We start from the raw sequence: 60948 nt of genomic DNA, 5'->3' as shown, positions 1-60948 counted from the left end.
TCAGAAACCCCGCTGCCTTTAAAGAGAGTCCATGAGGACATCCTCAAAGATAGCATCAGTTCTCTTCATAGCAGCTGACAGTGCTGCTGGTAAGAGCAGTAGATTATAGGTACCACAAAGCACACATCCTGTGAGTTGTCACTCAGAGCTGCTGCTTGTTCTGGGAAACAGTTTGGCTCCGTACACCATGTAATGTTTAACCTGACTTCCTGCAGAGGAACTGCAGGGATCACTGCAGCCAGCGCTAATGTGTAACTCCCTGGGACAACAAGGAAGCAGGACATACACATTTATCGTAACAGCGCTAAGCATTTCAGTCTTCAGACTTTTTCTACTGTAAAACACGGGAAAAGATATATTTAAATGAGAATATGTTCTCACTTGTTTATAACTCTTTACTTGTTAGAAAGAAGGTTTTTAGCAGAGCGGGAGATGAGAAAATCAATACCACTCTTCTATTTGTATGTACAATATGAAGATACAGAAGAAAGACTGCATCTAGCCTGTCTCTGCCCACTGGAAAAGACAATATGCCTACCAGCACCTCCAAAGATCATTAACTAAAATTGAGCCAGTGTGCCAGACTATTTCTTGTTTCTGAGCAGTTTAACCCCAAACCAGTGAAACCTCCAGGAAGTTGTGCATGCATTCATGAGCTTTAGATGTGCAGGTAGACTTCTTTTGTTACCTTCAGACTGGGCCAAGCTAGCTGTTTACTGATGTTTGCGGTCATCATGCTAAGCTAAGCTAACCGGCTTCTGGCTGTAGCTTCATAGGGATACCAGAGTGGCATCAATCATCTCATTTAACTCTGCCAGGAAGCAAATCAGCACGTTTCCCTTCACTATTAAACCTTTCTGTTCAAAGAAAAAATAACACTTTCTTGACTTTACAAATAAAAACAATAACTTAAAACCAATCAAGAGTTCCACTGTACAAAGGTTTTGTTTCTACAACTTTACTTGGTCTGGTGATACCATAGGCTTTAGTGTGACGTACGCTAAAGTGACACCATCAGATGCCGCCCTTCCTTCAGTGTGACGGGTTTTTGCATATACGTGCACATCCAACATCCAACTACGCGGACGTGGATATGCAGAGAAAATTGAGTGCTTTGAGAATGTGATTTTTAATCCAAGGAGAAACCCGCACGGAGTATCAAAGATCCAAACGTTTGATTCCACATCAGCTCAAGTTCTTGTGACTGTCCTTAGAGTATAACCTGATGTTAGGGAACTTTAAGCAGATGTTCTGTAGAGTGGATTTTACTGAAGTAGTTCACTGACTTGATTATTTTCTCTTCTTGTGGTACTCTTATGCTAGGTTTGAGCGTTCATCATTACCTAATTCTCAGGTGAGAACATCGTGTTTGCTCAGCAAAAGGTTAATTTTAAGACATTTCATGGTTATTATCACTAAAAAAATTCAACAGCAGGAAAGAATAGGTGGCAATTCGTTCACTTTTCGTATAATAAAAAAAGAATCTGTATATTTAAGTCAAAAGACTTTCCATGAGGACACAAGATTAACTTAATATCTTCTCGGTAGAAGCTCTTTACTACTGGCAGAAACATTAAGCTCTGAGTCACTGAGCTAATGAATCTCTGGCTTTGCAATGACGTAAATCACAACTCACAGTCACGATGTGTGCATTCACTGAAGAGGAATATTGAGCTGTAAGGATTGTTAGCTTGGGGAGAAAAACAAACCATACTTCAACAGTGTCAGCACAGGCTGAAGTCCTGACTTGCACACTATGAGTCATGCCCAGAATGACTGAAGTGACCTGTTCTCTGAACCAAACGAGCTGTGTAATGTGTGTGTGTGTGTGTGTGTGTGTGAGCATAATGCTTGTTGTGTGGAAAAAACGGAGATAAAGATAAAGAGAGGGACAAAAATAGACGCAGAGTAAAGAAGTGACAATAATACTTGCAACTGTTAAAATTCCAGGAACAGCTCTAGTCATTCTTCATGTTATATAGAGGTACAACGCTGTCAGTTCTACTCAGCATTTCTCTGTGTTTCTTCCTGGAAAAAGTCCTGTGTTGTTTTTATTAGGAGTGATGGTGCCAGTCAGGTGGGTGGGAAAGCAGCACTGCAGCTCGCCCCGAGTTTCTGCTTCTCGTGCTGCTCTTTGCCCTTTTTCCACTGCAGCGTGCGGGAGTTGAAACTACCAAACTCCCAGTTTAGAGCTGGAAGCATCAACGTTCCCTCTTCATTTTGTGCTCCCCTTTCAGCTGAGCTCCACTGCGAGCTCAATCTGCAGGCATCCTAGCTATTTCAAACACTCCGGAGTACTGAGGTGGAAACATGTGAGGAATCTGGATGATTGACCCTCCACTCCCCCTCCATCCCTGCTCTCTGATACCTGCTGAGTGGGAGGAGAGGACGGCGGAGGCCTGCCTTTCTGGACGAGGTTATTATACGGCATATCAATGCCGGTGAGGAGAATGACCCGCTGACTTATGAGGTGATGCCTCTTGAGCTGAAAGCGGGGGGAGATTGCTCGTGTCGAGGGCAGAGCAGTAAGAGCTGGCCTCCTAGTTGGAATGAATGTCCAGAGTGCCCACATGACAAGGATAAGAGGTTTTCCTCAGAATACTTTACATTTTCAAACACATTTTGAATACTGCTACTGCTGATTCCTGCCCCCCCCTCTCTAACCGAACACCTAAACTTTCCTCTCGCACTTTCTGTGAGGGTCCTCTTGCATCGCCACATGGCTGCAGAGAAGCTACAGTATATGGTTCAAATTAGAGCCCGAGGCTGGGATGACTACTTATGACTTCTCTCTCCAATCTCACCCCATCCCCCAACACACACAACAGCTCTTCACATTTGTTTCATATTTTGTACAGGATATGACTCACCCACGTTTGTTGTTTTAATTATATGGTGTCAGTGATATATTGGGAGAAGAAGAAGGGGTCTCACTTGGATTTGGCATCGGGAAGTTACAATAACACATCACTGTGCCATTCATTATTCACAGCAGCACCCTCAAGGAAGAAGAATGAATGATCTTCGAGAGGAGAACAAGTCTGTTTTGTGCTCGGTGATTCTCAACAGTGAACAACTCTGTTAGCCTTCGATAGCATTCAGAAAGACACGGGGAGGGGCTTCTGCGTTCTGGCTCAGCTCACTGTAATGGGGGTGGATTGTCTATGTGCCACTGCAGTAAAAAAAAACACTGTATAATGGTTGATTGCCTCCAATAGAGGCGTACACCCCAACCATTGCATGTGTTCACTGATGAGCACTGTTGGGATTTGAGAAGATGTGTTGGGATGACTGCAGCTGCTTAAAATAGATTGGCCTGAGGCATGTCCCTCAATAGAAACGAAGCGGCAATAGAACCATTTGAAACACCTTCGTGACACCAGAATAAGAAACAGGACTAAGATTCTGCATCCAGGCTTGAGGCTCTGTGAGGAGGATCACCAAAGTCACTAAAATGCATCCTCTGGGCACCACGAATGTCTATACAAAATGTCTCAGTCTGGACCAAAGTGTCCATCCACAGAGTCATGCCGCTGGTACGGCCGCAAAGGTATAGAAGTTACTGGCACCAAGTGAAATATTATCACTATAAAGTGATGAGGATTAACAAGTAAGGACTGGTTAAATATCCAGACATGAAAATACTCTCCTTTGAATAATGACTTTTTTGTTCACAAAAAAAATCTATTCAATAATTAGGAAAATATGTTTAGTTTGCAAGGTTTTGCAGCTGGATGCAAGATATCTCCTACTTCACTGAAAAGTCTGTGTGTTTCCACATCACACTGGTATAAGTTGCACACCAGAGCACGACTGACTTCCAAATCAGTCGTGATGTCACAAAACCGCTTTTGTACGTGCGCGTCTTAAAAGGTTGAACTGAGAGAAACTTTTCCTCCTCTGCAGATGAATGTGAAAACGTCCTACGAGTGTCCGACTCTGTACTTGTCAGTGTTAGTCTGCTAATACGTCACTCTGCACGGTGAACGACAAACATCCAAGTGAAGTAACAATGAGCAAAACACATGTTGGAATGTTAGGGGGACTTTAATGTGAACCAATTAGCCGGTCCGCGGACAAAGAGAGGTAACGGCTAGATGTCGATGCGCTCCCTTCAGCAGCATCTTGGATTTACATAGCAGCAGGAGGCACGCTTAATGACCGGTGATTCGCTCAGCCACAAACATCACTCACAGCTCCAATCATCACAAGCAATAAGAGGTATTCCCACCATTAACACGCGGTTATTCCAATACGCTGCCCTCCTGATGAGTTCTACCAACAATGACAAGTAATCAATATGTTCATCTAAGATGCTGATGGCAGGCTATTAGCTTGTCACTTTCTTTTTCTCCCACTCTGCTTCCTAATTCCAAACAGTGCGGCTGTTGGCGCAGGAGGGATTAAGGAAGAAAGAGGACTGAAGAATAGATTGGAGATGAAGAGGGGACAATGACAGGTTGACGGATACCACAGCGCAAGGGGTATTGAGTCCATCCAGTTCTCAGTCAAAGGCCCATGAGACTCTGCTTGATGAGGTTTCTTTCAAACGTGGGATGCCCAAGCAGTGGAAAATAAATTGGGCGATTGTAAATAGACTCATGCTGTAGGAGGAAAGAGACACCCAGAGAGGGAGAAACAGCGGGGGGTATTTTGTGCCACTCTTGAAAAATGAGTCAAACTCTCCTTCCTCACCTCTCGCTCCCTCTTTCTTTCAGGCCAACCTGTCAGTTATCTGATGGCTTTACTGGTGGAGGCAGAGATGGGAGAGGAGAGAAAAACAGACGAAGAACTCTCCATTCACAGGCCAAACCTTTACCTCCGGGAAAAAAAAGCCTTGTTATCGCCCCTTTTCAAAATGAATGGAAGAGTTTTCCCTCCCTTGTTTAAAAAAAAAGAAAGAAAAAGAGGGCTTCAGCAGTGAGGCAAAAATAAATAAAAAAAAGGTCTATGGAGATTAGAGTCTTCTATCCTCCCCTGCGTCTCTTTCAGAGCACTTGAACGCCTGAAACCAATGCAGGAGACAGCTTGAAGCAGTGGGGGACGAGCTGCAGGGGGCCAGCCTTCAGTCTCTCTCTGGGGTAGCTGTGGACAGATCTGCTGTGAGGTTACCTGCTTCGGTTATTCCTAATTCTGCAACAATGCACCATAGCGTAGCAAACAACCCTTCCACTTCTCTCTTCAACTTTACTTCTTTTCTTTCTCATCTTTCCTGTGATCACATACTGTATGATGTCGACTTTACCTGCAGAGGACCTGTGACCTGTAGAAGTAGAGTAGCATCAAACACTGAAGGTAAGTAACAGTACCTCAAAAAATGTTTTACTTGAGCACAGTACTACTGCACTTCACCACTGTTTGTAAATGAATCTTTATTAAAACGTATATACTCCCATACACAAAGGCCTTCCTCCACCTTACACCCAGATATGCCGCTGATGCTTTTCAATGTGCACATGCAGCTATAAGAAAGACAGATGTTACTCACCATCGGCTCTTCTAATAGAAGTGAATGGGTAGATGGCATTAGAGCAAAGTAATTGGTGGGCTTGTTGAAGTGGCCTGAATTAAGGGAGGCAGGCATGTCTCAACCCTCATGGCGCTTCTCAGTCATAGTTTTTAATCAAGTACTATCAATTTTGCTGGATTTGTACTTTTCCTGAGTATTGCCATTTCATACTTAAACTCCATTTCAGAGATAAATAATGTACTATTAACTGCATTACATTTATCTGACAGATATCGTTATTAATCACATGTTAGTTGATACAAAGTACAACAATTATAGTACTTGATATGTGGTATGATGACACTGAAACTGTTATTCTGTAAATCTTAATATTGTTGCATTACTACTGATATTATTTTCACTACTTTTTTGGGCTGGTTTGCTTCATTATAAATCAAATTGAGAACCTGATGCTCTCCTAAGCTAAATCTTAAAGTTCATTTTGCTGATAATACTTGAAATAAGTATTTATTTTCATTGTATGCTACTTTTACTTAAAAAAAACAAAAATATCTGGATTCTTCTTCCATCCCTGCAGCATCTAAACATACTGAGGTTTTTCGAAAGTCTCCTGTGGATGCTTTGTGCGTCTGTGTGAGTGTGTGTTATGTGCGTCTCCTCCCGCACATGTCATGCCTCGGCCGCTGAGAGGCGCTGTTACTGCGGTCTGCCGGCTCCGGAGCGGAGCGGGGAGCGGGGGCCCTCGCTTTTGGACCCAGTTTGAGCATGTTGAGCGCTGCAGTTTGATGGGCGGAGGAAGGCAGGGCCCAAAGGCACTGCGGCCAGGAAGCGGCTCGAATTACACTCGGGGTGCTCGGGGAGGTGGGGGCGAGAGGGGGGATGACACCCACTGGAGTGAAGGAGGAGGGCAGTGTGTGGAGACGTAAGGAGGAGAAAAAACCCTAGTAAACCTGACAAAGCGTCTGAGAAACAGTGCGAGGACTGTCGGCGGACGGAGAGAGAGAGAGAGACGCTCTTTATAACAGGGGAACGTACACTGATGGATTTTATGACATTTTGCACCGGACAACTAACCTCCTGGACCTTTTTTAAACCCCGTCACACCTCCGCAGTAGCTGCAAACTTTTCTATTTAGTTGACAAGTGCGCTGCTCGGGAACACTCGGGCAATGTTTTGCGCCCTAGAAGCAACTTGGTGACGGCGAGGAAAGTTTCGGGGGGGGGTGGGGGGTGGGGGGGGGGGGGGAGACAGCGGGGTGGGTTTTCCGAGCTGTTTATGAAGGATAACTAACGCGTGTAAACTCGGATTTCTTTGCATGGCATTGGACTACGCTGCCAGTCGGGTCTGGAATATATCTTCTGATCGGAGTTGATGCCGGTTGATTGTGGAATAGTAAACTGAAAAAAAAGGCAGCGCCTCGCAGATTCCTTTTTTTTTTTTTTTTTTGTGCATTGTGGAGTTGGAGACATTCCTCCCTCCGGATTCAGCTCATGCTCTCTCCACCCTTATCTGTGCATGTCAAAACAGAGATCTCCACGATTTTATTCCTCCCTGGTAAGTGTTTTCTGTTTACGCGCAAAGCTTCCTCAGAGGCTCATCTGTCAGTGTTTCGGCTGTCATGACAAATGGGCTACGTGGTTGTAGAAATGCGTTGCGCTTTCCAGCTATTTTATTTCTTTACGGCTGCATGACACAATAAGAACGACATTTTACTTCTTGCAGTTAAATGTACAGTTTTCTCAACAATCATTTTTGTTGTTGTTGACTTTTCTATAAAATGTGCAAAGTTCTCCATAAAGTTAGTTTTTTTTCAGATTTCCATGAGTTTCCATTCAACAAAACAACACAATGTGCTTTCTTTATATGTTATTGTCTACCATCCTTCATTAAAGTGGATGCAGAGACATCTTCCCTTGTTTACTTGAGACGGCAAGGAACTACATATAGCACCTTGCAGCATCACTTCAGGGCCCATTAACAAGTGTCCTGGTTATTTATTACTTTGCTTAATTTTCTACATTGCATTTATGGTGCCAATTATCCCGTGACCGCAGTTGTTTTTTCACTGCTTGGTGCCGGAGCCCTAAATCACTGAGCAGCTCCAAATGAGCCCCCATTGTAGAGAAAGCCAACTGATTTGAATGTCAATAGGAATTCAATCAGTGCCAAGAAATGTCATTCAAAGCCCGGTTTAAATGAAAAGCTGTGGCCATGTATGGAGCAAAGTCCCCCATGTGTCCACATGTCATGTCGTCAGCAACATGCTAAAATAAGTTGTTTTTTTCTTCCAATGAGGAGCACATTATCAACTCTATAAACCCGTTCTCTTTAGTTTTATGTTTTTTTAGTCATTTGTTTGTATCCTCCTGTTTTTTCTCTTTACCCACTTAGTTATATAACTTCAATTATATTTGAAAGCTGCAGCATAATATATATATATATATATATATATATATATATATATATATATATATATATATATATATATATTGAATGTGCTCTACACACTTAAATGATGTAAAACAAAAAATCGAAAGGAGGTTTCTAGGTAATTATGGGCTCCATTCGTCCTGCTGAAGTTTGTAGAAAGCGGTAAGATCAATGGTCGATTGCTGCACTGATTGGTTTACAGGCCATTAATAATTCATACGTCTGAGCAGTAACTATGCAGAATTATTTGCCTTAATTGCAAAATCCAACCGGTCCAATTCGTGGTTCACCCCGACATCATTGTGCGCGTGCACCATCCGTGTCGCGTGTGGTCCCTGAAGGGGACAATTTAAGAGAAATCAGGTTGCGCGTTTTCAGGTTGGCCCTCTTAAAATCGAACTACATGTGTCTTTGCGGATACAAAAAAACAATCGATACGTCCAGCTGGAGCAGAAGGAGCGCATGGAAGCGTGACTTCACCAAACCTCCAGAGACACACGAGCACGGTTGTACCGCAGATGTCTGGCTAAACAGATCGTTGTGTGTGTGTGTGTCCAATATTGCATTATCGTATTTCAATTAAAGCCTTACTGGTTTCCATAATCAAGTCACGCAAATGCAATAAGAGCCTCTTTACGAATACAATTAACACGGATACAGCAGCGCGGGCAACAGTTTTGGCGCATCTGTTGCGCACGGGAATAAACGATGTCCAACAAAGCGAAATTGATGCCACATTGGCTGATATAAGATATCATTCCTCATCAATTAAGAATTGACTTTATTATTAATCTGATGGAAAAAATAAATATAATCATAATAGAGGAGGAAACAAATATCCGATTTGTGTGAAATCTCACTTGAATGAACGTTGACCAAGTCTGATCTCTGAGCTGTGTGGCAGCAGTGAGTCTCAGGGAGACGTCAAACGGGTTAGACTGTGAACACTGAGACGTTCAGAGCTCTTAATCGCTTTCTCTAATACATATTTCAGTGCATATAATTATAGATGAGAAGCAAAGCTAGATGCAGGTTGCGTTGACTGCTGGTGCCTCACAGCTTCGGTATGTCTGATGAATGGCTTGTTTGACAGCATTTTGAAACACTGTCTCTCTGTTTGCTTTCTCTCGCTTCATTTGTCCATCTCACTTTGTCAAAAATAAAGTAAGGAGGAAAAACGGTGCAGAAAAAAGTTCTTTGAAAATGAATTATTCCACTCTAACAAATGTTCTCCCCCCCCCCCCCTTTCCTCCTTCTTGCCGCCTTTCTCTTCACCCTTCTGTCTACCTCTTCGATCATCGCTCCGCCACCACCTTCCCTTCCCTCCGCTTCTCTCTGTCGTTCACCTCTCAGCCCAGGTGATTGGGTGAATTCCACTGAGTGACAGGCCGACCCGGCAGCAGTTGATGGTTGGGCGGACCCCCTCAGATGGGATCAGTGTCCAGGGGGAGGTGGAGAACGGGAGTATGGGGAGCGCTTGCCCCCACTAACGGAATGGCCTCGTGGGCCTGGCTGCTGGCCGCTGTCCTGCTGTCCCTGCTGACCGTCAGCGTGGCCCGGCCGCCCCTCACCGCCACCAAGGAGGAGGAGGCCACTCTGGAACCTGAAGGTAAGCAGCGGGGGGGACGAGAGGGGACAGAAACGAAGAGTGTGGGAGGTGGAGCAGGGCAGGGGGGGGGGGGGGGGGGGTCAAGCCATTTGTTTGGTTTGTTTGTCAAGAGCAGGTGTAGGTCTGTCAAGTTTGTTTTCCTCCCTTAAACCTGACTTCAGAGTTTTTGATGAACTTTTCCATAGAATTCCTTTCCTTTAATGTCAATGGATGAAAATCCCTGATTGGCTTTTAGCCAAATGACGGATATTTAGCTTTCTATGTTTCATCCATTTAAAGATAGAACAGTAACAAATTACAAGTTAGTGTTTCAAATGTCTTGCTGAGAAAACAGTTTTCCTGAGCCCTTACCCGTTTAAGCTTTACTAAAAGCCTAACAAGTAGAAATAATGGAGATCATGTAACAAAAAGTTTTTTTTGGGGGGGGGGGGGGATTAAAATAAACGAACCAAAGGGAAACAACTAACCTCAGCATGACGAGTCTCTGCTCACCGTGAGGCGTGTGATTCACACTCTTTTTTTTGTTTTACTTCTCTAGTCGACGTCCGTGGTAGTTCAGGGTAGACTTGAGTGTTACAGGCAGGTTTGTGACCCCGCGTGGGAGGACAAGGGAGAGCTGTGAAGGAGGGTGGGACAGTGTTTATGCTGGCATTTCTCTCATGCCCTGCTTCCCTGGAAAGAAGCACAAAGAGGGAGGGAAAGGGAGAAATAAGGATACAGAGTTCAGGGCTTTGCTTTGTTATTTTGAATCACAATACGCTCCATTTTCCGCAAAAGGTTGTACATTTTTAATATGTGAAAGTCATATTTTGTTTGGACAGAACAAAAACTTTTGAGAAACCTTTGTGAGAGCTTTTTTGTGGTCTTTAAAAAAAAAGAAAAAAGTTTTCCTTTGAGGCTTGTCCATTTTCTGTCTCCAGTCTGGTCAGAGACTAGCTAATTAGAGTTGTTGCGATGGATGGTAACTCACATTCCAAAGCCTTTTGTTCCCGGGCTTTAATCAGCATGCTAATTGTAAGTTGGGCCAACAACAGAGCATCACTTTTTTTAAGCCGCCTCTCTGTCTCTACACACACATACATACACTTATACCGCGTCTCACCCTTTGCCCTAGAGGTCAGGAATCGTCCTTTCCTACCTTGATGAGAGGCCGCCGGAGCTCTCCTCTCCCGTTGATGCTTTTGTTGTTCTGTCGCAGACTGTTTGGCTCCGAGCCGGTGGGTTCAGAGCCCCACATGGCCTGGACGCTACGCTACACGGCCACCGAGCGAGGGCAGAGAGAGTTTTCCAGAGAGTTATACAATCCTCCAGGAAAGGTCTAAGAGGATTTGTGCATATTTGACTTCTCCTTTAGATGGAGAGATTACTGAGCTGCGGTGAAGTCATGTGACTGGAGATTAAGTGGCTAGACCTGGGGGTCACATGATGAGGGATCAACGGGGCACAGAGAACCTGGCCTGCTTATCTGATCCCGAGTCAGTTCCCCCGCTGCACATAGCTAACATAGATTTAACCGCAGCTGTGTGTGTGTGTGCGTGTGAGTGAAAGCATGTTTGTCGCGGTCTCCTTTCATTCACTGCTCTTGATGGGGTGCACTGGTGTCAGCTGTAGGGCATATATGTTAGGGAGACAGACTGGCTGGTCCCACCTTCTACAGAGATGTTTAGGATCCCCCCCCCCTCCCCCCCTTGCTGTAGATTCATCAGATTGCATATCAGTGTTGTCTCTATAGAGCCCACGCCTGCACCCCTGGTGGCCCTGCTAGTTTGTTTACCTGTGGCCGCTGTAACACTAGAAGTAAAGCGAGCGCGCTGGTTAAGGCCTCCACAACAGACCTATTGTTGTCCCTTTAGCCACTATCTAGCGTGTTTACCTTGTCCAGGCACTCTCTGTGATTATAAGGCTCCGACTGAGCTGAATAACAATGGTGGCAAACACAGCAGGTGTGTGCGTCTAACGTCGGTGTCCTCTGCTCTTTGGTGTGTTCAGGCCCCATTTTGCATATGACTGCGGGAATAAATGCGGCGGCAGGCACGTCGGAACGAAGGCTTGAATGCGAGTGCAGCTGACAAAAGTCAGCTCATGGTCTGGATGTACTTTCGCTCGCTCCCCGCCAAACTCTGATCTCGGAAAGTGCTCTGATCGACATGGAGGGAAGCGCTTCAAAAGAGTTGCGTGGTTAAATAAGTAAAGGTTTCCAAGGACGAGTCTTTCGTGCTCAGACGGACGCAAGAAAAGGAGGGATGCTTGTCAACAAACGACACGTTTTATTTCTAGGAGAGTTTCTGGGCGCAGCAGGAACAAAATTGCTTTCTTGGCACATTTCTGTATTTATTTGCTTCGTGGTTACTCTTAATCCAGTTTCCACTGCTATGCCGTACCTTATTCAAATAGATATGTAGTCAGCTTGTGTTAAACACAGTAACAATTGCCTTTCTGTAACAGCTATGATGATAATTGACGGCTAATTAAGATCATAGTTTTCACCAGACTGTTGGTCGGCGTATGTGAAGGTTGTGAATGTGAATGAGTTGCAGGCTTACTACCTGTCTGTAACACTGTGCTGTCTACACAGTAGGAGAGGGGTGGTAAAAGTATAAAAGAGTCAGCTGGCAGGTTAACGACACACGGTTGTGTGCCTGTGTGTGTGTGTGTGTGTGACTGGCGATGGTAATGGAACTGAACTCTAATTAAACACTACGTGTCGGCCGCTGATGTGACCAGTTGGGCTGAAAACACAGCCTTCACACAATGACTTTTAATAGCCGGCCGTTGGCCGCTGTTAATCTTGAATGTTTGAGTGTGTTGGTGGTTGTGAGAGTGTGTTGTTTGACTTGGCTAATCTGCCTGAAAATACCTCGTCACTCCAAACCTGATGTCACACCTGTCTGATAAGAGGCTGGTATAAGCGCTGCTACCTGTGCCAGCTTGGGCCTCAGGTCTCAGTGGACTGTCCGGAGTACAGCAGGAGGCAGAGGGGGATCTGAGCCAGCCTGATGATGGAGGAAAACCAAATACTAAAACCAATCAGAACGAGAAGGGAAGTCAGGAGAGCGCAGGCCCCTACCAAGGCCAATCCTCTCCAAAATCAAATGGGTTCTTCCTTAAACCCACGTTGCTCCCTTTCACCAAGTTTTATGAAAACCGGGCCAGTTGTTTTTCTGACAAACCAAAAATATAACCTCCTTGGCAGAGGTAATAAAACAGAACAATAATCATCCTTTGATTTGTTTTCATGCACGGCACTGAGCCTCCTGCATGCTTTCTGGAGAAAAGCACCTCTTATAATGTAGATGTTTGTATTAGAGCTGAAACAATTAGTCGATTCATGGGGGGGGGGGGGGGGGGGGGGGGGGAGTATACATAATCACTTTGAGTGAGAGTCATTTCGTCAAACTGTTTTGATAATCGATCGATCGTGTCCGTCACGTTTTAAGTAAAAAGTAGTGAAACATGCCAAATGTTTCTCTGGTTCTCCGATGTGAAGATTTGCTGCTTCTCTCTTTCTCTCTTCTCTTTTTTATCATTGTAAACTGAATATCTCAGGGGTTTAGACTGTTGGATTCAACTAAACAAGACATTCACAGATGTCAGCCTGAGCTCTGGGAAGTTGTGTGATGGAAAAAAAAAAAATCGTTGACAGATTCATCGATGGTGAAGATAGATTAATCTCTACGAGGCGGAGCAAAGTAGAGGCAAGCTCTAATCTGAGGGTCACTAGAGCTTCAACCTAAGAAGATCCTTTGGAGATAATGGGGTAGCCGGCGGGTTAAAGGGGTCGGGTGGGGTTCAGAGAATGCCTTGATGAGATGTGAAGGGGTTGTGTGAAAGCGAAGGGGGCGGTTGCCATGGACACCAGCAGGAGCCAGTTCACGGAGCTGCTCCTTTGTCACAATAAAAAAAAGCCAAGGAGGGATTTGAATGTGAAAAGACACCGACATCAGGAAAGAGGGAGAGACAAAAAAAAAGGGGAGAAAAGTCCTGGGATTTGACTATGTGAGGAGGATACAGAGGAAAGAGGAGAGGAAACAGGCAGCAGAGATAATGTGATCTGGAAGTCTGTGCCTGTTGCTCTGCATGCATGCTGAGCGTGTGCCTCCGAGATGGCAGTCATTACTTTAAATCCACCTGTCACATTGTGCAGAACACGCCGGGGAGGAGATGGCAGAACAGATCCGCAGCCTCTCTGCAGAAATAAATTCGTAAGATGATGTATGTAAAAAAAAAAGAGAAATCGGTCGTAAACCCTCTCCTCGCCACTTGCTAACATCCCCGCCAACCGGCTTGACAGACAGGCGAGCAGTCATCAAGGAGACATTGGTGGGAATTGCCTGCTGCACTTTGACGCAGACACTAATTATTGTCAGCCGAGAGAGAGAGAGAGAGAGAGAGAGCCAAATGAGGGCGAAGACATAGCGAGGGGTGGACACCCTGAATCCATCGCACCCGATCGACCCTCGTAATGTAGCTGTCAGAGAAACAGAGAGATGGGTTTTGAAATGGAGGTGTGCTTGAGTAGAAGAGCCGCGAAATGATAGTGATCATGGAGGGAGGGGAGAGGAGAGAGCTGCTTGATAGAAATTGAGCAAAAGTAGGTGGTGTGTGTGTGTGAGAGCGCGCACACACACACGCACACACACACACACCTCCCTCCTGTGGTGCAGAGGGGGATGAAACTTTGCAGAGATGAAAAATCTGCAGTGAAGTGTTTCAACTCTTCAGCTCAGCATGCATCCCTGGACCCTTGTAAACTCTCTTTAAGTGGAGCAAGGTGTGTGTGTGTGTGTGTGTGTGTGTGTGTTTGTGTGAGAGTGTGTGTATCTGAGCTTGTATCTCCTGGCGTTGCACGTGTCTGATACATGCATTCATTAAGGTGATAATCATTTTTTTCTCAGTGTGTGAAAAGGTTTCTTTGGGTTCTTGCTGCATTCACTGCGTGTGTGTGTGTGTGTGTGTGTGTGTGTTTACGTGACACAGGTTCCCATGAACAATTGGGCATGCTGGAGGTGTCAACAGATTTGGGAAGGGTCAGGGTTAGGTCAGCGGGGTCAGCGGGGCGGGAGCCCAGGGTGGGGGTGGTGGAGACGTGTGGGAAAGGGGAAGGAGAGGGCAAAGCGGAAGGGAAGGTGAAAGAGTGAAGTGAAGGAGCAGCAGCAGCAGCAGGAGGAGGAGGAGGAGGAGGAGGAGGAGGAGGAGGAGTTGATGGAGGGGGACAGATGGACACAGCAGAGATAAGAAAATTATGAAGGCAGAACTAACACGTCCATGCTTTCTTTAACCAGAAGCACCATTTGGAGAGATTCCTTTCCTACCCTCTCTACTTATTTTCCCTCCTTCCATGTCTCTTTCTCTCTCAGACCTCTCCTTAGTGTCACACACGCGCACACACACACATCCATGTGCATGTACAAGTATCGTTCTATGAAACACCTCGGTGCCCTCCCTTTCTCTTCAATGTGCTGACAGACAGTGCAGCCTGTGTGTGTGTGTGTGTGTGTGTGTGTGTGTGTGTGTGTGTGTGTGTGCGTTCCAAGTGTTGCGTTGCTACGTCAGCCCCAATTGAAATGGTCCATACCTGCTAGCTTCCCGGCAGACACACTGCTTTGTTTTCCTGGTAGTTACGACATCTCTAAATTTCTAAAAATCCGAAATTAAACAGCAAAGTAAAAAGCTGAGGGCCAGTAATAATGTCACAGCGAAGGCAGTGGCCCCCGGTGTGTAAAACCGCGTCGTAAAAAAAAAGGTGGCGGAGACAGCTCCCATCAATCAGCGCTGGAGCTCCGCCTCTTATCAGACCACACACTGGCCTGGGTGGAGGAGGAGATGAAAGAGGTGAAAAAGAAGACAATACAGGAACTGTACCTGTGTGTGTCTACTTGCCCAGGGGGAACGTTTAGAGGCTCGCACACATATGCCTCGACCGCTGGCTTGTGGCGGAATGACTTTCCCTTCCTGTCGAGGCTGGAGTGAGTGTGTGTGTGTGTGTGTGTGTATACTTTACATTTAACACACACGTTGGGCACATAAAGGGGCTGGAATGTTGTTGAAAAGGTGTATTGAGGTACAGGAAAGGCTGGGAGAGGCAGTGGCACGCCTCTTTAATTACACCTATCAGCCTTTAGTCAAACGCTACATATACCTTCACCCCCCCCACACACACAAATCTTTTTAATCCCTCCCTTGTTTGCCCCTTTCAATTCCCTCTGAAGAAAAACACAAACAGTTTGGGACATTTTTGTACTGCAGTAAAAAAGATCTTGGACTTTCCTTTCTCACTGAGGATGTTTGCAAAGATATCTACGTCTGAGCGGAGTGAATGATAAATAGATAGATACTTTATTAATCAAGAGGAAATCTTTTCGCTGGACACATTTGTGCATGAATGTGTGTGTGTGTGTGTGTGTGTGTGTTCAAGTCTGCGAGAGCCTCAAGGTGACTGGAATTGGCTTCGGTATATATGGCAGACGCCATCTTGCATTTTAGGCATGTTTTCACCCCTTCCGCTCAACATTCGGTCACAGCTTAGAGTTAACGTATAAAATCTGTCCTGATGTGAAAGTGCAGTCTCAGCTTCAGACGCTCCGAAAGTCCCTTTGATGTATTGGACATTCACCTCGCTCTCTCCGTCTAGTTGTACGAGTGAGGGGACACGGTGTACACACATGCACACACACAGGGCGGACTTGGATTTTGTCCCAGAAGTGAAGGTTTTATGCACTTTGGAGTCGACAGGAGTTTCTTGCTCTCTGCCTTGGCCGGCAGACCCTGTGTGCAGTGGTTGTAGATCCTCCATCCGCCGTGTTGTGAAAGAGAACGAAGAAGAGGGAGATGGAAAACAGGAGTCAGACAGAAGAGTCAGGCTCCAGCCCAGGTCAAGATTTTAGAAGCTAAGCGCGGAGTCAAAACCAAAGGAACGCAAAAAAAAGGAAAAAAATAGAGAAAGCCCCCCCCCCCCCCCCATACCCCCAACCCCCTCCTTCTACCTTCCTCTGCCTGACAACAGCTTCCGTCCCAGATCTTTCTGGCTGCTTTCCTTTCTGATGGGCAGACATGCTGAAATTACCTTTTTTTTAGGCTGCAGACATCTGTCCGTACTGCTACTACTTACACACGCTGGCTCTCTACACATGTTGCTGTGGCCGTAAATGCATGCTTTGAATCTCTGAACAGCAATCACACTGCTAACTTGATAACAGAACAGTGGTATTTTCTAAGGGCTCCATTTCAAATGTCTGACTGGGGATTTGTGGTTGTGACGTGTTGGTGTGACGGTTAAAAGGCCTCTTTTCTGTATTGCTCCTCCTGCATAAGTTGATTTAAGTGCATCCATTGGGGGTTATGTGGTGTTTTTGTTTCTTACACTATGGCTTGTTTCTTCCTCTCCCACCTCTGTTTCCTACCTTCTTGTGCACCCTTCTCCTTCTCCAATCTCTTCTTTGCCTTCTCCCCCCCTTCCCTCCCCATTCGCTTTGCAGAAGCCTCGAACAAATACCAAATTTCTAAGCCCACGGTGTGCTCAGTGCACCCGGGGGAGTTGCTGAAGCTGAACTGCCCTCTGCCGCCGTCGGGGACCATCACCTGGACCAAAGACGGCAGCTCTCTGGGCACCAACAATCGCACGGTGATAGAGCAGGAGGTGCTGCAGATCCGTGACGCCACGGCCAAGGATTCAGGCCTGTACACCTGCACCAGCGTGGGCAAAGACACGGTCTGCTTCATAGTGAATGTCACAGGTGAGCCAGGTCAGGATGGGACAAGGAGTTTGGACAGTTAGGGTTGGACTGCAGAACTTGGTTGAGTCCAGGAAGTGGCCATGAAGCAGATATGATCAGGCATGAATACCCTGGATTTCGTTCCGCCTCAACGACTCCGGGTTCCAGTGTGTGTGTGTGTGCGTGTGTGTGTGTGTGTGTGTCCAACTCATACAAGAGATCTATCAAAAAAAAGGGCCCGAATCTAGCATTTTCTTTACAAATTCGCAAGAAAGTGACTGCATGAACATTTCTGCATGCGATACTGTACGTGCGGGATGCGAAAAACAGATGGCAGTGACCGTGGTTACTCTGTGCAGATGCCATCTCGTCGGGGGATGACGAGGACGATACTGAGCGATCGGAGGACACTGGGGCGGACGGAGAGCAGATAAGTGAGTATGGGAGGAACGAAAAGAGGGATGAATGAGTTAATGATGCTCTACCCCTCCTCAAAAGGTTTCAATGAAACCAGTAGAGATGACACACTAAAGATGCACATTTTGGACGTGGCAAAACGCTAAAAGAATTCAACACACACTCGGCATTTTCCCCCTTAACTAAAGCTTAAATGTTCTGGTCTTAAACAATAATGAGCAGTCCCTAACAGCACGTCAAAACCTAAGTCTGGAATGTTGATTGTGATAGCCAAACACTTCCAAAGACTAAATCCCTGAGTGAAATAATCTTCTTAGCTTTGTCGGCGTCTATTAGCACAGGTCAGACTTTGCGATTGTGATTAAAGCAGGAGGGAAAGAAATGTTTGTGATCAGGAGGAGACAGGGATTAGCAATGGCAATCACGTCCCACATCTTAGCTTATATACACCGTAGCATTCGCAGCCTAAAGTGTGAGATTTTGGAGTTGTATTGAGTGAGTGTGTGCGTGTCTCCAGGGAATACAGAGATTCCTGACATTCCTTTAGCTAGCGTCCCTCAGGTAGTCAGGCCTCATGGAGCCAGTCAGCTGGGCTCATCCATTATACAAGACAACCCATCTGGACCGAGTTACCCACCTGATGGGCCTGTGTGTGTGTGTGTGTGTGTGTGTGTGTGAGAGAAAGAGAAAGTTTTTTACCCAAGTTTGTCTATGCATTTGTGAGTATCGGGGGTAGTAATGCGGCATGCATGCATTCACGTACACATACACTCACTGAAGTAAAGACACGGGCTTCCACATCTTGTTAAAATTCTCCACACGCATTGCGTCTCAACGTGTGTCCTCCTCCACTTCTGGGCCGACTGTAATTGCCTGAAAGCCATTAAATATGGGGGAGAGAGGGGAACGCAGCAAGAGGGAAAAAAAATAGGGGAGAGGAAAAAAGATCCGGCCATTTTGGTGGTAACAAGCAGTTTGAAAACAAAAGGAAAGCTGCTCTGGCAGTACGGTTGCATTTTCACGCCGTGCGTGCTTCTGAAAATTCAAAAACCAAGATTATTATTTAAAGAAAGAGGGGAAGAAGAGGAGCGGGAAAAAGAGGCAGGGGGGGGGGGGGGGGGGGGGGGTGTGGTTGGATCAGTTCCAGAACTTCTCCGAGCATGGCGTGGCGCCTTGGCCGAGGCGCCGTGGACTTGAGCGAGGGAGGAGGGTGTGCGTAGGCGTGGGAGGGAATGAGAGCGGAGAGTGCGGGATGCAGCTTTATATTCGTGGCCTTTTTTTTTTTTTTTCCCGGAGCACTCAGAATGGGCTGGGCATCAGGCCACTGCAAAACAGAGCATTTTCATTTGACTTTGTATCGAAGATTGAACCACAAAAAGTGTTTGTCCATCGTCAGAAGTGGGTGGTGTTATTGGAGGAGACACGGAAGAGCCTCTACAGGGATCTGTGAGGGAAGCTGTGTTTAGGGGAAGGGTGGGGTGGGGGTGGAGGAGGGTAGCACTGATGTCACGAAGACGTTGAAAAGCCACGTGGAGCCTTGCTCTCTGCGTTGTTGTTTCGGAGCCTCTGTCCGTTTGACGACTTTGATCGTTGTTCACGTCATCACTCATTTGCCATCGGGCCTCCCCTTTAGTTAAAGCTGCACGGCAGGACTTTCATTGAAGAACAGATCTATCTCATCAAGGAATAGATAAACAGTATATGAGGCCCCCAGTGTGCTGCTCCAAATACTTGATTTTATTGATTTCATTATTTTTCCGGGTAGAAAATTCTCCTACTTCTTAACCTCTTTAAAAACTATTTGGATGAGTTAAAAAATGCATTGACAGGAAGCTTTAAATGAGGCCGTTTCTCTTTGCTCCTGAAAAGCTGCCATTTTGGAGATACATGGTTTTCACAGGACCAATACTCTTGAAACTGTATTCTCAAAAAAAAAAAATCCCAAACAGTGGCTCTGAATTGCCTTGTTCAGCTGGCGTAGATTCATGGTATAGAGGAGCATATCACAGCTTTACGAGAGAACACATCAACATTGAAATACTACTTTGGGTCACTGATGGATTTTGCTCTCCGGAGGAACTTAAGAGAGAAGCAAAATCTTGACTCATTGAGAAGTTCGATAACCTCATCTCACCCCAAGCCAGCTTTGGCTAAACAGCCGTGAGTGGGGATCCGGATGCATGGGGCTTTGGGGGAGGCGGGGGTTCCTGGAGTCCACAGCAGTTGGGCCAACGAGAGTTTGGCTTCATCTGGAGAGGGGTCTGGGGGTCGTCTCGTTTGAAGTGCTTGCCCCTCCGGACGGAGAGCATGGGAAATGGCACCGCTCACCTTTCATGTCCCAACCTCATCCTCCGACCCGGCTGCCAGTTTGGGGTCAGAGGTCGTTGGGCCAGTCCCCACCTAATCTGTCTCCGTCTGAACGGACGGAGTGATGACAGGGAGAGTGAATGAAGAGAAATGGAAGGGGGACTGAGGGGTGAAGATGCAGGAAGAGAAGCACAGATAGTGAGAGTGAGAAGGAAGAAGAAGAAAGGGGGGGGGGGGGGGGGACTAATTATAGTTTGAGCACTCACCCTATGCATCCACTCAGGAAGGAAGAGCACTGTTTACTGACTTTACTATCCAAGTATGTGCAACTTGTCCAGTTGTGCGTGCCAGAGAAAACGACGGGAGGTGTCTTGATAGTATTTCAGATTGGACAGGCGGGAAAGAGAGTGGAGGGAATATTCCCCTGGGGTGTTAACTCATATTTGAGTTAACACCCCATGTCAGCAGTGGTCTTATCTGTGGGTATTCCCGATGTTGCTTGTACTCCTGCTATACGGGGAGGAAGTGATTGGGAGACCGTTTTGGTTGTTGTTTGACTTTGAGTTTTTCTTCCCCTCTGAGCCCCATCTGCTGAGGCAATCACACTCCCAGGTGCAGAGGGGAAAGGGCGGGCGGGTGGGGGGGGGGGGGGGTCGGAGGAAAATCCAGCTGACTGAAAGACAGAAATTGGGAGGAAAGACAGAACTGGAGAATGGACAAAACACAAGGAGGCTGACAGATTTCAGTAGGAGAAATGGCAACAGTTTGCCATTGGATGAAATATTGACAAAAGTGTCCGCTGAGAACTGTGAAATCCTTCATTTAACGTGACGTTCACTTTCTTCCCTGATGGCACATAATGATTTTCCAAGGGTGATAAGCATCCCCCTGGCCCTGCCGTCCATATCTAGCCAAGTGACAGGCAGATTAACAGGGGAGCTATGGTAATTGGCGGAAGTGGGGGGGAGAGAAGAAAAAGGAGCTGGTAAGTGGAATGAGATGAAATCGAATGTGATGGTCTAGTTACCCTCTTGGCAACGCCCAGGCACATTCTCCCCTCAGAGCTGATGTTTTTTTCCCCCCTTCTGCAACACCCCGCTGAGCCTACAGGGAACGTGTGTGTTTTTATGTAACTGTGTGAGTGTGGAGCTCTGGGTTGTGTTATGCAGACAGCGGATCAGTCACTTTTGCCAAGGAGTGCAGGGGGGGGGGTTAGGAAAAGTTCAGGTTTGGCTCCTCTGCAGTCAGGCTTCCATGTATATCTGCCTTAGCCAGTCCGAGGCCCTGAAGCCCAACTGTTAATGCCGCCGAGGACACGACGAGGATATCTCACCCTGACCGAACACCAACTGTTCTCTGGTTGTAGGCGCTCCGTATTGGACCTCGTCAGCAAAGATGGAGAAGAAGCTGCACGCGGTGCCGGCTGCCAACACAGTCAAGTTCCGCTGTGCTGCAGGAGGCAACCCCCGGCCTAAGCTTCGCTGGCTTAAAAACAGCAGGCCTTTCCGCCAAGAGGATCGCATGGGAGGGTATAAGGTAGGATAAACAGTAATACATCATACTTTTTTATCACCGACGTCAACTCACTGCCTCCTCTGGTTTTTTACTGCTTTCTGTGCTACAGTACCTCTAGCTGTTTTGCGAATGTATTTACAAGGGACATTGAGCCTCCCTTCTTCCAATCACTCCCTGGCCGTCCTTTCACCCCTTTTTCCACCCTTCACTGGAGAGACGGGAGGAGAGTAGACAGAGGAAACCAGGGCAGGGTTTCTGGTGTGAAATTGGAATTGCTCATCCGTGCGCCTCCTCTCACCAGGATACTTTGCAGAGCCTCTCACTGTAACTCGAAATGGTTCTTTTACCCCCAACAATTAGAAACTTAAGCCGGGGACTTAAGGGTTAAATGCCCCCAGACAGTAACGTATAGAGACGGTAGGTAGCGTCAGGGTTGAACTGAGTCGAGAATGCTGAAGTAACTCAATCAGGGAGAACAGGTCCCACTGGCTTTGGCCGGAAACTAGAATGTGATTCTAGCATCTGATGCTTTTGTTGTGAAATGTGACTTACAAACACTATTGCTGAGCTGCTAGAAGTTTAAAACTGAAGGAGCTTGGTGTGTGTTGCCCTGTTTAAAACATTCTACATAAAGAAAACCAAACTGACTTCAAATTAAAACTAGACACGAACTTCAATGCATTCTCTGATTCTTTGATACTTTCTTTACTGTGGTTCCTTGTAAAATGTTCTCTCGCTCTTGTCTCGTTTTGGGAAATAAACAGTCTGAGTTGATTTATATGCGCTGAATGTATGTCATGGGAAAGTAAAGCTAGTGTGGTTGTGTTTTATTTCCTCTTCATATAATGAAAAACAGCCTGAAATAAGCTACAACTAGTCTTATGGTGAAGAATTCCTCCCCGATGACGGAGTCTATTTGGATTGCAGTTCAGTTATTTTATTTCTAAATTCCTCCCTTTGTCTCTCTACGTAAATAGCATTTACTGCGTATGCTAGAGCCGTACTGATAGAGTGGAACAACAGTTAAATCAGACAGTTATGAAATTAACTCACTGAGAGATCCAGTGATGCTGAACGGGTCTGAGGTTCCTGGTTAATGACTGACGGCTTATGAGGAAACACATCTCCCTGCCAGGAAAGTTTAGGAGCAGATTATGTTGATGTAGCTGCTAATGCCGCGTTCCCTCCCGGGCACACTCATTACAGCGTGACAAAAAACTGCCGCGACGTGACTGAAATGATACAGTCAGGCTGTCAGATACACTGCGGTCGGGTCGTTGCTCTCTTTTTGTCAACAAATGCTGGACAAAGGCTGTACCCGAGCCCAGCCCTGTGGCATAATCTCCCCATTGTGCGAAATGTAGGCCTGTGCAGGCAGCAGCCACAGTCTCTCTTCAGCATTCAGACGGAAGCGCTATTGTTAGCTCACACCTGTGGATTCCACACAGGGTGAAACTATTTTTTGCAAATACATCTTGTGCTTGAAACTGCTCCGGGTGGAGTTTACCTGGGTGGAATCATCCGCCTCACAGTTGTTTTCCAGCTCTCGTCTTCCACTCTTCCAACCAAATCCCCTCTTGTCGTTTTTTCCTAACTTCATCTTTCTCATTTAGCGCCAGCTCTTTACGTCTGTTAATGTCTCCGTATGTGCGTGTTTATTACTGTGTGTATCAATGACTGTGTCTGTGTAACAAGAAACCTCCCGCCTCTCACTCCCAGGTGCGTAGCCAGCACTGGACCCTGATCATGGAGAGCGTGGTGCCGTCGGACAAGGGCAACTACACCTGTCTGGTGGAGAACGAGTTCGGAGCTATCAACCACACCTACACCCTGGATGTAGTGGGTCAGTACCTTGCGCAAAACACACCCTCGGGCTCAGAGTACACCTGTGAGGCCAATGAAGGCAGAGTGGTGGTGGTGATGGGGGGGGGGGGGAAGCAAGCGGAAAAGAGTTCTCACAGTGAGGATAGTGTGCGCGCTGTTTGATGGCCCAGGTGCACTCTGGATGCAGGTGCAGGTCAAGGAGCGCTGCCAAGTGTGTGGGATCTAAAGATGCATGTGTCAACAGTTTTCATGTAGTTTCCGTTAATAATTTGGGTTATTATATTATATATTCTTTAATTAATTTGGGCAAATCCGACTTTCATTATGGTATTATGTGTTAATGGTCCAACTATATTGTATGTATGTAGGTACTCTTCTCTGTTTGAAGCACCAGTGTGGTGGCTGTTTTTTCCATCACCCACCTTAACTCCAGGCAGGGTAAATCATTATTTCTGAAAGATGATTTAAAGGTTCAGTTCACCCAAATCATACACACAAACAAATGAACTGTAACTCCTTTTTAGTCAAGAAATATTTTCTTCAAAAGTCTGCTGACTGTGAAGTTTGTGGATTATCTTGAGTAACAGGAAAACTGTCTCTGAAGAAAAAACACATTGTTGTCCAGTTTTTCACATGATTGGAGCACCACAGTCCTGGCTGATAATACAAACTGTCTGCATGACTGAATACCACAAGAGGTAAGTGGAAAGATAGACGCTTCTCGTGTGATTTGGATGAACTGACCCTTTCAGTTCAGCTGAGGTACGATGGGGACTTAAACCGGTTGCGGATGATCGTTTAGTGTTGCTCCGTGAGGACACAGAGTGCTGACTCTGCACTACTGTATCGCGGCGAGTTCAGACCCAACTCAGTCAACCCCTCGCTATGACCTTTGGAGCGCAGAAAGCAAAGAGTGTTTTTCTGCTCAGTTTGCAGAATCGATAGGGAGCGGGTACAAGGGGAGTGGGATAAAGATGGATCAATGTGTAAGAGTGCACGGCAACTTTGCCGCCACTTTGTTGCGGGCCCCGCTCTCCTTTGGCCTCACTCAAATCCCAATACAAACAATCAAAGTTTATCTGACACAGTTATCCTTCTAAAGGCTGCTCAATAATGCACAGAGAACTCTGACAGACACGGAGCTGCAGCAGTTTGCTTCACAGAAGAGCATTTAGGGCCCACATGTATGTAGAATCATTCTCCTCCTGTCACCACTGTTTTGAGCAGACCCACTGTAATGACACACTTCTGTTTCCGTGTCTCCATGGTAATAAGTCGTATTATTTTCATTATATCAGATGGAGATTGATTACCTGAGGGTTTTTTTTTGCACAATGAGCGGATATAGACCTTTTCATTGCCATTCTGTTTCGAGGGCAACAGCTTAGAACCAAGTTTACTCCCTGTCAGCGCCCGCATTACCAGACATTGCAACAGGAAATACAAAGGGATCCGTTTCGAATGTTTATGTTGTATGTCAAGTTGTAAAGGGCCTATAGGCACATGCACAGAAACACGTGAAGGTCCGCACACGCACACACATGCTCCCCAACTGCGGCCCCCTGCTCTGCTTCCCTCCTGGAGTTAGCTAAAGCTCTCCTTCAGACCGCATATTTCTGTTTTTTGTTCTGTTTTATTGCAGAGCAGTAAACCCCCTCCACGTCTGGCTCCGCAGCCACTGCCCCCTGCAACCTTTTCCTCCATTACAGTGGGCTGGACAGAGGGAGGGGAGGGGGAGACAGAGAAAAGGAGGGGAAACAGAGACAGAAAAGGCTGTTCGTATCACTCTCTTTGCAGGATCAGCTATTAAAACCACGAGGAACCGGTTCAAACTGGCCTCTGTAGAAAGGGCCGCAGTGGGACGGTCCGCGAGCAGACACACATGACGAGCAGACACACATGAGGAGTCAAAACACGTCGGCTCTTTCAATCAGAACTGTGGCACCCGGTGGCCATGCGGCACTTTGTTGGTAGCCCCATGCCATCCTGTGCCATGCCGCGCTCTCTTCCTGTGCCTCTACCCCTCCCTGACCCTTAGGGCCCTGTGTGCCAAGCCGCCAGGTTACCCAGAGTTCAGCGGTCTCGCATGGGGACACCATGGAATGAGCCTGGTTCGTCTTCTTACGCTTCTTTCGACCTCTATCCCACCGCCGCTGCCACCAAATTTCTCCACTAATGATTCAATTGATAAATGGATTCAGTTTTGAAACGGGTCACTACATATGGGTCACAGCGAAACATGAAAAAGCTCCACAGCAGGGTCTTCTCTTTCATTCATTACAATTCCCTCATTCAAAATCAACAAACCTACTTCAGGTATCAAAGTAAAAGTACTCATTCGGCAGTAAAATATCCTGTGACTGATGTATGACATCATTTGATGGTTAATACTGACTACATCAATGGTTCGGCATTTTCTAGCCGCTTGAGGTTGAGATGGTTTTAATAACGTAATATTCCGTTAACTACTTTAGTTTAATGGTTCCCAAACTAGTGGTCGGCCATTCCAAAGATTCACACAATATATCTGAGGGGTCGTGAGATGATTAATGGGCGACAGAAGGAAAGACAAAGAAGCCACACATGAAGCTGACCCATGAATCTGTTTTCAGTTTTGGGAGTTTTCTCCAATAAAAATATTTAGCTTTTCGGTGAAAAATTGGATGACTTTACCTCTTTGAGCACTGACGTTATTGAAACCATCTGAGATGTTTAAAGGGGCCACAAACCATTACAAAGTGCAAAGTACATATATATCCTCTGAAATCTGGTCAAGTTAAAGCATAAAGTAGCAAGTAAAATACAAGTACCTTAAACCTGTACTAGTCAAATCCTTCTTTTACTGTTTATGTTCCCGTCGTCCTTCATGTCGTTCCCTCCTTAAGTGTAGTTTTTTTGTGTGAGGTCGATGGGCCATAAAGGAGCTTCTCTGACCACACACATAGACACGCACGCACACACACACACAATATTCCCTTTTCTAATTTAAGCGAGAATTGCTCCACAAACTTTTATTGTTTTGCGGTTTCTCCATATTCATGATGCAGCCTTGTTTTATCGCACTACACACCCATCTGGTCTGAGGTGTCGGCCGTGCAGCTCTAAATGCTCCAGCTCACATTTGGCTATAATCAGCTATAAAGATGGTTAGAATGAAAGTCTCATTTCCACATATATATCGGTCTGCATTACTCTTTCTTTTTTTTGAGTAAATCTATACCATGCCTGAAAGTATTCTGTTTGGTTGGCTTGACAAAGATTTGGCGACATTCAACAAGGCAAACCCTTGGAATGTGCAGGAAGGAGGAGGAGGAGGAGGAGGAGGGAGATGGGGAGGGAGGGAGACTCATCGGATCTGACAGATTTCAGAAGGATGGAGCAGGAGGACAGGCAGACATATGGAAGAAGTCTCTGGCTCCTAGTTTCTGCACTCTCCATCTGTTGATCCCTTTTCCTCCCCTCACTCATCCCGCTAATTCACTCTCCCTTTCTTTAGCCCTCCTTCTTAAACCCGGTCCCACCCTCTGACCATCCCCCCCCCCCGACCCACCCCTGACCTCATACACACACACACACACACACACACACACACACACACACACACACACACACACACACACAAAAATTCACTGCACCTACCTTGAGGCTTTGTTTTGGAAAGGCAATGCAGCTCCCCAGGCTTAGTGATGTCATTTTGGTTGCTGTCAGTGTGTGTGTGTGTGTGTGTGTGTGTGTGTGTGTGTGTGTAGGGGGGGGGGTAGGCTCCTCAGTTAGGTTGCGAGGGCCGGGTAGGGTTTTGAAAGGGGGCATTGTTCAACAGGTCTCGCTCTGTTTGGATTCGCAGGCCAAATGTTTGCTCGTAAAAGAATGCAGATAGCTGGAGATGGGCCGCTATGAAGGTGTTTCTCATTCCAAGGCCGGCACAGTTTTTTTAAAACACCTCCCTGTTGGTCGGCATATCCGTTGACGTACTGTAACCGGCCTCCTATAGGTAATATTTCCCTCCCTCTCAACAGAACGGTCCCCTCACCGGCCCATTCTCCAGGCTGGTCTCCCGGCCAACGTCACTGTTCATGTCGGGGAGGACGCCCGCTTCGTCTGCAAGGTCTACAGCGACGCCCAACCTCACATCCAGTGGCTGAAACACATCACCCAGAACGGCAGTCGCTATGGCCCCGACGGACACCCTTATGTCCGAGTGTTAAAGGTACCTTTCTGCACTTCCTCTTTTAGACTTTATTGCCTTGATTAGAGTACTTCCTTCTTTCTTTTTTCTCTCGGTTCTCTGTTAGCGGTTGGAGGTGTAATATAAAAAGAACTGATCATTACATTTCCTCCCATACTGATCTGATAGGTCTCTTCCATGCTGGCTCTTGGTGGTGATTCCTGCTCTCTCCTCTCTCCTGCATATTTAAACAGTTACGATGTTTGCACGTCTGTCTGATTCATTCTACGCATTTGTCTGATGTGTGTGTGTGTGTGTGTGGATTGCAGCGTTCAGGCATTAACAGCTCCGACGTGGAGATGCTCACCCTCACCAACGTGACGGAGAAAGATGCTGGGGAGTATATCTGTAAAGTCTCCAATTATATAGGCGAGGCCAGCCAGTCGGGCTGGCTGACTGTCATCCCAGGTAACCCTCGAGACCTGACCCCAAACTACCCTCCCTCTCTCCCCGGTGTGGTTTCCTGGGGTTCATCCCTGACCTGCTGTGCTGTGCTGGTCCTGCTGGTGGTCTCTTGGTGGTCCTGGGGCTCACAGACTTTCTCTCCCCTAATGTTTGACCCTTGTGTTTCAGCTGCTCCCTCCACTGCTGAGACTAGCGCAGCCATGGAAGCACTGGTTGGACCTGCATACCTAGACACAGCTGGCATCTCACTTTGCCTTCTCTTACATTCTCTCTCTTTCTCTCTCTCTCTCTTGCAAGCTGTGTCAAGATGGTGTTGCAGTGCAGTGCTCTCCATGCTCTCTGTGTTTGTTTGTGCATGTGTCCAGTCATTAGACTGGCTTCTGTTAGCAGGTTCTGTTGGTGATGGGATTTGTTTTGTGTTTGTTGGTGTATTAGTTCATTGGTTCTCATGTTTTGGTGGCATACTGGGCTCTATCTGTATTTATGAAGCCTCCTCCTTCTCACCCTTGGAAACTCCCAACATCCTTTGCTCTAGATTGGACCTCAACGAAGGACGCCATCCAGCTCCTCTTATTTCTCTCTTGGTGTTTTGGGTCTCATTTTTTTTTTTCTCTTTCTCTCCCCCCCCCCCCACCCCCGTCTTTCTCTGTGACCTGTCCTCCTCTTTTCTGCTTTCCGCCCCCCCCCCTCTTTGCTCTCATCTTCATCCCTATTTTTTTTCTTCTACACCTCCCCCCCTTTCCACTTCCTCCTCTTCTCCTCCTCACCAGACCGCAGGTGTTAACACCACAGATAAGGAGATAGAAGTTCTCTACTTGCCCAATGTAACATATGAAGATGCTGGGGAGTTTACGTGCTTGGCGGGTAATTCTATTGGGATCTCCTTTCACACTGCTTGGTTGACGGTGCTTCCAGGTATATACACTCGTCTACTGTCCTCTCTTTTCTTTCTCTCAGGCTTGTCTAAAACAGTTGGATTATGTCATTTCAATGACCTCTGTGGAAGGCAAGTCCTCCCCCCGGAGTCTCGAAGGCACACGGCTCAAATATTAGATTACTGCTATGAACCAGCACAGTCAACAACCAAGGCAATGTAACGTAAGAGCAGGGAGCATATATTCTATAATATTATCTGGATTGGCGAGCTGTTGAAAGCTCAAAGCAGATAACGGGGTAGTTTGCAGACGACTTATTATAACTCTGAGACGGAAGTGGAGCTCCCAGAGCAGCTCGAGTGTCTCCGGACTCCAAAATGAGGGGAGGGTTTGTTGCCCGCCTTCTTTTTTTTTCTTCTTCGATTACATCTCTCTCCTGCACCTTGGGAAAAGTATTTCGGTGCCACATTTTTGTTCCATGTATGCATGCCAAACAAAACATTTTATTTTTTTTACGATTTCAAATGTTCTCCATCCCTTCCCTGGCTCTGATAATTGGCTTCTTTTAAGATCCTCATTTCTGTTTGGAATAAAGATCGAAAGGTAAAGCTCAACACTCGCTTCAAGTTGGCTTGCCTTTCACAATTATCAGGGCCAAACCTCTCGCCGCTCCTACACAGTGAAGGACTCATGCATGTGAATGTTCGTGTGCTCTCATTTATCAACTCGTTTTATCCTATCTTTGTCCGTTGCTGTATGTCCGGCCTGTAATTATGCACACCAAAGGATCAAATACATAAAGCTTAGTGTCCGCACAAGTTCACTCCAGGCTAAACAGACAAATTGTCTCTGCTCAAGTTCTAGTCGAAAGTCGGGTGGGCATCAAATGAGATCGATGAGAGTAGTTTACTGTCTGCAGCCCGCAACAGACAACCGGTATCAACCCTCCCTTCATGTCGTAAGCAGACGATAGTTTTGTTTTCGTCTGTAAACAATACAGCGTAATGATCACAGGCGAGCCATTTCCTCTGGGAGCAATATGTAATTTTTATTGCCCTTGATGTGCTCTATCTGCACTGATGGCGCCTTCGAGGCTGCGGCTTCTGTCTGTGCGCCGTGGGTTTTTGGTCGGGCAGATACAAGGCAGACACGAGAGAGGTTGCTGTAGTTGTAGCGTCACCTCCCGCAGACTGCTTGGTTCGCTGAGCTGCACAAGAGCCTTGTTTGTGGTCGGGAGGGTTTTGCATTATTGAGCAGTACATGTCTATGACACAAACACACACACACACACACAAACTCAGCCCATTTCCTTAACAGGACGTTCAGGCCACATACACGGAGGACACCGCTCTCCCTTGTTTGCGATCTGAAGTGAAGCGTGGATAGTTCCGTCGTCCGTGGGTGTGTGTGTTTGCGTTTTGTGCTTGCGTGTCTCCAACATTAGCACAGAATGTAGACATATGCAGGCCTGGTTGTACTGGCTGAGTCAAGATGTAGAATCTGTTAAGCCCTGTACAGGCCTGTTAGGTTAAAAACAAAAGAAAAAAATAGTAGGAGTGCTGCCGTGGGAAGAAGAGCGAGAGAAGGATGTAACAAAATCATTTCTGTTTAGTTTGCCTGCCGATGGTGCTTACATTCACGCATGAATCATCTCCAAAGCATTTGTCTTTGTGTTTGCCCGTCTGATACCCATGTGTGTCTATTCAAATGGAGAATGTGCCCGTCTGTCACCCATACGTGTGTGTGTGTGTGTGTGTGTGTGTGTGTGAGAGAGAGATCAGTGAGTTTCTTTCCCTGACCTCCATCTCACTGCTCACCCTTTATTTTATCCTCAGCACTCGAGAAATCCCCAGGGCCCCTTTCCCCAGACTATGTGGAGATCGCGATATACTGCGCAGGCGTCTTCCTCATCGCCTGCATGGTGGGCATTGTGGTGATTTGCCGCATGAGGAACACCGCAAAGAAACCCGACTTTGGGGGCCAACCACCGGTCCACAAACTGAGCAAGCAGATCCCTCTGCGCCGCCAGGTAACAGAAAGTAGATAAAGAGTTCTAAAGGCATTTAACACCCCTAGAGGAGAAAAACACACACTGCAGAAATACAATGTCAAGACTACAAACTCTAGTTAATTCACATAAATAGATAGGAGACTAAGGTTGCATGGTTAATACAAATTATAATGAAAATACTTGGATTTTGTATACAATATATAATTAATATATACTGTTGCAGGATTTTAAACAATCCACCTCACTTAGAGGGCATGCATTTCTGAGCAAGTAAGCACTGCTGCCCGACACTGCAGCCAGAGTTTTTTTTGTTTCTCTGTGTGAGCCATGCTTTTCCCCTCAAGGGAAACCAAAAGGTATGCTCCAAAAAGGTACAAAAAGTATTGGATTACATTCTGCGGAGAGACCGATTCCTGCGTCAAGGTAAGTTCAGGGTGGAGAGACGAGAGACGAGCCCCGAGGACAACGGCGAGGATGAATGATCCACACACATTCATCAAAATGACTGTTGTTGCTTCTTAATGATCACTGAAATGTAATCTCTGGCCTAGAGATAGATTCTACTGTAATGTTAAAGCTTTAACCGTGGAAATGTAAGATGCATTCGTATTAAACAACATACCTTGTAGTTTTAATAAAAGTACCATAGTCAATCACGCATCATGCGGATCAACTCGGACTCCTCTAGTGTTGCCTTGGAGCTTTATCTGACCTATGAACCCAGACTCCGGTGATCAGCCAATCTTTCTACTCCTTTAGGTGTCGGCAGACTCGAGCTCTTCCATGAACTCCAGTACTCCGCTGGTACGCATCACGACGCGGCGGAGCTCGGCGCACGACGATCCGATCCCCGAGTATGACCTTCCCGAGGATCCGCGCTGGGAGTTCTCCCGGGACAGGTGAGGGCCGTCCGTTTCTCATGCACACGATAGCTTGCTGCCTTATTCTGCAGAGAAAAGTGAAACTGTATGGCTTTTGTGATTCTGCTGTTTTTTTGTGCTCATGAAGATTGATGTGTTGCACTGAAAATAGTAATTATGACCTAGCCCTAATTGCGAGTTGTACCATTTTACAAAAATGCTGAATACATAATTATGTAAATCTGATTCAGCTCCTGCATAAAGCATCAAAAAGACTTCAAAGTGGGGATCTGCTGTGCAACACCACTTTTATCTAAAAGGGGTATTCATAACTACACACTCAGCATTCATGGCTGCATACAGTACCTCTTTGACAGTTTGCATGACAACTTTCAGCTCTACACCCTTAGCCATTGTCCTCAATGCCAACTCAACTATCTTTGGCTAACAGGGCGCATTACATAGCTGATAACACCGAGATTACTACAGTACATGAAGCACATCTGTCTGATTGTATCTGGGCTACTGAATGATCAGATAACCATTGTTCTAGGTGAAGAGTGCTATTAACACCGATAGACAGCAGGCAATAATGACTAACGGCTGAATAATGGTTGCGGTGTCTCAGATAAAAGGCTGCTGGTTCATCTGTTGGTGCTTTAGTAAAATGACCTGAACTTGGCACCGTGCCCCATGCCTCATCTTTACAAGTGCTGCCGCGTCACACTCTCACTCGCACATAGCCGCACACAGGCTTCTGATGGTAAAGTAAAGGAACGGTGCTAATTACTGGTTCGCACTCGCAGCTTTCATCAGCGTGTTTGGGCTGGGAGTGTTTGCTCGGCTTCATACCAGAGGAATTAGCACCACTGAGGTTTCGATTTGTCACAGTTGCAGCGGCCGGTGATAAGCTTGAGGGTGGATTTAACAGGACAGCAAAGGCTAGAGTTGTTTAATAGGTGTCTGGTTTTGAAAGAAAAGGGAAAATCCCAAACCATAAACACGAAGGCCTGTTTTTTTGTTGAAATGGTTGTAAAAAGCAGTAAAAAATTGCTTTGATTCTAAATTCTACCATCACGCATAAGTGCAAAAGATTATTCTCATGTAAAGCTAGACTCTCTTGTGCATGCAGAGAGGCATTCTGGGTGCAAAGTTTTGATTTTAATTGATGAGCCCGCCAAGCGGGATGTTTCATCCAGGCTGAATAGATCTCTGTGTGCCTCTCTGTTTGGGTCTTTATTCCTCGCCTGTCGTCCCAGCGCCTGAGGGATCATGTTGGGATTGCAGAACGCAGGGGAATGCTAACGTTTGCGGTTTTCATGGAGGAAAAAATAACATTGATTATGTGTGGCTGGATGGGCAGAATGGATGCCATTGAGCGTGGCGGGTGTGTGGACAGATAGGGGATTGTGTTACTACGGCAGGGCGCCGGGCCTCAGGCTCTAGGCTTTGCGGCATGCGGTGTGAGTGTTTACATAGCCTGGACACTGGGCCTTAGGGGTGGGGCTACACCTGTCAATCAAACGGAAAAAAGCACCAAGGTACACTGCTAGTTCTGGGTTCAGATAGTTGCTGAGGCTCTCACGGATAGTTGTGGAAGAGTGTGTGAGCGAGCATCATTTCCTCACCATATGAATCAGTGTCAAAGTTTAACACACCAGCGATTCTGACATGGCTTCCAATGAAAAAAGTGCTTCCATTTCCATCTGATATTGTAGTCAGGCCCACCAGTATGGCAACACAAAGCCAGCATCCCATTCGTCACAGGCTAATGTGTCAGGGCTAAGGTGAGCCCTGTGTAATGACTTGTAAAGAGTGTATATTGGAACATGCCAAGGCAGGGTAAACAGTTTAGAAATGAGTGCCTCTCCCTTGCTTTATCAGGTGATTAACATCGCCATGTCTGCCTTCAAGTTCCTACCTACTGCCCTGGCACGGGCTGCAGTCACCACGCCAATAAAGCACTCACACAGACACAATCTGATTGAAACAGAGAGAGCGATCTAGTAAAAAACAAAACACAGGGTGAGGTTGAGAAACTGGCCTGGTGCCTGGTTTCATTACCTCTCTAGCTCTATCTAACCTGTTTATTTCTGCACAGGGAGGGAATCGATGCCACAGTCAGGTCAAGTCGATGAATTTCAGTTTGTGTTTCAGCAGCTAAACAGCTTCCTGTCTGTCCCCCCCCCTCCCCCTTTATGTTTGCTTTCTGCTGGCTACAGGTTGACCCTGGGCAAGCCCCTAGGTGAAGGTTGCTTCGGCCAAGTTGTAATGGCAGAGGCCCTGGGCATCGACAAGGACAAACCCAAGGAGGCTGTAACAGTCGCTGTCAAGATGCTGAAAGGTAAGCGGCTCTCCTGCTGCCGCACAATCACAGCGCGCTTGTAAGGGTAAACGTCTCGCTTCAAATCACACCGCAGGGATAAGACGCACACTGCTTCATTATGTCTTGTGGGCAACCAGAGTACATTTTATCGGTGATTTATGCTCCAGTGAGGGTTCAGCAAAGGTGCGAGGCGGCGCCCCGGGGCTGTCATTATTATCCGTTATTGGCGGTTGCTGAGTGACGGCCAGGGGGAGGCGGGTTGTGTAGGTGAGGGTTAGGGGCGGTCACATACCTGACCCCAAAGCAGCAGCTGGCTGGAGCTCAGTCAGCACCCACACAAAGAGGCAAGTCACACTAGCAGCACTGCTATGATTAATGAAATCAGCGGGGGTTGGTTTGGGGGGGGGGGGTGGAAATGTACTCTTTATGACCACTCCAGGTAAGGTAATGGTCCAGAGGAATGTAGGCAATGCCATTCTGACCGTCTGGATACCTGTACTGGCTCAGTCTGTCCCATGAAAAAGGAGCCTGTGCAGCAGATAATGAATCCTGATTGAGCGTCTTTAATTCCTCCTCCTCCCTCCTCCTCCTGGCACTGAAAGGATGTCTCTGTAGTCTGTGTGAGGAGCTTCCCTCGCTGCAGTAACTTAAGCCCAACATTGTCTGTCAGCCGCACTTAATCAGAAGCACCTACAAAACAAGGTGTTGTCTCACTGGCCATATACTGGGTCAAAGGGTTAAAAGGGAAGACAGGAGCACGCTGTGTTTGTTTTGCTGAGGTTCTTCTTCTGTTCTTAGATGACGCCACGGAGAAAGACCTGTCTGACCTGGTGTCAGAGATGGAAATGATGAAGATGATCGGCAAACATAAGAACATTATTAATCTTTTGGGGGCCTGTACACAAGATGGTGAGTAGGGACACAACGTAACACATCTCAGAGTGCCTTAAGAATGGGGTACACTTAGAATATTGTATAATTTATTAGTATAGTATTCAGTCATCTGCCTGTTTAATTTTTGAAGTTACGTTTTTTACAACTTAAGGTTGCCGCACACTTATAAAATGTTTGATCAGACCACATCAGACAGGTAGTGAAGGACAAGGTAGCGCGTGTGTGTGTACGCACGTATCACAGCAAAGGAGAGACTGCACCGTTCTTTACACACCATGTAGCGTGTGGTGTACTGTCAGGAATTATTAATGTGACTTTTGTCTTTGCTCTGTACGACACGACTTGAAGTGTAACAAGGTACAAAACATTTTTAATCAGTAAAATTAGAGATGAAAAAAAAATACTCACAACAGTACAAAAAAATAACTTTGTTACAGTAATGAGTGTGTGTGTAATTTGTTACTTCCACTTTTCACATCGAAGCGCAGCTTTTTCGTTCCCGGCAGAAAATGACCAAATGAAATGTATATAAATGCTGAGTTGCAACTTGGACAGTTTGGCCCTTTGGAAGGTGTTTTCCATTCAGAATTTCCTTGAATCCAGCATCAAATTTAAAGTCTTAACATTCAAACAAGAGGTGCCTCTTCTTTATGTACTGTATTAACCATTAAAACTTCTCTCTGAATTTGGTCCAGTGTCACTTTCTCTCATTTATAGGAATCATTTACGCTCAAGAGATAATGTGGGTCTTTTCTCCGTTGCAGGTGCCCTCTATGTGATAGTGGAGTACGCCTCCAAGGGCAACCTGAGGGAGTACCTCCGAGCCCGCCGGCCGCCCGGCATGGAGTACTCCTATGACATCACCCGTGTCTCCGATGAACAGCTTACTTTCAAAGATCTGGTCTCCTGCACTTATCAGGTGGCACGGGGCATGGAGTACCTAGCATCACAGAAGGTAAGGATGGACACACACACACACACACACACACACACACACACACACACACACACACACACACACACACACACACACACACACACACACACACACACAAAATATCCGGTTCTCACATCAGTCCCCTGCTGGCTGCCTAGACAGATCTGCACACAGAGCATTTGATGTGCCGTATTCAGCAAGTTTTTGCTTGCATGTGCGTCACTGTGGGAATGTTGTCTCCTAAAAGCACTTCTCTGACCCCCCCCCCCCTACCCAAATCCCTGCATTGTCTCTCATTCAACCACAAAAGCCCCTCTGTGTAGAAGAACTGCGAGGTTTCTCACAATGGGGGTACGGCCATGTTGGCCAAACGCACCCTCACGCTCCCTCTCACTGTTGGAATGTGACAGAGCGTACTGTCTCTCACTCAAGCACACACACGCACACACACACACACACACACACACACACACAAACGTACATTTCTTGCACATGAGCGCAGATGCACAAAAACAACTTCGACCATATATGCGCTAAAGTATGCGAGGAATCCTTACTTATCCAGACACATGTCGGTGCAGTCATTGTGGCGTCATGGTATGCATTCAAGTGCTACCTCTGTGCAGACGATTACATGCACCGCAAACAATCTTAACGCCGTTCCAAATGAAGTATACACCTGTTTCACAGTTGATTTATTTATGGAATGAGGCAACTGTCTTATTCCCCTCTTCTCTCACTTTTTCCACTCTGTGACCTTCCCCCTTTCCCCCCCCCTCCCCGCTCATGTCTCACTCTCTCCATTCCAGTGTATACACAGAGACCTGGCGGCCAGGAACGTCCTGGTCACAGAGAGTAACTTCATGAAGATCGCTGACTTCGGCCTGGCCAGGGACGTCCATAACATCGACTACTATAAAAAGACGACCAATGTGAGTCCTCGACCTGCGCTACACACACATTGAGGGAAGAGAGCGTTTTTTTTGAGAGTCGCAGTGTGAGATTAGTCTACTGGTCTCTCTATTTTCTCTAATTCCCTCATCTTTCTATTCCACTCTTCCCCTCGGCTGGTGTCTTGGCAGAAGCTGCAGGTTCCCAGGAAGCCTGTGAATGTAGTGCTTCTGGAGACTCTGCCCTGTTTATCCCTCAGTCTCTTGTTCCTTTAGTTCCATAGACACTTATACAATTAGCCAGGAAAAGAGAGACAGAGCGAGAGGGGAGCGGCTTAAAACTTAATTGACGTTTCCATAGTGGCCCAGTGGTGTCTTTCTTTCCCACCGCAGAGCAGCATTGCCTGCACATCCTCATTTAGTATGCATGGGTGGCTTTTCATCGCATGCAGAGCACTAGCTGACAACAACAACAACAACAACAACAACAACAACAATATGCGATGATGTCGATGGTAATGATGATTAGGACAATGACAGCAGCGACAACGATGATTGCGTTAAATTAATCTCGACAGAGACGTTATTGTTTTATTTCAGTTTGTCTTTATGAAATGAATGAAAACCTAGAATATATTTTTTTTACATATATTTTAGTTTCTCACCATTTTTCCTGCATATGTTTGGTGTAGTAAGCTTAGTATTTAGGAGATAGGAGGACTTATTTAGGTGTTATCTCTCCATTTAGTAAGTTGGAGTGTCCGATGAGATTATTCTTGCCATTAGCCGACCAGACAGATATTGACCAAGGTCGCCTCGTCAGCAACGCTTAGCTTCCCAGCCAGTGTTTTAATGGCACACAGAGATAAACTCTCCTTTATCTGTGACCCTGTTTATCAGCTCTATTGCTTTAACAATGTAAACGTTCCTCTGGGAAATCCTCCTCCCAGAGAGCCGCTCTAGTGCCTCATTCCCAAGGCTGCTTTCACGTATCGGCCTTTTCCAGCAGTAATGAGATCTCCCAGCAGCAAATGAAGAAATCCGGGGATGAGTTGTGTGTCGATTTAGTTTGACCTTACATCTGTTTGTTTCCTCAGGGTCGCCTACCGGTAAAATGGATGGCTCCAGAGGCGCTGTTTGACCGGGTCTACACACACCAGAGTGACGTGTAAGTATATAGGTGTAGTGTGTTTGTGTGTCCCAAAGCCACAATTACATGATAGAAAATCCATTTACACACACACCAGTGATGCAAATAAACCGCCTCATACAGTAAAACACACTTATCACTGCTGTTTTTAAGCCTGCAGTCAGACTCGGAGGGTTGTTTCTCTGGGGATGGGTGAGGTGTTTTGGTGCAGCACTGGTGAGTGTTAGGTGGGGGGGCGGCTGCCTATGGGGGGCCAGCACTGGCCGGTCTGTGGCAAAAGTGAGGATTTCACGCTAGACTTGTAGCCAATGCCGTGTTACTAATCTGACCGGCTTCAAAGGGCCCTGCAAGGAGCCCCGAGCCCACCATTGCCTCCTCCCCCCCACTGACTCACCCCTCGCTCCTCCGGTCTCCCCTCCTGTTGGGCCTCCGCACATGTCTAAACGCAACAATGCTGCGGCCCTCCAGTGTGGGCCTCATCCTTTAACCCCCTGCCATCCCCTCTTCGCTCTCCTCTACTCCTTCTGCTCAACACTTTGAACATGTGGCTCATCGTTTTGGAGCTGTTCCATGATCAAAATAATCCCCCCCCCCCTCCTCCTTTCGCCCCGCCGTTCTTATTTTCATTCATCTGGTATGTGAATTGCTGACCCGTCTATGTCTCTCTCTCTCTCTCTCTTTTTAAGTCAAGAGCATTCATTCTAAAAACAGAACAAAGGGAGAGCGTCCCTCTCTTTTTTGGTGTTTGAGTCTTATGCGTCCTGACAGCGTTGTTTGAAGTTTCTGCTCCAGACACCGGCGGCAGAAAGCGTATGTGGCAATTAGATAAATGCCTTGCATGCTGACCCCTGGGAAAGAAGATTTTGTGTGTGTGTGTGTGTGTGTGTGTGTGTGTCTATGAGTCATACAGCAGTAGCACGCTGAACATAACGCTCATCCAGTTAAGCACTTGGATCGAGGCGCTTGCTACTGTCCATGTTTGTGTGTGCACACATACACATCATGCCCTTCATGTTCCATGGCAGCATCAATCAATAACCTGGGGGAGTACAGGGTGCCGAGTGGTGGGGGGGGGGGGGGGGGGGGGGGGGGGGGGGGGGGGGGGGGGGGGGGGGGGGGGGGGGCAGACATGAACTGCATACTGTGGTCCTTTCTGTCAGTTCGCTGCTAATTACATTTCATCACTCACTTTTAGTAATTGGCTTTTTCACATGAAGGCAGAAGGAAGAGGAGGAGAGACGTCGGGGAGGTGGAAGGGGCGGTGGGGCGCGCACTCAAACGTCACCAGAAGCTTGGGCGATCCATACATGACATCAGATTAAATGAATACATGAATTCCAATGAAAGCTACCGCTTGCTGTTTTGACAAATGGGCTCAGGGGACTCAGCTCTGGCTGGCTTAGGAAAAAGGGAACGAGTCGTGGCTCAGGCGCAGAGAAACGGTATGATGGCCAGGGCTTGGTGGAGGAACCCACTCACCTATTTAAAACAAAGCTCCTATGCCACGTTTCGGAGCCTTGAATCTTTTCGTATTAGGATCAGATCCACCGATGCATTTACATCATGTATTGACAGGTTTTCTGACATTTGTATTCATGTTGCTTTCTTTCGATATCGAGAACGTACAACCTAAGTGCTTGAGATGTGAATGTAATAAAAATTTGAATACGCCTCCGGAATACAGAGTCACTTTTACACTGATAGGTAGTTTATGCATCTCGTCGGCTGGAACACACAAGTGCCAGATGCCGGGGTCAGTTAAAGTGACCCGGAGCACGTTGGTTTGCGTGTTTATTTGGCGAGTCAAGGTTGGTTGCAGGCCGACTGCCCAGAGCAACATGCTTGACGAGCACTGACAGAAGGTTACAAAGTAGCACAGAAAGGAGGGATGAGTGTGTCAACAAGTGGAGAGATACAACGCAGTGATAGAGGAGAGAACAAACCCAGGGCTGGTTGTGTAAACAGATGGAGGAGCTGATAAACGCCCCGACCTGCCTGTCCATGCCCGCTTGGCCTGGTTGGACCACTAACGTGGCCTGTGGCTGCCCGAATACGTACGCGCAGATTAGCGTTTGTAAGCAACTGTGATAATAAGGCCTTTGTGTGGACATGAATCAAGTAGGCTGTCTAAGCGCAAGAGTGATTCATCTGAGACGCTGTGGATCCACACTGTCTAATATATACGTGTAGCGTGACAGTGACGGAAAGATCAGCGGACACTCGCCAATGTTTAACAACCAGGACAGCAAGGATGAGGAAGTAGTTAATGGTTGAGAGTCACTGGCCATCTCCCTCCTGTTCTGTCGGCCGTGGGTGGTCCACTGTTTGTTTTTGTGTGGTGTGACCGGACAATGGCAGCCTGTGTTGACTGGCCAGCCTGGGCACAAAAGCCATCATTGAGATCAGCGCCAGAGTGGCACTGGGAGCGGGTTCGCGCCACAAGCCACCGGACGGCAGAAAGAAGGCATTGACACCACTGCGGTCCCACTGTTGAAGTTTGTTTCCAATCTTTAGCCAAGTGACTCTATGTAAATGATCTGCGGGTCAAATGAAAGTGACTCATATGGCCTAATGTTAGTTAAAGCGACAGGGACTATGACGCCATTCACTGTTTCGTTGTCATATTATGTTCCTAATGTATATCTGTGTTTTTCTGTCTTATCAGCTGGTCATTTGGGGTGCTGATGTGGGAGATCTTCACCCTCGGGGGCTCCCCCTACCCTGGCATCCCTGTCGAAGAGCTCTTCAAGTTGCTCAAAGAGGGACATCGCATGGACATGCCTGGCAACTGCACCAACGAGCTGTAAGAGTCGTTCCTCCCAAATTTACATCCACGCTGACCACATTGTCACCCAAACACACACTAGCTCTTACAGCCAGACCCTAATGCCACCCCAGTCTCCATCAGCTCCATGACTCCGGGGCTCTGTGTCCACTCTGTCGGGCCTCTGCACAGCTGTGCCTGGCTGCTATCAGTGTCCTCATTCACAATTAGTCCTCGGCGGTCAGTGGACAATGGCGCAGCTCTGCCACGGTGCCACACTGAGAGGGTTGATGGAGAACAAAGTACAGACACAATGGCAGTGCAAGACACACACACACACACACACATTATAGTATTTAGAAAACCCAAAACACTGCGAGGCATGTTCGTGATCAGCAGCAGGCCATCAGCAATCACCGTTATTGATGGCAGACCGGAGTAAATGTCAAAATGAGACGGTTTCAGAGAACACTTGATGTTTTTGATTTATTCTTTGACGTGGGCACCAGAGTCCAGAGGCATGAATCACTCAGCCAGTAAATGTTGAATCTTGAATACGAGGTAGATGAGGAGTGGCACAGCTTGAGTTTGGACGGGCTAAATGACGCCTGCAACACTTCCCCGATTGACTCTGTTCTCGCTCTCTTAATCCGCTCTTTGAGTAAACGGGTGCTATTTGTTTTTTCTCTCTCAGGTACATGATGATGAAAGACTGCTGGCATGCCATCTCATCGCACAGACCCACCTTCAAGCAGCTAGTAGAGGATCTGGATCGCATCCTTTCCCTCAACACCAACGAGGTGAGTGCAGCGCTCTCATTGCTCTACACACACACACGTTCTTATTCCATAAAGTTCCTGGATTCAGGGTGGTCAGAAATCATGCTACACAAACCTTAACTTTTCCTGGCAAGTCGGAGTCCGGGATTTCATAACAATGAAACTGAATAATATGATACATTCCGACACACAATAACACGTTTCTCAGTCCAAACTAAATCATGCTCGTGCCAGTGCATGCAGGGTTCAGCAGAATGTTGCTTTAGGCCTTAGGGAGCATTAGCAGCCACAACGCTGACAAAAGGCCTTCATGGTGACCGAAGAAATGGCCGGATGATTTGATCCAGGCCCAACATGGCCAGTGAAGTTGCCCAATCATCACATTCATGCCTCGCTCCTTACAATGGTCTGCGTTTCTTTCCGTCCCCCTTCCTGTCTCATGTGATATCCGAGTGCAGACCTGAAGGGTGCTCGTCGATGGAAAGCTGTCAAGACTCGTCTGCTCTTGGAGCTGAAAGTTCATGAATTTATGCCAAAAAAAAAGCCAAAGTTTGAGTTTGAACTTTTGAAATGTAATAAAGCGCCCCTTTTCTTCTCCCTCCTCCTTTCCCTCTGCCCCAAACCGCTGGCAGATGTGGAGGTCTTTAGTAATGTGAGACTTCTCGTGTTGAACTGGGAAAATGGAAGCCAGCGCTCATTTTCTACAAAACCCCAAGAACTCTTCCTCCTCACAACTAGTCCCAATAACAGCCATGAAAGACAAGCGGGAGGGGAAAAAAAGACACGAAACCACCTCACAACACTGGGTCGAATCAAGAATGAATAACAGGATTTCTTGGGGTTTTCATTTTTCTTCATCTTCACTTTTACAGCTTCCTGATTTTTTTTCTAGCCATCTTTTAGTGTTTATGTTGGATGTTTCATATGTCAGATTTGTTTGGACTGAACTGATGTGAAGGGATGCCGTAAAAGGCTGGAGTGCCAGTACCCTGGTCTAAACGTATCCTCTTTTCCCCTCAACATTAAACCACTCTAGTGGACCACAACCCCAACTTGGCCGACCCTGCTATCCTCACGCTCCAACATTCAATTTACTGCCTATTATTCATGCAAATATTTTCATACAGTATCCAGTTTAAGATTATTTTTTCTGCTCTGTTTCATAAACCCCTCCATGGTGATTTGGCATGGTTTAGATAAATATCACGATGAAGGTGATACTCTCTCACCCTCCTCCTCTGGAAAGTCCCTGGTCTTGCTGACTGGGTTTCAGCACTATATTTATGTTCTCTGGTTTTGCTGTAGGTCCTTTGCCTCTCCTCTCGCCTCCGTAGCGTCTTTCCCTTTTGTAACACATGAGCTTGTGTCTTGAGTGTAAATGATCTCACCCAACCTGTGTCTGTGTCTACAGGAGTATCTGGACCTGTGCGCCCCAGCAGAGCAGTATTCCCCCAGCTTCCCCGACACTCGCAGCTCCTGCTCCTCCGGTGACGACTCTGTGTTTTCCCACGACCCCTTACCGGAAGAGCCCTGCCTCGCCAAGTACCAGCACATCAACGGCAACGTGAAAACATGAGCCCGCACCCACCCCTCTCTACCCCAGCTTGACCTACCCCGAGTCTTACCCCTCGACGTCCCAAAAACACACGTAGCACAGACCCCCTTTTCCAAATCCTCCCCATGACCCTTCTGGCTCCCGGTGGACTAATGGACCCAGATGGGGGCTGGGCTGGTGGCAGCGTTGCTGTCACACACTCATACTGCCATGCACACACACTATACACACACACTACGTGCTCACACGAGGTCTTAAAGGAGAGGACAGGGACCGAATGGGACGGGGACTGAATGAATTGACGTTGTCTAGGGACCCTCCTCCTGCTTCAACTCTCCGTTCATAAAAACACACAGACGTTTGAGTTTGGTTCTCATGTTAGATTTTTTCTTTTTTGTTGTTGTTACAATCGACGACGTTACTCATTGGGTGATCCCATTCCAGCGGCTGGCATTCCAAGACTGTTATTTGCTCCTGGAGGAATGTATGGACCGATGTGAACTCAAAAAAAAAAAAAAAAAAAAGCAAGGGACTAGAAGAGGATGACGAATAGGAAAAGGACTGAGCTTCAACTAACAAAACAGAGGAATAGAAGGAGAGCACATATAGAAACGGCTCTCCTGTTTATTTTGTAATATTGATGCATTTCTTTTTCAGTTCTCTTGATAAAACCTTCCCAATTATTCTGGAGAGAAAAAGATACACAGTATAATGTATAGTGCTGGGTATATTTGTAAATATATTCAAAATGTATAAATATATATTATATATTTACAATGAATTATTTTTTGTATGGACTCCGAAATAACCCCGACCCTCTCCACCTTATTTTGAGTCTGAGGCAGGTATTCTAACAGGTTATATGTCCTTTATTTCTCTTCACACACAAACTCACACACACAGACATGGATACACACTTTAATGTACACAAACACCTGTTTTACTCTCACTCAGTAACACAGTTGAGTATTGGCTTTCAGGGACTGAGGTAGCATGTTAATTTATTGACTTATGTTTTTTTTAAATGAATCAAAAAAGTCTGGAGAAAAAAAAAAGAACAAAAACAACATGGCAGAAATGATGACATTAATGATGCTGATAATACATAAATAATCCATTAAATTTATGGTAATTTAAAACGATCTTTCAGCAGTAACAGAAAAAAGCTATTTTTAGTGGGTTTGAAAGATCCAGGTTTTGTAAGTTTTATATATATGAATGTGAATATTAAGTTAAATTTAAAACAACTGTACATTTTATAGTCAGCTAATCCCTTTCTTATGTAGATGTTGATGCCATTTCTATCCAGTCATTTTACTCTTTCTAAGCTTGGCTTTAGGAAACGAGATTGATTCCTGGATATTTATATATGATTGACAGAAAAGGATTTTGGAAATGCCTACTAGCAATCAGCTCCCTCACTTAGACAAAATATAGACTCCAAATTGACTTGACAGAATTGAAAGCTGAAAAACAAAGTATTAAATCATTCAAGTGTTTTTTTGTCTTTTTCTACTGGACCAACTTTAAGATGTTCTTTTGCAAGTGTTCATGCCACATTTGCAAAATAAAAGATGGAAAATATATATATTGTTGTCCTAATCTCTGACTTTGCTGGCTGTTGGAGTTGTGCATTTTTGCAGTGAATGGCAGAGATAATAGGAAGATAAAGCTGGGTTTGTTTTATTTGTCCAAGCTGGAAGAATGTGTTATCATTAAAGTGAACATTCCTCTTAATTAAATTTATTTTTCTTTGTGTCTGATATGGGCAGAGATGGTTTTGCTGTCATTACCAAGTACGTGCTTTTTCTCAGAAAGTATTTTTCTTGAATGCTTTGATACTTTGTGAGGAGAGGAATTTAAAAACTGGATGACTCTGTAGGGGCTCATTAAGCCTTTTTCTGTATCTCAGACTAGTTTACTTTTAAATGTGGATTTTCACTTATAAAACACTCACATACTAAGGTGTTCCTGATAGGCCAAAGCTTCATGCAAAACATCTAACCTCAGCACAAATGCATAATAAATGTGATCAGGTTAGATACTGAATTTATGCCACTGGCCAAAGCAATTTTGTTAATGAACAGGGAACCCGTCATTGTCATGATAGTGTGTCTCTGTGTCCCGATCCGCCTGACTTTGATCAGACAAAGAGTCTTTGTTGGACCAATAGGTGCTCTGATTAGCTGATTGATTTCCCTTTTTTTCTCTTATCAGAACAGAATCAATTCAACATAGAGGGTAGTTGATTTATCCGATGTGATGTAAGTTAATCAAAGTTGATCGATGAGCAAGGGCGATTGACAGTGGCAGCCGTGAATGTGGACGTATGTCGTAAGGCTGGTTGCTTATCAACCTCGCAGCAAGAATGTTTTTAGAATACGACAAAGACAGAGTCGCCCAATGGAGTGCTGCAGGTGGGACGTATTTTGTAGTTAGCATCGCACTGCGGAAATTGCAGAAAATATGCTTTGTGGCAAACAAATGTTTATGATACTTAAGAGTTTTGCTCGCCAAGATAATCTTCTCAAACAAACAGAACTTTTATGATGTTTGATGTATCATACAATCGACATGAGTCAAAGGTTAATGTTAGGCTATAAACAAGCTACACACCATGGTCGCATTGATCTTGAAGGTATTTAGTCATCAACAAAAGATCTGCATAAAATATTAAGGTATCACCAAAGTTATTGCAACTCACTCTGTGGGGGACATGGATGTCCACGTGAAATTTCTTGGCAATCCGTCCAGCAGATGTGATGACATCGGAGTCAAAACCACAACTGTCTAGATAGAAAGTCGAGGGATCACCAAAATGATTAGAATACATCCTCCTGGAACCATGAATGTTGTGGGAGTCTGTTAGGTAGATATTGAGAGAGAGATAAGTCAGACATTTCCCATCCTGGTGGCGCCAGATAAAAAGTCAAGGAATCCCCATAGTGAGCCGGGATCATGCTCTGGGCACCATGAATGTTTGTACCATCTATCTAATAGTTTGAGATATAATTTAAGTCTGAAGATGACAACATGCTGAGAAATAATGGTTGAAAGCATTGTAACAAATAATGTAAACTAATCTAGAAGTCAAACATGTATGCTGGTAGAATATACACTAAACCCAGTAGCAATGAGTGCAACAACAGTTCTTGGCAAGGTGAGTATTAAGTAAAAAAAAAGAAGACCTTTAACATAAATCTTGATCCCTTCTATTACCATGTTTGAACTTGTTCTGAATACACACACACACACACACACACACACACACACACACACACACACACACATCACTAAGTCCTCTTCCAACAGACGTGTCCCCTCATGTCTCCGGAACTAGAAAAAGGGATTGGAGGGAAAAGTCAGTCAGAAAACATTCCTGTTTTTTCCATAGAGTAAGGGGGGGGGCAGAAAGCAGCTACAGCCCTGAAGGATTGGAAAGAAAGAGTGGCAGGATAAAACCACAGCACCATACACCCTCATTAAAGGGGGGAGCGGAGAGAAAGGCAGCCGGATATCCACACTGGCTATTGCACACTTTTATCAGAACGCTTGTCTATTGTGCTGTCGGCTGGTGGCACACACAGGCAGGCAGGGAGCAGGGAGGGGTAAACTCCTGGGAGACCAAATAGAGGATTAGTTTGTTCCTTATTACACATGTCCTTGTGTAGTTTTGCATAACTTTTATGTGCCAAAATAAAAAAAACTACGGTTTGCTCTCATACATTTACTGCAATGTGAATGCGATCTGATGTTGTTGTTGCCCGCCACACAAATGCCCCCAAGGACTCATGGAGCGGTGACCCTCCTCTTATAAACATGACCCACCACGCTCAGTCAAAGCTCTAAATGACTTTTTCATTTGGAGGGGTTTTTACTCCATGGTTTCCCTAATGCCCTCAAGATTAACCCAGTGACCCTTAAATATTAGCTTTGACTGACTTTAGGGAGACGGGGCAGTAGCTGGAGGACCCCAGAGGAACACTATTTGTTCAGTACCGTATGTATACACTCGAATGTGGCGGACGGATATCAGCCTTTTTTGCTCGAGAAGCGTTTGTCAGAGGATAGAGGGACATCTGGCAGCGGGACAGACTTATGGACTGCTAGGGTAGCCTGACATTTCTGGCGGTGAAAGCGATTTTCATTCTGATCCTGCTGTTTCTTCCTGTCCTTCCTAGTCCTCCTCTGCGTCCTTGGTCCTAGCCCTGTCCTCCCTCGCCCAGCCATCTGGTGGGGCCTGGTGTGTTTGCACAAGGCTCGGTCCTCTGGAATGTCAACACAAGGCTTTGTGTGAAGCCAGAGGAGCCCACATCCACTGGAGATAAGACCCCACCAACCCAGAGAGGAGAGGAGGGTTCAGGGGGTGGGAGGCTGGGGGGGGGGGGGGCGTAGTTAGAGGGTGACTTAAAGTTGAACAAAGCTGCCAAGTGACCGATATACCCACGGCTTAATCCTGCAGAGAACGCTTTCCCCTCACCAAACGCCAGCTTTGCAGAAATCTAATTTATGTGTTGAAGACATCTGCCTCCCCTGTGCTAATCTTTTTATTTTATTTCCTGCATTTGAAGCAGATATTTATCTAAACGCTTTACCATTGACCAATGGGGTGAGAGCATGTACCCGTATCTGTCAAGGCAGCAATCCTCAACCTACCATTTGCATTGAGTAGCAGATAATGAGTGGTTCATCGCCAGGTCAGTGCTCATGAGAGGGAGGGGTCTGCTTGTGTTTGATTAAGGGCTTGCAAGGCACCGTGTCTGGTTCTGCATGGAGGCATAAACAAGACGAGCGTGTGTTTGTGCGTGGGACTGTTGCGACGATGTGTGTGGTTTGCTGCCCTCTGGGATCCTCTAAACATTTCGCTAATGGCGCAATTGTGTCTCGGCAATTGTAATTCCCTTCCAGTTAGTTTATATGCTGACTTTGCTCCGTCTGAAGGTCTGAGGTAACAGCTCTTGGAGTGTAATCAGTGGAAAATGACGAGCTGAAACTAAATTGTTTAGAGGGTAGAATTGCCAGAACTCAAGAGCTAACTTTGAGAGGAGTTTAGACAGATTTGTGTTTGTCGACTAAGCAGGAGACGGGAAGTAATGTGCCCCACTTAGTAGTGTTTAGTCAGATTTAAGTAGGTTAAGTATTGCACACACTAGGAAATAGAGCTAGTGTGAATCTATGCACACAGAATTTTACACTCTAAACTGGTGAGGTTTTTCACACTGGGCCAATGTGGCATTTTTTTTTACAGGTCTGGGTGTGTTCTATAAAACAGCGTAGTCATTATATTCCCTGCCCAGTTATGCCAATCACAACACTCACCCCGTCGGTCAGCCCTATTCCCCCGCGTCTTGTCTTGCAGTGATGATGTCACCGGTGACATCAAAAGCCATAAAGCCTGACGCAGGCTAATGATGTCCTGCCAAGGTGACAAACATGGGTTTTCCAACGGCAAGATTTTTGTTTATGAGCCGCACAAACAAAATGCCTCATGTAGTTTATTTGGGCTCACCACCGAGCGTGTGACTAAGGCTGGTGTGTCTTCAAAGAGCACACCAGCGATCTAGAACTGCACAAAGTTAGAGCAAGATTGAAAAAAAAGAGTAGTCAAAGTTAATGCAGCAGGGGTCCAGCTATCTAATATGGGTTAAAATCCCCAAAACGCAGGCTCCCACATTTCCCACGATGCAACTCAATAGTGTCTATCGTCCCTGCCTGATAAACACCAACGTCTTTTGAACCTTCACCATTTGGTAATTTGCCCATTTAAAAAGTCACTTGAGCAAATTTCTCAGACTTTACAAAGTTCCTTCAGAGCCACAGAGGAGATTATTCAGCTGTTTTCACAAGCTGAAAACTCCTCTGTCTGACTGGTGCATTTCTTTTTGACATGTTAAATTGGTGGAGTGTTTGTAAGAGTCAGGATTTCTTTTCATTTTTGTGGTCTTAAAATGAGTTAATGTCTGTATGCCTTAAAGATAGCGGTTAGTTCTACGGAATCATTTAAATTCACATACAGTGGGTTTTTATCTCATGTTAGAAGTTGTTTATTTATTGTGTTTTATTTGGATTTTTGCTTCGCAGCTGTGTTTGAAGGGACACCTGACAAAGCCGGAGTCACAGCAGAGAGTCGGTTTATTTATATTATCAAGTTCCTTGGAGTTATTGTACTTTGGACTCAATTTGAATGAAAAAATGTAGATAATAGCAAACAACTAAATCAGAGGGCAAGTTTAGAGACAAACTGCTCTCTTCCCTCACACAAGTTCAGCTGAACTGCAAGCAGTATATTATTGGCAGGAGGACATAGCGGTGACGGTAAAGAGTCTGTTGCCTCTTCTGGCCTCCGTGTCAGGAGACAGACTGGGTGGAGGTATATGGCAATGTACACGCAGGACAGTTAACCACTCCAGCACGGTTACTGTCATGAGTAAACACAGGCCCAGGCCAATAAAAAAAAACGCTTGTAAAAAAAAAAAAGAAAAGAGTGCCCATAAATGATGTATAATTGAAACTGTGCAGGAGGGCAGTTAGTCAGAGCTATGGCTCCCAGGAGTCCACACACATACACACTGTAGCTGGGGGAAGGGGAGCAGGAGGAGGAAGAGCAGGAAGTGGAAGAAGGGAGGTTAGGATTAATCGAGAAAGGGAGGTTAAGATTGTTTTGGTCTCCAAAAGTCAACGCAGAAGAGAGAATTGTCAAATGCTTGATTCTGAGCCATAAAACTGCTTCCTTAGGAGTCAATCAAATTTGAATATTTAACTCCTATAGTCATTCTGAGTAACTTGAATCATTTCCCGGACACACATACCATAATGCGAGGTACTCCCAACATTTCTAGGCTGAAGCCACGTTTCTCGTACTGAATAGAATGCTCCCACCAGGAGTAAAAGTCTATGCATACTCAGCTGCAAAGGTTGGCGCCTATACCTTTTGTCAGGTGGTATGTTTTCACAATCTAAATGACGAACGATCGCCATGACAATGCCATGGTGACAGACGGGGATATAAATCACACGGGAAATAAATCACAGCGAGACCCTCCTCCCCTTTTCACCTGCATCACTCTTTCCAGCTAACAAGAAGCCCACTGTTTCTCTGAATGCCAATACAGCTCATTTCCCTTCTGCCCCCCCCCCCCGCTACTCAATTTGTCAATTTCAAATATGCTTTCAACGTTTTGTTGGTTCTTTCTCTGCCTGTATTTGCGCCCCCCCCCCTCACACACACTCTTTTTTTCCCCTGCTCAATCACCCCCTCCCCTCTTACCCTTCTCTGACTTGAATGTCTGTGATTGTGTGCTGCTGAAAGTTTGGGGGCAGGCAAAGGGAAACTTCTCTCTCTCTCTCTTTCTCATTCTGTACAGTAAAGGAGGTCGTTAAATAAAAGTGTGCAGTGAGTGACGTGCCTCTATACCTGCCTGCCTTCAGAGAAACAACAAGAGCCCACTCTGTCCTGCCCGGGCAAGACGGGATAATTATAGCTCCCGACTTAATCACTTACCTCAAAAGCCTTTGAGTTCTGCAGCGTCTTGCCTCTCTGCCTCTCTTTCCCTTTTTAGATTTGCCCGCCACCTGCCTATAGTAAGGCGTTGCGACATCGTGGGTTGTTACTTTTCTTTTCATTCGGATACAATGATGGGTGTGGGCAGGGTGTTGCGGTTGAGGTAGTTTGTGCATGTGCAAGCGGTTCAAGGTGTGCTGCAGGCTTAAACTCACACACACACTGTGAGTTCTGGGTTCACTTGCAGGTTAGCATCCATCTCCTCTAGGCTTGACACGTTTGTCCATTTCTCACATTTTCCAGCAAAGAGTTTGGGTTCTTGAGTGAGTTAAAGCCGCTGCAGTGAGCCTCACTCTGAGTCAATGGGATGCTGATCGATAACACATTGCTGCTCTGCCTCTACCTCCTCTGCACACTAAACTTGTCCATATTCTGATATTATGTTTACATGGTCTGTACACTGATGAAAGTCAGGTATTCTCCATCTGTCCCATCTGGGAACACGTGAAGCTGTCGTTTGAACCTCAGCCCATTTCTTCTGTGAATACACTCCCTCCCAGGCTCCATGAGGTGTCTGGGCCCCTGGCTGAGCAGTGAGAGGGATGGAAGGGGGGGGGGGGGGAGCAAAAGAGAGAGGGCCCCTGAAAAGGTGCTTTGTGCTGGTTTAGAGGAGCCCGAGGCTTTAGCCTGTCAGAGGTTGTGGTTCTAGGCCAGCAGCCAGGCCTTTAGACCCTCTCGCTGGCAGAGACTGAACCACCATCTGGAGTGACGGGGCCCTTCCTGAACTGCTCCGTGAGCTGCGCAGAGCCAGGCCGGGCTGGGCCGGTTCGGCCAGGCTGAGACCCACCACAGAGGGCTGCAAAAATAAACCACTGGTGCTTTGCTGGAATTCCTTGGCTCCAGAGCCTTAACTCCTGAGGATCATTCCCATGGGAGAATAGCAGAGTGGTCTCACACTGAGCGGCAGAGTACAGGACAAAAACTACTCCGCTAGTAACCTCACTGCATGGACCTCGAAAAGCAAATCCGTGAATGTGAGGCTTGTTGCCGATTCTATTGGATGATGATGATGATGAAGTTTGAATTTGCACTCAGGAATCCGCTCAGGTTGCATTTGAGTCGCCGTGGTGCAGAGGGCCCTGACAATTGATGAAGAGAAAGAGAAAAAGGGAATATTTGGTGATAGCTGAGTCACTGTCACCAACAGTGATTTATAATGTTTATGGAGCGTCTGTGCCCTGGCTGTCATCGGCAGAGGCACGTGGGAATGATCAGCGCACTACGTGGCGCTGCAAACACAATTAAGTAGCGAGGCAGAGACAGGCAGACTCCTGACTTACCCAGTTCTTTCACAGGGTTTGTTTACGTTTCGGATCTGGACTTATATAGTGCAGCAGTATGTTTGTACGTCTGGAGACAGAGTGAGAAGTGTCGCAGAGTGAGTTTTCCTGGCAGTCGGACTCACATGGACTCAGATCTGGTCTGCGGAGTGCATATACTGTCGAGCTCAGTGCTGCGTTTCAGCCGCACTGCTACACATGAGATGAAATCAAAGTTCTCCCCCCTCAACTGGAAAGCAAGATAATTCATGGTACATTTAGTACGAGGCAGAAAAATGTGAACCATATTGTTTTCGGGTGTTTCAGCGGGGCAAGGTTTCAGTTCCCCCCCCATCCCCCAACTCCTGAAACAGAATACAATTCCTCTGCCTTTCTGGAGCTGGCCCAAGCCAAGCAAATTATGGACCGAAATCTTTTTATATGAACCTCTGTCACGCAAAAAAAAACTTCACTAAGCCCCATCCCTAGCTCTTCTTCTGCTGGAGCGGGCCCTGTTTTATCCCATTCCTCGGAGCGAGGCCGTTATATTGAATCCTTGAGGCCTGGCCCTAATCGAAAGGGAGAGAACACAAACAAAAGAGCAGAAGACCACTTCAGATAATTTGATGCAGAGCACAACGATAGTCCGGGACAACGTAAGCCCAATGATTGATTAACATATCAAAAAAACTCATCATCTCCCCTCTGAGGCTTTGGCGTTGAGTCACAAACCTCCCAGCAATCACAGCTGGAACCATCATGGGGTCCAAAAAATGTCTTCTCTCATCCTTTGGACACTCATACAAACAATTAACTAAAAGACAATGACATTTTCTTTTATAACTAGGTCATTGTTTTTTGTAGTTATGGCTGTCACTACGATAAAAATGACTGTTATTGTGCACAACAAGTCAATCACTGAGCAAAAAACACGAGTAGTGAGAAGATCAGACGGGTTTTAGTCGAACTCCGTGGATAGCCAAGCGTATTTGGAAGAGAAAATTAGGTTGAACAGGAAAATGTTACTCAAACTGTACATTGTAAATATCCATCACAATTTGGGAGATTGTCAAGGGAACCCCACACCTTGCAAGGTGAGGAATGAGATTCAGTAGCTCACTATCATCCTTTAAAGCATGAAAAAAAGCAAAACTAAGGGGAAAAAAGGATACTCGCCATCCTCAGCGCCACCGCTTTTCTATTTCTCTTCATCAGACCACCACAAGCCCCTATATGCAGTCAGACTGTCCCCCAGCTTTCACCTCCAAAGTTCAGCCTGGTGTGAACCACTCAAATGGCCCTGTTGTTTACAGTAGTGTTAAGTGCGTGCCCCTCCAGGATCAGTCAGAGCCATAATCCCCTCTTCATTCCCACTGAGGCCCAGAGTGTGTGTAAGTGGACATGGGTGATGGCAGACAACGAACGGCTCACCAGCCCACCCATTCGAGCCAGGCCTGCAGCTTCAAACACACTCGGAAAAGCACACGTTGCCACACACATTCATTCTCAGACACACACACACACACACACACAATGAGAGAGCACACGCCAAACTAATAGAGAACAAAAGAAAGCAAATGAGAAAGGTTTTCATCTCCCCCGCCCCATGATATTACCCCCTTCGCTTCGTTTTTTATGTCATCTCACCTTGTAAAAAGGCTTTATGGTCTTCCCAGGCCTCATGGCTATGAGTGTGGTGAGGTGGATTGTGGGAGCTTTAGAACTCCTCCAGGAACAGCACTTAGTGCGAGTGACAGGAGAGTATCTCCAGAGAGATTGAGCCCGCAAACCGGGAAACTCTTTAATAGGACTTCCTCTCCTATTCCTAATTATTTTTTCTTCTTCTTCTCTTTCTAGAAGCGCAGGCTTACAGAACGGCCAAGTCAAAAATGCAAAGTAGAGCCACCAGAGCATAGAGTCCAAAAAGATACATGATACACTCACACGTCATCAACATCCCAATAAATCCTACCAATGACCTCCAAGAAAGAAATGACTACCTTGAGGTTGTTGCCACAGTGGGGAAGGCAGCACTCTTATAGATGAGAGTGAATTCACCTGTGGCTCTGAAGTGGTTTACACTTGCTCTGCAGGTCACACAACACAGGACAGCATGTGCTACTGCAGTCATTTATATGACGTGCTATATAATATACCTATTAAAAGAAACTTAATGGGAAATCCACATGACAGAGAGGAGAAAAAAAGAAAGCAGGGGCTTTGGTCGTATGTTAACCTAATCAGGTGTTACCCATTCGCCCTGAGGTCTCATATCAGCGACTGGAACTTCTTTATACCTCCATCTCCATCTCCCCCCCCCACTTTCTATCTTCCGGTCCCTGCGCAGGTCTGCCTGTTCAGTGTCCACACAAAGGCAACTTGGGGCCACTCTGAGGTGTTCAGCAGCTATGCTTTAAATCATGCAATTAGTGCTCGGCCGGGGGATTTATGCTTTTCTGGCAACGGCATTTCTTTAGCTTATACATGGCCGTGGGGAGACGACCCTTTGACAGGAATGCAGCAATAAAAATAATCAGAAAATCTGATTTCATATCACACGCATGTATAGTCATGTACATTGTAGTTGCTAGATGAAAACATGTTGCATCACATGCTTCTCTTTGCCCAGTCTTTTAGAAAGCGTTGGATGATCTCAAATTTGCAGGCGAGCTTAAAACAAGGCTGCTTTTCGAGTTTTATGTCTTTTCTCAGAACAAATAAACAAGCTAAATGAATATAATGAACAGCGAGCAATGATTCCATTACAAACTGCCTTTCCCGACATGAATGTCGTCACAAAAGCAAATATAGGCTAGCGTGTGACTCAACTTTGGAAGGAAATTTAATTTTTTCCCCCACTTGCATTTTAATCAGGGACATCTATATACACACTCAAAACAGAAACCTTAATAAACAATGGACAATACAAACACACACTCTCTCCTGGCTGCTCACAGATGCCTTGATGTGAGAAAACTCCGAAAATTAGTATGTGTATAGCAAAAGAGCTGATGACAAATTCCTGACAGTGTCCAGTTGTCGGCCACTGCCTCGAGTCCAAAACCAAAACCAGGAAACATCCGAGACCACAGAAAATGCAGAAAGACCGTCCGTTTCCTGAATGGCAAACAAACACCACACAGACTTCTGCACACGTGCGCACATACTACTTACTACCTTAACAACTAATAACGCCTCCTTTTTATCCTCGTCCACACATACAGACACATGAACTAATTCACAGTGCGGATCCACAGAGGGAGAGACAGAGGCCCTTTGTGAAGACAAAGATGGCCGTCACACAAACACGTTTAGCCCTAATTGAATCATCATAATGATCCTCATCAATCACGGTTGAGGTAAATATGAGTTTGTGTTGGGGATGAATCACGTCTGATGAATTCAATCCATTTAATTGGGCAGGCGTCCTCAAGATGAGCAATGAGCTAAAGACATTCCCCAGATTTGATTTCACATTAGCCTGCTGAAGTTATAGGGCCAGTCACAAATAGAGTACTAGAATACTGTGCTTTAACTTTAAATACATTTTACTCAAGTAAATGTAAATGTAAATGTAAATGTAAAAAAGTAGCTCAGTTAAAATGCACTCGGAGTGAATGTCAGTGCCTTACATATAAAGGGAAAGCATGATGATGTACTGTATGATAATACTGTTAAATTAAAGAACATCTTTAGGCTTCAAAGTAGATCGCAGTAAATGTTGTATACTTATACACAAGTGGAACAACGTCAGCAACAAGACCATTCTGTTCAAATTGATTATCATTTCTAGAAATATTCAACTGCCTTCCTCAGTGTAGCCTCACAAGAACTAACCAGAAAAGAGACAAATCTCAGACAATTGAACAAAAATGACAAGAACTATAACGAGCTATAGACACCAAGGGGCCTTAGAATCAGCAGTAGAACAAAACATCACCAAAGCAGACAACGTGGACATGTATGGCTTCAGTCAATAGTACACATTTGCATCGTTTTTGCCACATTCCTATGTTTTTACTATGTTTCGCTGGCAACGAAGCGGAAGTTGACGTTCTCATCAGCTGAGTTCAGCAGTGTGTTGTTGTACTCACCTGTCTGAACTTCTTAAAGCATAAACCAGTCCACCAGGCCTCTCTGTCCCAGTATAACCAATCCATCTGGCCTCTCAGGTCCCACCTCGCTCCTCAAATCCAAAATGTCCTCTGAATGAAGTTCCACCGTCGCATCAGGGATTAACAGTCTCAAACAGCAGAGAGTCCTCACACACCTCACTTAAGTGAAAGTTCCTCAGTGGACGCAGAATTCACAATTGGCTTATCGAGCATATTAGCATTTAGCATGTTTGCCAGACCCAGCATGCCCCTGTAGGCTAACATTACATTTCACGAACACCTTGGGTGTTGTCACTTGCGTGCTCAGCAGGTGGTGCATATAACTCAGTCATTAAATCATCTATTAAGATAGAGATGCAATATTGTTTTAACTATGCAGAAGTACAATAATATGTGATCCTTCCATTGTGCTTGAAGTGCTAGCTTCAGCCCTTAAACTTGGCGGCCCGTGACCGCAAACATTTCTAACGTATCATTTCTGGGGTGCAGAGCACGTCCTCTCTGGAGCTCTGCTCTCCTGCGGCCGCAGAGACAATTGCAGCTTCTTCTCTGCTGCAGTTGCAGAGTTAACAGCTTCATTCTGTTCCATTCTCACACAGTTTATCATTGATATCATGATTTTGACTTTACTCCAGTAAGGATGCGACTTTATAGGTAGCGAAGTACAACACTTTTAATAAATAGTAGGCTACTTAATTCAATTCATAGATTAAAAAAAAACAACTCAAAAAGTAGGTTACAAGTACACAAAAGAGAGTAAATGTAATTTGTATCTTCTGCCCCTGAAACACCACGCCATCCACTGTGAATGATACTATGTTTATTCATATGAGAAGGGATTGCCTACAATACGTTATCATCTGTTTTGGGGTAAAAAAATAACTCAAAATCATTTTTGTTTAGGTGTTAAAATGGCAGAAAGACTCTGTTGAAATGAAAATCTTCATATGTGCTTGTGATATATGCTCTCTCTCCTTTTCTATCCCACCCTCTGTGTATATGTGTGTGTGTGTGTGTGTGTGTGTGTGTGTGTGTGTGTGTGTATGGTGTGTATGGTTTCCTGTGTGGCATACCCTCCAGGTTGTGCTCTGAGAGAAAATTTACGATGGAGGATGTTCGGTCTTCCTCTAGCTCCTGGGCAGGAAAAGTAAAAGCAATAAAAGACACCGGCATGTTGTGTTTCAACAGCGCAAATAGTAATGCAACAACTGTATGCATACGGACCCACACACGTGCATGCGGTGAACCACAAAGTCCAGGACAAAGACTGATTGACTCAGCCGTACGATGAGGGAGGAGGAGAGAATACGGCACAGTACGGACAGAGGTTAGAGAGAAAGAGGTGTTGGGAGTCTGTGTATTTCTTGGCGCTGTATTCACACCCTGTTACATTCCTTCCATAAAAGAATGCAAAGAGCATAAAAACCATTAAATGTAGAGGTTGTCTAACAGCCAGGCCAATTTACTGTGCTATAATTTACTGCCTTGTTAATTATCTGGCTACATTAAAACAGACCATTTTCACCAAAATTGGGACTGGTTTGCTTGAGTGCGGCTTTAGCAATGTCTGAAAGAGTTATTGTGCAAAATGGCTTGTTTTCCATTGGTCAGATGCGCATTCCTCTTTACTAAGGCGTCAGGTTGTTGGTTCTTCCACTCGTTGCCAGATTGAGGAACAGTTGGAGAAACGAACCGCTGATCAACACCGACGAGATTTTGTTGTCAGCGTGCGTGTGAATTTTCAGATGTGAGCGTGAATAGATGGGTCGAATGTTGTCCGACGTGTGACAGTGTGAAACGTATACGTGTGCGCAAACATTTATCACCCCGTTGCCTAAACTTTGACGAGGTAATGCTTGCACACTGGACACATTGTTTCTTTCAGCAATAAGCCAACTGGATGGGCTCCAGAGAAAATAGCATGAAGGACGAGATGGTAATCTATTTACCCCATTTTTACATTCTTGAAGCGGTTGGGCTCACCTTAGTGGGGGGAAGCCATTAAGCACTTTCTCCAAGCTGATGGCAAAACCATACTTTTCAATTTACGAGCTGCTGTTGTTGGGGCGCTGCTTTCTAACAGCTATTGATCAAAAACCGGCCGATTGTATTGAGGAATGCTGAACCTGCACTGAAACAAAACATTTGTGGGTGAGTGAATGACAATGTAAGCCCAGGAAAGCTCCTGAAAATCCTTTAATGGGACTTCTGGAACCACTGTTAAACCCCCCCCCCCCCCCTTCCCCCCACCTCCCTCTTCCCACACGGCCGATATCTCCACACTGTGGCATACAGTAAAATTATGGCCTAATTAAGTCGGGGGGAGAGAGGAGGGGGAGCTGGTGGTTAGGTTTCAGGGTCTAACTGCTGCTGCTCTTGGCGCGATGCTATCTGCTCATGGCTCACGGGAGCACAGGGGACCAACAAGCTATGGGTGCAGACAGTTTGGTGCCACGAGGTCCGGAACCATAATGGACCGGGTGGTGGTTAATGAGCTCCCTAACGCACAAATGGGAGCATGTGGTGTGGGGCCATATCAACCCTGCCTCTTCTGCAGAGCTCACTGAAGAGCATTCCGGGGATCATTTTCACATCGTCCGTCAATCGGTACTCTAACTTGTCAAGATGGACAATTATTTTTATTATAGTAATTATTATATATAAGTATTATAATTGTTCTATCGCTGTAATTTCTGTCGTATTTTGCACTGCATTAAATGAAGATTCTGTTTCAAACTGTGTGAATAGTGCTGTAGCATCTTCTTCTTTGGGATATCTTATCCTCTGTTTTTGTTATTGCTGCACAAACAAAATAAATCACTTCCCACTCACTGGATGAAGTTCTAAGAAGCGGAACGGACCATGTCAAACTTTCATGAGAAAAGTAGAGCTTGAACCACAGCTGTGCTACATAAATTGGTCATAGAGTTGGAAAATTGACATCTATTTATATGAAAACGTCGCGCATTATTAGAAGAGAGGAATAATGCAAATAAAAAAGTCCCCGATCGTCCGCTTCACCACTTCTTGGCACCGTCCGGGCCTGCGGTTGTCAGGGCTAACATAAACCCCGTTACAAAGGGACGTGGACGTCATGTACACGCGCGTGTGCCATTTGTTGTATCACTGACACCCACAACAAACCAATTCCCTCATCATCTCCCCTCTTCAATGGGTTCTTTCCACAACCCCAAACACATCAGTTCATTTTTGACACAGCCATGACAAATTACAAACCGTTCCTGTGTTTGGGGTTCAGCCGGGCCGCGTCGGTCGGAGCGCCACATGCAGTGTGTTTGGAGATGAAGGGCTGATGAGAGCCAAGCTGTTGTCAGAAACAGACTGCGCACACAACTAACAATGCTGCTCTGAGAACCACCACTGACCATATGGTGGCACTTAGTTGAACTCTTTGTCAGCAGGACATTGTTTAACTTCACATATTCCTGCTTAAGAAACAAAGAAATATGTTTATGTTTACTCCACTAATGGAATTTGGATTTGTGCAATGGATAAATATTTACAGCCCAGATAGAAAGTCATTCATCGGGTATATGATGGCTCCTTAGGATGAGGCGGGTTGGATCGGAACAGTTGCTGGGATTTGTTAAACAGAACGGTTTATGAAATAGAGTTCATCGAGACGAAGCTGTCATTGTTTCAGCTTCTCCAGGTTTTTTTTAAGGTGACATCACCGTGTCCTCATAGCTTTGGTGGGATGATCGCCCAAAGTGCTGCCATATAGTGTATACTGCTACACATCCGGACGCACGGACATGCATCAACGCAATCCAAATGAAATGCAGCATCCCATTTTGTTCTCAGCTGAACCCGATCCACAAACAAGTGGAGGTCCAGTGAACCCCGAAGCTGCAATATATGAGGTGAGGTTTAGGTTACCAAGTGGATGATTGTCCACTCAACTAACAGAGAGCTGATTCATTGAAGGGGGTAGAAGGTGATCAATGGTCCATTACATCAGATAAGCACCTGCCTGGGTGGCTGGATGGATCCCGTCTCGGGAGCTGGGGGTAAACAATGCAGTGCTAGAGTCACCCGAAGGCACCTGAGAAAGAAGAGACAATCACAGCTTTTCAGAGCGGGCAGCGAGGTGAGTGGGCAGGTTGGTCAGGGGTGAGGAAGGGAGGCATAGGCAATAAAGGCTCCGTGATTAACATGAAAATAACTTGGTCGATGGATTTGGTGACAGTGATCGAGCCAATGTGTGTGTTTCTGTGTGTGTGCAGCGAGGACGTCGGAGCAGTAGTATTCCAAGGGAAAAGACAAACACTGTTTGGCATTATTGTTGATGAATGATGTGGTAATGGATAGAAGATGGGTTGCAGATAGCACTCCAGATGGACAAAGCGAGGGATGAAGGATGGGGGAGGAGGAGTGTGTGTCTCTCCCCTCTCAAGCCATGATCTCACAGGCGTGAGCAGGAACACCTGTTCAGAGCTGGCTGTCTCTGTGGCATATTGATACGGAGCTGCAGAGAGAGACGAGCTTGAGTCGGTGTACCAAACATCTGCTAAGCTGGCTGCTGTTGAACGACGAAGCTCAGTGATGTGAAGTCACATCGAAGTGGCATGGATTAGACAAATGAACGGGACTGCGCTGACACGGCAAGTTGTGAGCATGCAATACAATAAATCCAACACATTTGGTTCATATAGAAAACCAAAAAAAGAGAAAGAGATCGTCCGCCAAGGAATAGTCCGCCGAAAATGTGTCTTTTGAGTGTCAAATATTCACCACCTGTAGGCTTGAAAGAATAAAGGTTTGTCTTTCCTATGCGGCAGAGATGAATCATTTTTTGGAGCCAATCCCAGCTGACATTGGGCGAAGCCAGGGTACACCCTGGACAGGCCGCCAGACTATCACAGGGCTGACATGTAGAGACGGACAACCATTCATGCTCACATTGATGCAATTTAGAGTCTTTACTTCAGCTGCATGTCTTTGGACTGTGGGAGGAAGCCGGAGAACCTGGAGGAAACCCACTCTGACACTGGGAGAACATGCAAACTCCACGCAGAAGGGCCGTCTTGATAGAAC

The 60948-nt window shown here is 46.0% G+C and overlaps 1 protein-coding gene across 2 annotated transcripts; it reads left to right on the top strand.

Moving 5' to 3' along the window:
• The first annotated feature begins 6725 nt into the window (after positions 1-6725).
• fgfr2 (fibroblast growth factor receptor 2) lies at positions 6726-43496 on the top strand. Of its 2 annotated transcripts, none has more exons than XM_079168958.1 (18): positions 6726-7024; positions 9254-9509; positions 16985-17242; positions 17581-17655; positions 21312-21481; positions 23180-23303; positions 27301-27491; positions 28685-28829; positions 30625-30818; positions 31560-31699; positions 33883-34004; positions 34785-34895; positions 35645-35835; positions 36627-36749; positions 37805-37875; positions 40523-40660; positions 41316-41421; positions 42812-43496. In XM_079168958.1, the coding sequence occupies exons 2-18, from the start codon at positions 9329-9331 to the stop codon at positions 42974-42976; spliced, it is 2505 nt and encodes an 834-aa protein (XP_079025084.1). In that variant the 5' UTR covers positions 6726-7024; positions 9254-9328; the 3' UTR covers positions 42977-43496. The 2 variants fall into 2 exon arrangements, with proteins under 2 accessions (XP_079025084.1, XP_079025085.1); XM_079168959.1 differs by lacking the exon at positions 28685-28829 and adding an exon at positions 27779-27962 and having other exon boundaries at positions 30658-30818.
• The last annotated feature ends 17452 nt before the right edge of the window (positions 43497-60948 follow it).

Source organism: Pholis gunnellus (assembly GCF_910591455.1).
Source record: "Pholis gunnellus genome assembly, chromosome: 11".
Classification (NCBI taxonomy): Eukaryota; Metazoa; Chordata; class Actinopteri; order Perciformes; family Pholidae; genus Pholis; species Pholis gunnellus.
Note: the sequence above shows the minus strand (reverse complement) of the source record. Positions and strands in the feature narration are given on the sequence as shown.

Excerpts from the sequence above, each read along its gene's own strand:
- fgfr2 (XM_079168959.1), top strand. The coding sequence starts at position 9,329 with ATGGGATCAGTGTCCAGGGGGAGGTGGAGAACGGGAGTATGGGGAGCG. Across the intron at positions 17,656-21,311 it reads GGCGGACGGAGAGCAGATAA|GCGCTCCGTATTGGACCTCG; the intron begins GTGAGTATGGGA and ends CTCTGGTTGTAG. Across the intron at positions 35,836-36,626 it reads AGTACCTAGCATCACAGAAG|TGTATACACAGAGACCTGGC; the intron begins GTAAGGATGGAC and ends TCTCCATTCCAG.